General features: G+C 54.2%; 2 long non-coding RNA genes across 5 annotated transcripts; one reads left to right on the forward strand and one right to left on the reverse strand.

Moving 5' to 3' along the window:
* Window positions 1–9,405: 9,405 nt before the first annotated feature.
* LOC147577633 (uncharacterized) lies at window positions 9,406–14,897 on the reverse strand. Of its 4 annotated transcripts, none has more exons than XR_015240467.1 (5): window positions 14,712–14,897; window positions 14,247–14,339; window positions 13,698–13,801; window positions 12,705–12,859; window positions 9,406–11,525 (listed from the first exon to the last, which is right to left on the reverse strand). It is a non-coding gene; the product is annotated as an uncharacterized LOC147577633 (long non-coding RNA). The 4 variants fall into 4 exon arrangements; XR_015240466.1 differs by having other exon boundaries at window positions 9,406–11,529; window positions 12,705–13,080; XR_015240465.1 differs by having other exon boundaries at window positions 12,705–13,080; window positions 14,712–14,896.
* A 15,863-nt stretch (window positions 14,898–30,760) lies between these two features.
* On the forward strand, window positions 30,761–33,760 carry LOC147577634 (uncharacterized). Its single transcript, XR_015255881.1, has 4 exons — window positions 30,761–30,867; window positions 31,017–31,141; window positions 32,235–32,352; window positions 33,581–33,760. It is a non-coding gene; the product is annotated as an uncharacterized LOC147577634 (long non-coding RNA).
* The last annotated feature ends 37,085 nt before the right edge of the window (window positions 33,761–70,845 follow it).

Below are 70,845 nucleotides of genomic sequence, written 5' to 3' on the forward strand. Positions count from 1 at the left end.
GTAAGACATGCGGTTTATTGCACCGTGTTTTATATCACCTTGATTGTTCAATTGCCTCTAATTTTTATGAGAAGGGGGAGTGCTGTAAAATGCTTGCATCATCGACCGAGCACCGTGGTTGGATAGGCAGAGACAGCAAACTCTCGCACTGGGCTGCCGGCCGGCGGAGGCGCATCCGGGTCTGGTGCACGAGGGTCTCGGTGGGAGGTGGGAGGCACGGCAGGCCACAGGCTAGAGAGACAGTCCTCTGGTGCCGCACCGGCGTCATCAGCCCCCGGGGACCACGGAGGCAGCCCAGCGTCTGGAGCTCCATCACACCTGTCGCGCACAGACCAGTCGATTCTCTGCACCGAAGTCCGCTCGCCTCAGGTGAGGAGGGGACGGGTCTGTCTGTGATTCCTTTTGGCTGGACGCCGGCTGGACCTGAGCAAGACAGAACCTGGGTTCACAGCTGTAACTTCCAGACGAGGGAGCTCTCTCCTTTGCCTTGACCGTAGGCTCAGCCGGCGGTGACCCAGCTGCCTCGCGGCCGCCTCCGCTTACACAGACCCAGAAACGCGGGGTGCTGGACACAAAGAAGCACCCCTACCCGGGAAATGGGGGCGGGGAAGCAGTAGAAATCCTGAAGCCCACCTCTTGTCCCTTTGCAAACACCTGCTGTGTATTCTTGCATATCCGGGAAGGTGATGTGAATGTTCCCTGCCCTCATCTTGAGGACTGCAAGCATGAAAGAGGTGTTTTCTTTTATTTTTTAGCAAAACCAGTCCCCACTGAACGCCCTGAATTCTGTTGCTGGAATCCTAGCCCTCCCGTCACTGCAGAAGTTTTCTGTCTGAGTGATGGGACCCCACACACAGGGCACAGGCAGGGGGGACTGGGGGCATGGGGCAGAAATTGCAGCAGGGGCTCCGCACCCTTCACGGCCCCCGACGTGGCCTCCGCACCCGGGCCATCCAGCCGGGCCAGCCCTCGGCCTCTAGGAGGGCACCCGCGCTTCTGGGTTTCAGAATGCGTCGTCCTTCAAACAAAGGCAGGGCCTCGCAGATTCCTATCCTGCCCTCTGCCAGGGAGCCTCGTTGCCAAGACTCACAGGCATGTGTGCCCGCCTCCAGCAACTCTAGCCGAAGGGCCTGGCCGGGGCTTTGATCTGGGTCCTGGAGCGCAGTGTGGGAAGCTCGATGCAGCTCAGGCCTGGGAACAAGCCCGGGCATCCCAGCTCGTTCCCTCCCCTGCAGTGCTCGGTAGAGGGGCCGTGAGGACAGCCAGAGGCGCCTAGGACGAAATGCCGATCTCATGGGGGAGGCTCCAGATGTCCAGGTGCAAACCGTGTCCCAGCCTCCAGCCTGGATGCTCTCAGAGGACCCACGCCTTCCCACGAGGTCACAGAACGCACGCTCCCGGCCCCCCGTCGCCCGTCCTAAATCAGCCGGTGCCTACTAGTTACTCATTCAACCACCCATCCGCCAAATGCACCGGGTCCCCACACCCCGGGGGCCGTGCTTCATCCAAGGGTGGACAGTGAGTCGATCTGAGCCTCTGGCCGGGTGAAGACTTGAGCCTCGCCCCAAAGACATGTGGGAAACGGAGCCTCAGAGGTGACACTTTCCTGCTCTGTGGCTGGTACATGAGAGAGAGACAGCATCCTTGGGAATGGAATGCTTTAAAGATTTTATTTATTTATTTTTTAAGCTTATTTATTTTGAGAGAAAGAGAGAGGGAGAATCCCAAGCAGGCTCCTCAGGGTCAGCTCACCGCCCGACGCTGGGCTCGAACCCACAAACCGCTAGATCATGACCTGAGCCGAGACCAAGAACAGACATTCAACGGACTGAGCCCCCCAGGCGCCCCCGCATTATACGTTTCCTTAAACGTGCTTTGAAAAGACTACCCCTGGGCATTCTGGAAAATGTTCCAAAGCCTGTATTGTAGTCTGAATAGTGCCACACTAGAAAATAGAAGCGTTAAAAAAAAAAAAATTAAAAAAAAAAAAGGGGGGCGCCTGGGTGGCTCAGTCGGTTAAGCGTCCGACTTCAGCTCAGGTCACGATCTCGCAGTCCGTGGGTTTGAGCCCCGTGTCGGGCTCTGGGCTGACAGCTCAGAGCCTGGAGCCTGTTTCCGATTCTGTGTCTCCCTCTCTCTCTGCCCCTCCCCCGTTCATGCTCTGTCTCTCTCTGTCTCAAAAATAAATAAACGTTAAAAAAAAATTTGAAAATAAAAGTAAACGTTTATAGAAACCCACAAATCGAAAGATGTTTCTGTGGGAAAGGTAAAGGAACAAGGCACCCATCCGTACATGGGAGAGGGCTCCACAGCTCCGGCCGGAGCAGGACTCTTGTCCTTTGCTATGGCTACTAAATTTCCTTTTCTTCCTGAGGGATAGACAGACTTATCTTGGGGAGGATGATAGTAATAAATTTTGCCTTGTGAGAAAATGTAAGGCAATGGGGGGAAAAAAAGAATTAAGGGGAATGATTGAACTGTGGGGTTATATTTAAGATCCTCAAAGAGACAAGTAACAGGGATGGGATCCTCTAGAACAAAACTATTCCTTCGGTTCGTTTGAAACAAAGTGTATTAGTGTGTTTAAGACTTTGTCGTTTGAAACAAAGTGTATTAGTGTGTTTAAGACTTTGTCGCTCTTAGCTCTGATCTCACGAGTAAACAACGTAAGGGGGGAAAAGGCGCAAGATGAGAAGGATCCCAGGAAGACGGAGTCCCAGTTGAAGCAGAGGCACGCCAGCAGGTGCAGGAGGGGGAGGAGTCATGAAAAGGTACCCGGCCTCTGTGGCCGGACGTAGCTGAGCCGGCCCGACGGGCTGCACATAAGCTAGTAGGTGACGCTTGGGAAGTTCGGATGCGCTGTGTGAACGTGAGGTCTGGCCTGGGTTTCGCAGACCAGGGGGCCCTGCTCAGGGCTGGATGGGTCACTGCCTGTGCTGGACGTGGCCGTCGCCCCTGGAGCACGTGGTCCAGCAAGAGAGACAACGAGCAGGGAACGGCACCGGGGGCTATGGCAGGAGCCGTGAAGGATAAGCATCAGGGAGCCGCCCGGGGCCGGGCAGGCGGGAGGGCACCCGTGTGAGCCTCCGCCGGGCAGAGGAGACGGGGCGAGGCAGGGAACACAGGGAACGGAGAAGCCGTCCCGGCAGGGGACAACAGAGACCCGGAGGGGTTTCTTCCAGTCCCCAAGGGAGCAATGACCCCGAAGAGCCCACGCGCCGGTCCCCGTAACCTGTAAAGAGGCTGCATCACACAGCAGAGGAGAGTTCAAGTTGTAAGCAGATGTGAGATCGCTAAGTGACCGACCCTAACACCTGGAGATGATCCTGTTTTGTCCCAGCGGGGCCCCAAGTCACAAGGGGCCTTCACAGTGCGAGGACCTGACCCGACACAGCTGGCTGTGAAGGCGGAGAAAGAGGCCCTGAGCCGAGGGTTGCAGGCGGCCCCTAGAAGCTGGAAAAGGCAAGGGAGCAGATTCTCCCTCAGAGCCTCCGGGAGGAACCGGGCCTTGACCTTAGCCCAGGGAGGCCCGTGGCAGACTCCCGGCCTCCAGAAGCGTGCAATGAGAGATGCGTGTGTCTTAGGCCGCTAAGTGTGTGGTTCTTTGTTACAGAGGCAGGAGGAAGCCGAGACACCTGACAAAGCTCTTTCTCTCTAAGTGTTAGCTCAGGACCAGGAAATGACATGCGGCTTATGAGCAAGGACATTCTGGCGATCTTCACGACCAGCTGTCTGTGGGTGAGGAAGGAAGAGTGCAGAAGTGCAGGTGCCTCCTCTCAGAGCAGGGTGGGGCGGGGAGGGGCAGGGTGGGGCCTCGGCGGGGGTCCAGGTGTCGGGTGTCCAAGGCAGGCGCCCCCTCCAGCCAGGCCCAGACCGTGCCTCTCGAATCCCAGCTCTCTGCTAACTAGCTGTGCAACTCAGGGCCGCGACTGAGACTAGCCGGGCCTCAGTTTCCCCCTCTGCCAAATGGGCACAAGAATCTCAAAGTCCGGGTTGTCAGCAAAACTGCAGAGGGTAAGCGTAAAGGCTCACACCGTCCGGCAGTTAATAGCAGCTCAAGAAATAAAAGCTGTTGTTAGCAATGGCACATTTATTTATTATTTAAAGTAGAAGGTCTGTCATCTGCCTCAAAGGATTTGGGGCCACAGTATACAAATCAGGACACTTCTGCTACAGTTATAAAGTGAGAGCAGAAACCCCTTAGAGGGCAGGTTCCTGGTGTCTGCAGGGAGGTAATTCCTGCACCCGACGGCTGCCTTGAGCTCACGCTCCCCTGGGACCCAGGGCAGGATGGACCAGAGCCAGGAGGGGCTCGTCACCCACAGAATGCCTGCAAAATCCCCCAGGGGCTGGCCTCCTTCCCCAGGAGAAATTCTAGCAGGCATCAAAGGTACACACGTTTATCTGTGTGTGTGTGTGTGTGTGTGTGTGTGTGTTTGCAGAGGTAACGCATTCACATGGCTTAAATATATATTGAAACACACCCATATATTAGAAAATACACATGCGTATCTTCACCGCGTGTTTTACACACACTGAAAAGTCCCTTCGGCTCCCCTCCATCGGCCCTCCTTCCTCAGATAACCACGGAGGGGTTTCCAAGATACCCTTCCCGTGTTTCTTTAGGGAAACGCAAGCAAACAAAAAACGGACGCTCCTCTCCCGGTCTTTGCGCAGGGCAGAGAGCGAGCTATTGTGGTGCCCGCTAACATTTATGCAGTGCTTTTCTATGCCAGGCCCGGCTCTAAGTACTTTCGTGTGTGACTAATTTAGCCTGCGCGACAGAGTCAGGTGGTAAATAAATTATTGACTCCGTTTTACTGAAGAGCCCAGGCACAGAGAGGTTAAGTTACCAGCTCCGGTCAGGGAGAGAAATTCAATAAACGATCCAGAATCGGTCTGGGGGTGCCCTGCCTCCCATCCTGTCTCCGCCAGAACTCCACCTGCTGTTCTCTCCCTCCCCTCCCTCTGCCCCTTCCTCCCCCTCCCGCCCCCTCTGTCTCTCTCTCCTCCTCTCTTCCCTCCCTTCTTTTCTTTCTTTCCAGGAACAATGTCTCAGTGTTTCATTCCTGCATATATTTGTTGCCTGTCGCTGCTGTAACAAATGACCACAAGCTTAGTGGCTTAAAACGACACAAAGTTATTACTTCACAGTTCGGGAGGTCAGAAGTCCATCAGGGGGTTCACTGGGCTGACATCAGTATGCTGGCAAGACCGGTTGCTTCTGGAAGGCCTGTGGGAGAACCCAGGTCCTTGTCTGAGGAACACACAGTTTCCAGGGATCAGGACGAGGACAGTGGGGACCATTATTCTGCCTGTCATACCAGGAGACCCCCTCCTTATTTCATTTTGTTTTATTTTTTTACAGATAAGCCGTAGTCCACAGCGGAGAAATTCTGCGAATGCATTTACTCGCATTTCCTTTAACGGATAGTTGGCTTTTTTCCAACCTTTCATCCTTATTAAAAACCCTGCGCCGAATAATCTGGTACATGGTAACACTTTGCACACAGGCAAGCAGAGGTGGGGGGGTACATTCCAGCAGTCAGAGGATTGGCTCAAAGATGCACGAACAGAGGGGCACCTGGGGGGCTCGGTCTGTTCAGCATCTGGCCACAGCTCAGGTCATGATCTCACAGTTTGTGGGTTCGAGCCCCACGTCGGGCTCTGTGCTGACAGCTCGGAACCTGGAGCCCGCTTCGGATTCTGTGACCCCCTCTCTTGTCTCTGCCTCTCCCCCGCTCCCGCTCTGTCTCTGTCTCTCTCCCTCCCAAAAATAAATATTAAACAACAAAAAAAGATGCACAGGCATCTGTAGTTCTGACGGAAAAGGCCAGCTCTCCCTACGACTTGAGTCCACCCCAGCGGTGTCAGAGGCGGTGTCCCCCCCCACCCTCCCCGGGGTGCACACGTCTCGCTTTGGGACCGTTGTCAACCCCAGGAAAACACATAACACACGACTTCGCGAGGAGTCTCATCATGGTCTCCTCTGGTCCGACGGGAGGTGGGGAACTGGTCATACACCGGCCCTGGAGAGAAGTCAAGGCCACTGCCTCAACTTATTACTCAGGAAGTATTTCGTTCAGGGGGCGGGCGAAGCTCAGAGAGTGTGCTGCTTCCCGACGATTCCTTCCCGGACACGGGATGAAACTGGGGACGTAAAAACGGATGGTGGGCCATCCAGTAATGGACGTGGCACACGGGCTTCTGCCAGGAACTAGAATCGGTCGGTCTAGCCCGAGAATGCCAACTCCGCGTCTTGTGCTCCTCACCGAACAGAGAACAAAGCGCCCCAGGTGACGGAAGAGAAGGCGGCGTGGGCCTATCAGAGGGGACACAGAGGAGCGGGGGGTGCCTCACGCACGGGCCGGCCACCCCTCCTGGCCGCGGGCAGGGGCCTGTGGGAAGGGACAAGAGATGCCCTCGATACACTTGAATCTGCCTAAGTTCTAGGAGGAGCATGGAATTAGGAGTCCAGAGGTCTGCTCCCCAGTGAGGAGAGAGGATTTTCTGGGCCTGGAGAATTCTAGGAATTCTCATGTGTTATTCAAGGTCATAATGGGTGGGAAACAATCCACGTGTCCACCCAGGGCAGCGTGGCCAATGACTGTCCCACGCGGCCCCGCCTCCCAGCCTTCAGGGACAGCCTGCCGCGGCCCCTGCACACCACGGCAGAGACCCCCGAGTCACTGCCCTCCTCCCTCGGGCAGTAACTTCCCACCCCAACGGTATGCCCTGGTGTCGTGCCTCAGTTTCCCTTTATAGTCATTCTGTGGTCAGGCAGGATAATTGCAGGGTCTTGTTAGCCCCTGGTCTCTCCATCCCTCTTTTGAGTTTTGTGTGGTAAAATCATCACTTCTCTCTCCCCTTTTTTTTTTTTTTGTAAGTTTATTTATTTATGGGGCCCCTGGGTGGCTCAGTCAGTTAAGCGACTGACTTCGGTTCAGGTCACAATCTCACGGTTTGTGAGTTCAAGCCCCGCGTCGGGCTCAGAGCCTGGAGCCTGCTTGGGATTCTGTGTCTCCTTCTGTCTCTGCCCCTCCCTCATTCATGCTCTCTCTCTCTCTCTCTCAAAAATAAATAAATATATTTTAAAAAGTTTATTTATTTATTTTTGAGAGCGAGAGAGAGAGAGAGAGAGCATGCACTCATGAGCAGGGGAGGGGCAGAGAGAGAGGGAGAGAATCCCAAGCAGGCTTTGCACAGTCAGCACAGAGCCCGATGTGGGGCCCAATCTCCGACTGCGAGATCATAACCTGAGCAGAAACCAAGCATTAGGAGCGTAACCAACCGAGCCACTCAGGTGCCCCCAAACTATTACTTCTCTTTTTAAACAAAGAAGTCCGCCTAACTTCCAGTCCCCTATTGTGACGATCCTAAAAGCATAAGAGTACCCCAAAATGTAATTAACTTGCAATGAGAAATTAACTTGCAATGAGAAAGTCTACACCGTGGGGTTTTTTTGTTGTTGTTGGGTTTTTTTCCCTACTGTACTTACCGCTGATGGACTGCTGGAGTTTCTACAAGGAGAGACCCCCCACAGTCTCCCTGCCCCCCCGAAGGAGGACCATCTTGGATGCTACAGTCCAGGGCGAGCCCTCGGCCGTCAGACTCCTCTGCAGGTCTGCGTCACGGGTGACATGCGCTTGTTCCACATAGTAAGCTAGAAAGCCTTCATTCATTCACTGGGACCAGATGCCAGCGTAATTATGATTATAAAACCCGTGTAAGTAGGTAACAAGGTCGTGTGGTGGCAATTTTTTTTAAATGTTCACATAGCATTTAAAAAAATTTTTTAATGTTATTTACTTTGGGGCGGGGGGGGGGGGGGGGGGCGGGGCAGGAGCAGAGAGAGAGGGAAACACAGTACCCGAAGCAGGCTCCAGGCTCTGAGCCGTCAGCACAGAGCCCGACGCGGGGCTCCAATCGAATCGACAAACCCCAAGAACGTAACATGAGCTGAAGTTGGACTCTTCGACGACTGAGCCCCCCGGGAGCCCCTTGGTGTCAGACGATTTAAAGCGGTCGCTCAGACGACCCAATCATGTGAATGCATCACGACACATGAAAACATATAAGCGCATGTGCACGCACACGGACACACACACGGGCACACACGTACACTCGTGAACATCAGAAAGAAAGCACACAATCCAGACGACACCCCAAGGCCAACCTGGTTCTAAGACCGTGTGCCGAAAGCCTTGCAAATAAAGATTTGGGGGCGTCTGGGGGCTCCATCAGCAAAGCATCCGACTCTTGATTTCGGTTCGGGTCATGATCTCACGGTTCCTGAGTTCAGGCCCACATCGGGCTCTGTACTGACAGTGTGGGGCTTGCTTGGGATTCTCTCTCTCTGTCTCTCTGCCCCTCCCTGCTCACTCCTTCTCTCTCTCTCTCAAAAATAGATAATATGAAAAGTAATAAAGATTTGGAAGTGTGACAGCATTTCTGGTGAGTATGTGGGCAGAATCACACACTCGTACACCCGTGGACAGAATGTAAGCCGGAGCCTTCCATACACATCGACCCAGCTTCTGGAAGTGTGTCCACCTACCCAAGGACCCGAAAATATGCACGCTGGATATTTATTGCAACACGTGTGTAAGAGCCAAGTCTGAAAACAGCCCGCAAGTTTATCAGCAAAGGTCGAATTGCATAAATTACAGCACAGCTGCACAATGGGACAGGGCGCAGCCCCCTGGAAGAATGAGGTTAATTTGTGCAGACGGGGAAAACGTCCCAGATCTTTCTACCTCGTGTGGTAAGGAAGCACAACTGTTTTTTATTTTTAATGGTGCACGCAGGGCGTTATTCCAGGGGCTGGTGACACGGGGATGCCTAAATGCAATGGGACCTCCCCCACGCGGGGCTCGCTCCGGGAGCGACAGAGAAGCACAGGAGTCTGTGAGGACAGCGGGGGGCCACAGGAGCTGGGACAGAAAGCTGCGGCCCCCGGTGCAGCTGGGAAGGAGTTTCTCCTGAACATACCCGGCTGGCCTTCTGGGTCAGTAGATTTTTTTCCCCAGGGGTGGCAAAGCCTCCCACCGTGGCTGAGACCCTGTCCATTTATCTAGCTGGGGGGGTGGGGGGGTTGATCCACGGAAGTTTCCTCTCTCACCGTGCAGAGCTCACCGTGAGCTCTGAAATCGAGGTGTGGGCAAGGCCGTGCTCCCTCTGAGGGTCCGGGAGGACCTTTCCCGCGGCACCCAGCTCCTGGAGGCTCTGGCAGCCTTTGGGGAAATTTGGCTTGAATATGCACCCTTGGAATGATGCCTCCACTGTCACAAGGCTGGCTTCCCTCTGTGTGCGTGTGTGTGTGTGTGTGTCTTCTCTTTTAAAAAATTTTTTTTTAACATTTATTTACTTTTGAGAGACAGAGAGAGACGGAGCATGGGTGGGGGAGGGGCAGAGAGAGGGAGACACAGAATCTGAAACAGGCTCCAGACCCTGAGCTGTCAGCACAGAGCCCGACACGGGGCTCGAACCCACGAACCGTGAGATCATGACCTGAGCCGAAGTCGGACGCTTATCCAACTGAGCCACCCAGGCACCCCTCTCTCCTCTTTTTATAAGGAAACCAGCCATATTGGAGTTAGGGCCGAACTTGATGCTCTATGACCTCATGTGAATTTAACTGCTTACCTCTGCAAGCACCCTACTTTCCAATCAAGGACACGTCCCTGGGTTCTGGATGGACAGGAGTTCTGGGCGGATGCTGTTCGACCCAGCGCCCACGTGGCAGAGTGGAGACGAGAGAAGCAGGTGCTAGACACGTTCATTCTGCGCAGCGGACGAGAGCCGAGCGTGGGTGCAGTGATCGCTCCGTGTCGGGAGCTGCTGCCCATGCTGCCTGGTTGGGACGGGCATTGCGGCACCGGGTCCAGTGCTCTCAGAGGGTGGCCATCCGAGAGACAGCAATGGCGGGCTGGGTGGGCACAGGTGACGGTGAGCCTTCCACCATCAGCCCCCCTCCGGAGCGGCCCTTCCCGGCACGTCGGGTGTGAGTCGGGACCGGGGAGAGGCCCTCTCTGGTCTTCCTCATGGCCCAGAGGGCGTGGGCAGCTTCAGTGCTGTCTCTCGGTGGTGCTGAATCAGGCCCGCCCGTGGGGTGGTGACCCACACACGTACACCCTAAGTCACGGCTGGTGTAACACGCACGTGGACGCAGGCAAAGGCACCAGGAGAGGAAGAAGAAGGCGACGGGGACGGGCAGACTTGGCTCCTGTCACCTGGGAGCTTTGCCAAAGCCCCGCCCCAGAATATAACCTGGAAACATCGACCAGTGTCACTGCCTGAGTCTGACGAAACCGCAAAAGCACCTTCCTGAGGTTGACGTAACGTGATGCCGGACAGGGTCTCACAGGGCTTGGGGCTCAAGGTGGTGAAACGTGGGGGCCGTGGATTGGGTCAGCTCCAGCCTTCAGCAGTTTCATTGTACTCCGTTGTTGTATTTTATTTTAAAGCTTATTTATTTATTTAGGGAGAGAGAGCATGCAGGGGAAGGGCAGAGAGAGAGAGAGGGAGAGAGAGAATCCCAAGCAAGCTCCCCACTGTCAGCCCAGAGCCCGACGCAGGCTCTCACGAACTGTGAGACCATAACTGGAGCCCGAGTTGGACGCTTAACCGACTGAGCCACCCAGGCGCCCCTCAGCCTTCGGCCATTTTAAAGGTATCGTTTCTCGAAAAGTTGCTTGGAGCCTCATGTGCCTCCATCTGCAAAATGGGACTCTTATCCTAACTCACAGGGCTGCCGAAGGCACGACGCGGGGTCAGCGGCCGCACCTCCAGCGCATCGGGCCCTTCTGGCCAGAGGGGACAAATTCCCTGCGTGGCCGTGTCTGTTCATTCGCCGTCCCACTCCGGGGCAGGGCCGCACGGCTCGGGGTGAGCACGGCCACCGTTCTCCTCTCCGCCCACCACAACCTCACAACTTGCCAAAAGAATGTCGCGTGATTTCCCTTTGTCATCTTTCAGCTGACCTTGGCAACCGCGCTTGCGAGCTTCTCAGAGAAAGACAGCAGGTGCAGAGGCAGGGGTGCGTGGGGGCCGTGGGGCTGCGTGTGCAGGAGCCCCGGAGCTGAGGAAGCAGGCAGGCTGTCGTCGGAGAAGCTCCTCCAGCTGGATGGCCAGCCCCGGCTCTCCCCGGGTCTCCAGCTACCGGTGACCCTCCGCTCTTCGGGGTCAGGCCGCGCAAAAATGGACTGACATGAAATCAGTCTTTGGAATCCATTCCGATCCTGGGAAGGGCCGCGTGCGACGGCCAAGAACCTGGGTTTGCCGCCCGTCCGGGGTGAGTGGGCAGCCCCTCAGCCTCCTCCTCTTCCTCTGACCGTGAGGACCCTTTTCTGTTTCCGCGCTGGGGGCCGCAGGCTCCAGCTCCGGCCCGCTGCCTGCTTTTGTGAATAAAGTTTTATTGGAACACAGCGGCTGGCTTGCTCACTCACTCACGTATTGCCCCTGGCTGCTTTTACAGGACGATAGCAAATCTGAGTAGCCGTGACTTCCAAAGCCCGAATTACTCACTGTCTGGCCCCAAACAGAAAAAAAGCTTGTCGGTCAATCCCGGCTCTATTCCAAGTATCCACTAATTGGTTTCTTTCTTTCTTTCTTTCTTTCTTTCTTTCTTTCTTTCTTTCTTTCCTTTCCTTCCCTCCCTCCCTCCGTTTCCTTCCTTCCTTTCTTTTCTTTCTTTCTTTCTTTCCCTTATTTCTTTCTTTCTGAAAGAAACTATATTTTATTTTTTTAATTAAAAAAAATTTTTTTACATTTTATTTACTTTTGAGAGAGAGACAGAGAACAAGTGGGGGAGAGGCAGGGAGAGAGAGGGGGACACAGAATCCGAAGGAGGCTCCAGGCTCTGAGCTGTCAGCGCAGAGCCCGACGTGGGGCTCGAACCCACAAACCGCGAGATCAGGACCTGAGCTGAAGTCGGACACTCAGCTGACTGAGCCACCCAGGGGCCCCAAGAAACTATATTTTAGAAGTTTTAGGTTTACAGAGAAATCACATAGATGTATAGAATTCCTATATACCCTGGGGCACAGTGTCCCCCATTACTAACATCTTCATTAGTGAGGTCTCTTTGTTGCAATTGATGAATCAATTTTGATATGTTATTATTAACTACGGTCCATAGTTTACATTAGGGTTCACACTTGGTGTACATTCTACGAGTTTTGATAGCTTTATGTCTTCATTTAAAAATGTATTATTGGGGGGGCACCTGGTTGCCTTCAGCCGGTTGAGCCTCTGACTTCGGCTCAGGTCCCAATCTCATGGTTTGTGAGTTCAAGTCCTGTGTTGAGCTCTGTGTTGACAGCTCAGAGACCCTTTCAGATCCTCTGTCCCCCTCTGTCTCTGTCCCTCCCAAGATTGTGCTGTCTCTCTCTCTCTCAAAAATAAATAAAAACATTTTTAAATATATTATTACTATTTTTTTAATTACAAAAGCAACTTCAGGCTTACCAGACAGTTGGAACAACACAGACCCCATAGAGGAAGCAGTGGGAGGTCCCCCACCTGCCAACCCTACTTTCTGAAGGCAAAGTGAACACAGCCAACATGTGTCCTCCCTGGTTGTGGGGCATGAATCACGTACCACAACTGGCTTTCCCATTAACTATATTCCCTGCACGTCTTTTCGTCAGATCTGTAATGGCTGCGGAATATTCTACCGAACGCATGTGCCACTGTTCTCTTACCCATAGACGTTGAGACGACTTGCAGTGCTGTGTGCTTCCACTCAGCACTGGAACGAACATTCTGGTCCATTCATCTTAAAGCACTCTGGATAGCATTTCTGGAGGACAGTTTCCAGGAACGGGAGTGCCCAGCCAGGGAGTGTGAGCATATTTACCTTTGAGAGAAAGGAAACAAAGTGCTGTCCAGAAAGCTTGAGGCTTTCTGTGAATTTCTGTGAATACATACCTGTTCTACCACACACAGAGTGGGGACTAGGAGTCAAGATACGGATTCAGGGCACTGAGAGCACAGGACAGAGGAGGCACAGGGTTGGGGCAACCCTGGAAGGCTTCCTGGAGGATGTGGGGTATGGCAGGGTAAGAGGATTCACAAGATCTGGAGGAGAAAAGGGGTGGGGGGAAGTTGGGGTTGGTCATCCAGATAAGAAACTGCCCAAGCAAAGACCGGGCCCTTTATGGACCCTGAGATCATAGGCCGATCCCTACGAATTGCATTAGGCATATGCCTTCTGGGGAGGAAAAAGTCTGGTAGGCAGGGCTGGAAATTGGGTAGACAGCGCACCCTCGTTGGGGTGGAGAGAAGGCATTGACGTTCACGGCCATCTATTTGTAACAGAGCCAAACTTCAAACAACCCAGAAGGGCATTCACGGAACAGATACGTTGTGGTGCATTCATACAGTGCAATACTCTGTAGCCATGAACGGGGACACAGCACTGCTGGCCAGAGCACCATGGAGACATCTGGGGCGGGGGGCACAGGGGCAATTCTGGGGGCCGGCAAGGTCCTGGCTGCCTCAGCCCCTCCCCCACCCTGAGTTACCCCCCCCCCCTCCACTTTCCTGCTTTCCACCACCCATCTGTGGCTGCAACGACTTCCTGGTCATAATTACCACCTAAGCACACCTCCCTCAATAGGAGGTGTTTCTTTTTCTCAAGGCCCTGGGGAAGGATTCCCGCAGGAGCTGCTGTGGGAGGGTCACGGAGGCTTTACCTGACTTTGGGATCCTTCACGGAGCCCTGCTTTTTTGGTTCTTTGCACATTCTTCTACGTATGCCGATATTTCACCATAAAGAAGTCTCTCCGGCGTTAAAAATCTGAAAACCATCAGTTTCTTCCCACTCATTATACTGTATCTATAGGGTATGCAACGTATAGCTACATACTCTGTGTGTGTGTGTGTGTGTGTGTGTGTGTGTGTACGTATATAGAGAGGGGGAAAGGGACAGAGAGATGAGCATATGCACTGATATATACTTATGTATAAAATGTCCCCATTTAAATAGTGTCCACCTTATTCAACAACAAACAGAAATGACCAAATGGGGAGACGCACCCCCTCCCCCGCCCCCCGCCCCGCACATGGGAAGACAGCGGGCCCGGGGCCTTCCGAGCTGTTGTCAGGCTCTCTGCCTGCTTCCTGGCCCACGTGAGTCAGTTCTGCACCGGCCGGCCCGGCAAGCGCAGCCACGACTTGTGGCTAATCTTCCTGAGAAGCCGGCTCACCGGCCATTCATCTCCCAAAACCCCGGAGTGACTCACGAGGCTCTGCGCGGGGCTCCTAAGGACTCTGTGAGGCAACATGTTGGTCTCCTCTTGACACACCGTCTAAGAGACGGTGAGCAATCCAGGCCACTGCGATTGAAAAGAAAACAACAACAACAACAACAACAACAACAGAGTTTTCCATCATCGGGGCTCCTGGAGCAGCCGAAGCACGAGGGGCTGGAGGCTGCGTTGACGGGATCTTAGCCTTCCCCCTCCTCCCGACTGGGACTGTTGTGTAATCAGTAGCAAAAAGCCCGCTGATCGCCGTTTACAACCGCGGGGTGAGAGTCAAAACTATCGACCCCAGCGGCCAGCTGCGCAGTCTAAATCATTTCCCCTAAAAGCTGGGATTTGATTTCATTTCCATAGATCCATCCTTCCCCCCCCCCCCCCCCCCACTAAAAAGGCGTTCGAGGCCTAGCACCACAAGCTGGGGGATTAAAAGTCTCAGGAATGTACGCTCGCTCAGTTCCGGAGGCCAGAAATCCAGGCGGCCGTGCAGGGTTGGTTCTGGTGGCTCTGAGGGCGAATCCAGGCCTCTCCCAGCTTCTGGTATTTGCTGGCAATCCTTGGCCCTCGTCGGCTTGGAGATGTGTCACCCGGTCCCCGCCTCCGCCTTCACACGGCCTCCTCCCTCATGTCTGCGCCCAGTTCCCCTCTTCTTAGAGGGACACTGGTGGCTGAACTGACGGCCCCCCCTCAGCCACGCCCAGGCTTCGTAGGACTCAAGTTGCTACAAACTGGAGGTGCCCTTTAAGGAAAAGAATACAAAATGATTAAATAAAAACGAGGTGCAAATGTGAAAGCATATTCAGAATGCAGACAAATCACAAGAAGTTACTGGAGCTGTGGACGCTCAGATGCCTTCCCTCTGCAGTCTGTCCAGGCAACTCTGAGAAATGCCCACCTAGAAAGTGTGGATCAGGTGGGGGCCCCCAAATGTGGGGTGACGATCAGGTGGGAGCCGGTGGCATGGGGGGCAGGCGGGGGGGGGGGGAGTGTGTGTGAAAGGATTCGCCCCAGACACAACAAAGGAGGCAGAAGTTTCTAGAACGCTTGGCCGGGGAGCAGCGGGCAGGACAGCAGAGGAGGAACTGTCCGCAAGGAGGCAGTGGGTGGGGCTGTTTTTAAAGCAGGAAGGTGAGGAAGTCTTGGAACCTTCCCCTTTTTGATAACTGTGCCCCGTTGTAAGTAACCCATAGGACTTGTGGATATTGTGAAATGGGCCGGTCTGTATTCAGTCAGGCCGTCCCTGTAGGCCTTTTGCCTTGATCAATTCCCATTGCTCAAACCTGTTGTCTAAACACAGCCTCTACAGAACACCTCGCGGCCTTCTCTCCCTGTCTACAACACTCTGTGGCTCCCAGAAGCCCTGCGCACTCCTCTCGGCTGCGCAGAGGAGAGCCCTGCGGCTCAGGCTCATCTGATTCCAGCGAAAGCCCCTCTGCTTAAACAAAGATGTTTTGGGGCCAGACAGGACAGGAAAGGGGACGGGGGGAGGGTGGGGGTATCAGAGTCTCAACAGGAAGGAGGGAGCAACACCCTGACCTGACGCAGACTGCAGCTGGCCTGGGAGCCTGGCCCGGCCGGGCAGTGGTCTCCGTCCTCCTCCTTCACCTCTCGGCTTTCTGCTCCCCGTGCACCCCACAGAGAACCCACCACTGGGAAGGGGGCTCCTTCCAGCAGCAACACGCGATGAGTGCCCCCGTCCCCCAGCTCCGAGAGCTTCCCTGGCAGCTTGTAAATCATGCCACAGCTTGAAAGGCATGTTCTCAATGCCTCGGTTTTATGTCCCTTATAAGATGGAAATGTAATCACAGCCTTCTGCTATGATTCAGCCAGAAGAAAGATGCCGGCATAAGGACACGTGTGATGGGGCCACCTGAAACCCCCTCACAAGGGCAGAGGCAGGTCCCAGGTGAGGACCTCCCCAGGGCTGCAAACCCGGCTGGGGCCACTTGGCCTGATTTCAGGGGAAGGGTGCAGCAGAACTATTCCTCTCTCCCCTGGCCGTTGCTCTCCCCAGTCTGCACCTGTCTGCCCAAGCCCTATGACTCCTGAAGATTCAGGGCTGGCCCAAAAGTCCTGGGTGTACTGCTTGCGTAGGGCACAAAGGGTGGCTCCTGCCCACACAGTTAAGCTTGGCCCTTTTAAGCATGCTTTTGAATCGCCTGCTACATTGGGGACTTTGGAAGGATCCCAAATCTGTTCCTTATATCCCAGAATTCTGTTCAGTTTTCCATCCGCCTACCCATCGATCCCTCCACCCAGCATGCATTTATCCATCCAGCCAGCCAGCCATTCACCCATCCATCCACCCATCCATTCACCCATCCATCCATCATTCCATCCCTCCATCCACCCAGCATGCATCTATCCAGCCAGCCAGCCATCCATCCTCCCACCCATCCATCAACCCATCTACCCATCCACCCATCCACCCATCCATTCACCCAGCCATCCACCATCCATCATTCCATCCATCCATCCACCCAGCATGCATTCATCCATCCATCCATCCATCCATCCACTGTCCATTCATCATTCATTTTCCATTATCCATCATCCACCCACTTTTCAACATTCCTCCATCATCCATCTGTCCATCCTCCATTATCCACCACCCATCATCTATCCGTCTCTTAGAAAAGTCTTGAGATCCTGCTAATGTGCCAGGAGCTGTGCTTGCCCTTGGAGTTACAAAGGTTTCAAGAACAGAGCCTTACTGTCATGGAGCCTTTGGTACTGAGAAAGCAGAGAGAACATGTGTGACGGGTGTCATCTGCAGGCATAAGGCACAGGCAGTGTCGCAAGCAGGGTGCAGCTGGTGCCTTGCCCCCTTCACCTTCATTCCCTTGCTCTTAGTCCGGTTTCTTAGTAGCTCGCATTCAAAGTAGGGCGGTCCCCTCCACTGATGCTGCCCCCTCCCTCCTCCAAAGCCTGGGAACCAGCCGGAGGAGGACTCCTTGCCCCAGGCACAGGTGATTAGCAGCCTCACCCCTGCCAGTCTGCACAAGACTTCCCCTGAGGCCACAGCAGCTCAAGAATGCTCTGCATTTTTCTCATTTCAATAAAGGTGTAAAGGGTACTTCTGGAGGGAGGAAGCCAAGAAATCACACCCTTTCAGGTACATTCTTGGCTGCCTGGCTGGGAATTATGTTTTTTTGAGGGAGGGGGCTGCTTGGTTTGACAGTTTACCTCTTTGACTCAAGCCTGAGGAATGCTGGCCCGCCTACCTCTTGACCTGCGGACCCCTGGCCCTGCCTGGTGGGAACCAGGAACTCCAGGAGCTCAGTTAAGCACTGGGGACAGGGAGGGATGGGAACTGGAGGTAGGCCTAAGTTCATCTGAGTGACCCCGGGACTTAACACGGGCCTGGAAAAGTCAGCACTGGGTAGGGAATGGAAGGATAGATGGATAGATGAGTGAATGGATGGGTATGTGGATGGATGGATAAATGGATGGATGGATGGATGGATGGATGAATGGATGGATGGATGGGTGGATGGTTGGATGGATGGATGAATGGATGGATGGATGGGTGGATGGTTGGATGGATGGATGAATGGATGGTTGGAGGATGGATGGATGGATGGATGGATGGATCGCCTACTACGGGTGGGAGGGCAGGCTGGGAGGAGGGAAGCCCACCACAGCAGAGGGAGGGACGATGAGGGGAGGAGCAAGATGGCTTCAAGCCCCAAGTAGTGAGGGCGGAAAGATGAGGCAGCCGACCCACAGGTCTTCCGAGGCTCTGCATTGCCTGAGCTGGTGTTTTCTTCTGCCCAAGGCTAACGCTTGGTCTCCACATCCTGAAATTCAGCCCTCCCCAATACAGCCTTGACTCATGGAGGGACTTAGAAGAAGTCACTGCTCCCTCACCCTGCAGTCAGAAGGGTGGAAAGGAGGAGGCTGGCAGCAGCTGTGGCCTCACAGTGTGTTGTGAGAATCGGTGACTCACTACTTCTTACGAATGCAAAGCTGGACACTGTCTGGGAGCTTGGGGAAGGCAGTCCACACCACACACCTCGCTGGGGACGGAGATGCTAACAGAGGGAATATTGCCCTGTGTGCTGGCTCTGCCCCGCAAGAGCGGCCTGTGACCTTGGGCAAGTCGCCCCACTTCTCTGAGTCTCGCCATCCTGCCTCTGAAGCGGTGATGAAGATAATAACAGTATCTCCCTCAATGGCTTGTGTGCGGCTTCACAGTGTCAGTAAAAGTCTTTGAGCTCCCAGGAGAAAGGCGCCAGGAGCCACAAGGTGTTATTAGAAGTAATTGGGCCTGCAATTGAATAAATCTTCAAAGCTGCCAGACTCAGTTTCCTTCGCCTGGGTTTTCCGGCCCCTCTTGATCTCTTTGTGTCCACCTGGCTACTTCTCCCCTCCTCACCCCTACCACCCCTTTGGACTTCTTGTGTCACCAGCAAGTTACTCTCACACTTTCCTTCCTAGCTTGAGTCCCCACAATGTCGGGGAGCCTGGGTGGCTCAGTCGGTTGAGCGTCCGACTTCGGCTCAGGTCTGATCTCACCGTTCCTGGGTTCGAGCCCTGCGTCAGGCTTTGTGCTGACATCTTAGAGCCTGGAGTCTGCTTCGGATTCTGTGTCTCCCTCTCTCTCTGCCCCTAACCCACTTGCACTCTGTGTGTGTGTCTCTTTCTCTCTCTCAAAAATAAATAAACATTTAAAAAAATGTTCTAAAGAGTCCCCACAATGAGTGTTCTGCCTCCGAAGCGATGGAAACCAAGCAAGTAGAACTGTCAAGGACACTGGGGAGCATTGAATCCAAACCCCAAGCCAGAAAAGATAAATGTTGTCTATCTGTCCATCCATCCATCCATTCATCTATTCATTCATACAATCATCTATCCATCCACCCATCTATTCACTCATCCATCCATCCATCCATCCACCCATCCATCTATACATCCAACCATGCATCCATCCATTTACTCATCCATCCATCCATCCATCCATCCATCCATCCACCCATCCATTCACTCATCTACCCACCTATCCTTCCAACCCCCCACCCAATGTTGACTTTTTCAGGCCCATGTTAAGCCCTGGAGTCACTCAGATGAACTCAGACCTACCTCCAGTTTCCGGCCAAGATGCAGAGCACAGGGCTTACCTGGGAAAATAAATGTGAGACAGTGCCCGGCTTCTCAAAGGACATTCCCTGTCCCACTCTACACATCTCCAAGAGGCTTTTCTTCATTCTCATTGCCCTGATCTACACTCCATTTGCTCCTCTGCAGGAGTGAGGGTGTTGGGACACAGGGGATGACCCCAAGGCCCCTCTCTGCACCCCTCTGATTTGGGGATATTCTCTGCTGGGGAGACTGTGGTGCAGGCAGCCATGTGTGGGCTCTGGAGGAAGAATCCAAAGCTAGGGTCAGTTTCATCAAAGGGAGGTCAAACCAGCAGAGGATGGGCAGAGGAGCCGAAGTCTTTCGCTCCTCACCTGCTGCCCACTGTGGGTTCTGAACGACTCCCCAGGAGCTCAAAGGGTGGTCCAAGGAACACCAGCTTCAGAACCCCCCAGAAGTTTATTTAGCATTCGCACAACCCTGGCCCCAGCCCTTTCGAATTAGGATCTGAGAGAGCCCAGGCATCTGTGTGTGAACAACTTCTCAGGGAATCCTTGTGCATGGTGTTTGAGAACTGCAGCTCCAGAAGTCGAGTGTGCACTTGACCCTGTCCTGGGATGTCCCCAACCCCTTGAACCTATTGAGGCTGAGTCTTGCCTGCATGGCAGAGATCTGTGGGCTGTCAGGGGACCCTCGATCCTGCTGGGTGTGGACTGTCCTCTTCTTGCTCTCAATCCTGACCCCAGGTCCACAAGCCAGCATGATAGAGGAGAAGCCTTGGGTTTGCAAAGGACAGGAAGATGGCTTCTTCCATCATTCACGATGAGGACCAGGGTTTGGGGCCTGTCCAGCCCCAGGTAAAATCCAGAGTGGGCTAAGCCTACTGTCAGTGCTCTATCCCCTCCTCTTGCCCTTCCCTCCTCTTCATCTGCCTCCCTGGTCTCAGCTCCCCTGCTGCTTGCCTCCTTTATTAGACAAGGGACTCTGTGGAGCGGGGACTTCAAATTATGGGTCCTCTATGATATGCTAGGCAACCTGCCTGATGTTTAATATAACAACCTATGAGGCCTGTCTTCCTTCCCTCCCTCCTTCCTTCCTTCTTTCCCTCCTTCCTTCCTTCCTTCCTTCCTTCTTTCTTTCCTTCCCTCCTTCCCTTCTTCCTTCCTTCCTTCCTTCCTTCCTTCCTTCCTTCCTTCCCTCCTTCTTTCTTTCCTTCCTTCCCTCCTCCCTTCCTTCCTTCCTTCTTTCCTCCCTTTCTTCCTTCCTTCCTTCCCTCCCTCCTTCCTTCCTTCCTCCCCCAAATATTTCCTTGCTGAAATAGTGCTCTGAGAAAGGCTGTACTTCACGGAACTCACATTCTCATGGGGGAAACTGACACACACAAACTAGAAGTAAACCTGTAATATGTCAGATGGAGATAAGTCCTTTGAAAAAGAGGAAACTGGAGAAGGAGAGGGACTGTTTGGGAGGGCCACACTTTTAAATTGGATGTTCAGGTGAGATTGGAGCAAAGACCCGAAGAGGTGAAGGAGAATCCCAAAGAGCTGATGGGATAAGAGAAATTCTGGCCGGGGACCAGCAAGTGAAAAGGTCCTGAGGCAGGATCGTGCTGGTAGTGTCCAAGAAACAGTGGAAAGGCCAGTGTTGTGGGAAGGACGTGGTGGAAGGGAACAGCGACAGGAGACGACAGGCAGCAGAGGGTGACATCACCCAAAACCCCACAGCTGCAAACAACAGCCACTCTTCTTCCTGGGGGGGTCTGCAGCCTGGGCTGGTCCTCCAGGGGTCCTCAGTGTGGCTGCCCCAGGCTGGTGGGCCAGCCAGATGGCAGGGCATCTCCCTGCACGTGGTCCCAGGGTGTCTCTCTCTCTCCTGTGGCCTTTCCCGGAGTTCTGTGTGTGCAACCGTCAGGGAGAGCCACTGGCCTTCGTACACAGGGGCCCCGGGCGCTCAGAGGTGCGAACGTGGAGGCTGCCAGGTTTTCTTGAGACTTAGGTCAGCAGATGACACTTCTGCCACACTGCGTCCATCAGACTGAGTCACGAGGCGGCCAGATTTAAGAGGAGACCGTGCACAGGCTTGAGCGCTGGGCGGGGTGGCTTCTGGGGCCACGTGGAAGAGACGAGCACTCGGGGGCACGCGACACGGGGGCTGCTCCCAGCTGCAGCATCTCGGGACCTTGTCTCCGCTGCTTCCCCTGAGCTCGGACAACCAGAAAGGATGAAGTTGCCACGTGTGGGCTTCGGCAAGAAGTGAGGTCAGGGCGCGGTGGGTCATCGGGAGTTTGGTTTGGACCCGTTACACCTGGATGCTCATGAGACATGGGACGATGTGCAGGATGAGACCTGGGGATTCCGGGGAAAGGTCGGCCCCGAAAGGAGAGGAAGCTTGGGGTCACATGCGGACACGGCAGGTCTGAGGCTGGGTGAATCAGTGAGGGGGGGGAGGGGGAGTGCAGACCAGAGAAGGAGGCAGGGCCGGGCGGAGGGGGCAGGGCCAGTGGGCAGGCGTGGGGACCCGATGGCACCCTCGCCCTCAGTGGGGGAGGATCGCTTAGAAGTCAAAGGCATGACTCTTGGGGAAAGTGAGCCCCTGTCAGCGATTTATCGATTCCCACAGTGAGGAAGCCAGTGAGCGGTCTGCAGTCCTGTAGGAGGAAGGCGTGGGGAGGACATTGCCACGTGGTCCAGGGCTCTACAGGGCACTCAGACCATCCCCGTTGGGAAGTAACGTATTGGTGGACGAGCCATCAGCATCTCTGCGGGACAAAATTTGGCTGTGCTGCCGTCAGAGTCACTCACATCGCTGTCGCTTAAGGTGAACCCTGGCAGAACTGTCACCCCATCAGTAGAAAAGGCCCAGGGCCCCTTGGGTTCCCCGTGGTTTCCGGGACGTCTCTGGGCATGCCTCGTGCTGGCTGGCGAGACCACGCTCCCCCACGAGAGACAAAAGACAGAGGCCCGGCGTGCCCCACGTGGCTGAGAATGAGTCCCTGGATCTTGGTTACAGAAGAGAAACCCAGCTGGATAAGCTAAGCTCAACTGAGGTCACACGGCCAGAGAGGACGAGCCAGACGCAGATGCAGGTGTCTGATACGGAGGCTCCCAGGTCCTGGGGCCAGTAAGCAGCTGGCTGAGGACCTCACTCACTCCCGGGACGCCTGCAAAGGGAAAGCAATGGCGACCCCAAAAGGAATGATCCGGCCAAGAAGTGCCTCGGTTGTGGGGGAGGCACGGCAAACACCCGCCTGAAAATGCAATTTGTATCGACTTTCCTTCACACCAAGTTCATTGCTTCCAAAGAACGTCTCAAGGCGCGGGGTCCCACAGCTCGCTGGAGCCAGGCCAGGCTTAGGGTTGCTTCTCTGGGGGAACCCCCTCACTGTGGTGGGTGCTAACGTTGGGGGGAACAGAGCAAGACGGACTTTCACTGGATGTGTCTTTTCACCAGAGGTAGCGAAGATACGGAAGGAGAGAAGCCATCCCCAGGGGGCTTGGTGTGGGGGAGCCAGAGGAAATTGCAAAGGCAAAGAGTCCCGCGGGCTTATCACAGCTTAATCGCAGGGGATGGAGCATGTCCGAATCTTCCTGGAAACCGCAAGGCGAACAATGACCCCACTGACCTACATTTTGCCGTGACCGCCGGGAGGCTCAGACAGGATCAGCGGGAACACAATAGTCCCGCTTTCTCCATCAGAGGTGAGCCCGCCTGGCGTCTGTCTCCGTCTCTCCTTTCACTACAAATAGAGACATAGTTCTCAAGTTCTCCCGCTCGAACGCAGCGGGAGAGAAACAGCTCAGAAACACCCAAGTGAGTCACTTCGCGGCTAACTTTTCTGAGTTTTAATAACCTGGTCATCTTTACCCCTAGAAAGAGATCTCCAACAAGCCATTCCTTTGCGGTTTGCAGCGCAAAAAGAGGGACTAATGCTTCTCCAGGTGGCCAGGCGTTCAGGTGGGGATAGACGAGCTGGAATCGGTCAGGTTCAAGGGAAAATGTCTATTAGCCCGTAGAGCAGTCTTAAAGGAATTCAACCAGGAAGCCATATTTTCCACCCCAAACTTCAGGGCAACTGTCCAGTGCCCGTGGCAGTCCCTCGAGTGAGAGGTGACCCGGTGGAGAGGCGGTGGGAAGGGCATGATTGGGGTGTGTCCTTGTATGAGCCGTCCCGTGAGCTGAGGTCTGAAAGCACATGTGAGGAGAAAAACCATCAGTGTGGAGGAGGTGAGTGTCCTCGAGAGGCGCTCATGTGGCAAGAAAAAGCAGTGGTGGTTTTTGTGTTTTAGGGTTAGTATCACATGTATTGTTAAAAATGTATCACATTTTGGGGAGCCTGGGTGTCGCAGTCACTGTTGAAATAAAAACGTTGAAAAAAAAAATTTTTTTAAATGTATCACATTTTAACATCCAGTTCTCCTTCGGTTTTTGAGGTTCAACCTACAAATCCAATCATTTTCCTGTAAATTCAGGACATTTTAATATCACTTCCAGGGGGGCTTGATCTGATTGATATTTGAACAACTCAGTTTGAACTACTAAATTCCCTAATGTAATCAATCATATTTAAAACTTAATAAATCTGACTCCCTTAAACAATTTAAGCTGCACTGTAAATATATATATATATATATATATTTTTTTTTTTTTTACATTACTTCAAATGGCTCCAAGAAGCAAAACCCCCCATGTACTAAGATAGTTCCACTAAATCTAACAGAGTTTGAATGGGGTGAATATCAGTCCTTGACTGTCCCAGTGTCGTGTATAGATTTAGCAAAATGCCTTTATGCTCTTCCAATGAAATCATGGGTCTAAAATCAATTACTTAATGGCACAATTTAAACCCCAATTACAAGGCTGATCTGACACTTACCATAAGGTGCCAAATTCTCTCTCTTTTTTTAAATTTTTAAAAACTGTTTATTTTGGCCAAGTTGGTTAAGCATCTAACTTGGGCTCGGGTCATGATCTTGCGGTTTGTGGGTTCGAGCCCTGCATTGGGCTCTGTGCTGACAGCTCAGAGCCTGGAGCCTGCTTCAGATTCTGTGTCTCCCTCTCTCTGGCCCTTCCCTGCTTGTGCTCTGTCTTTCTCTGTCTCTCAAAAATAAATAAAGGTTAAAAAAAGTTATTTTAGTGATGCGGAAGAATATTTCATATGGGAAAATTTTCATGGTCTGTGAAAAAATACATACGGCACGATCCAAATTTTGTATAAGCACTTATCTGTAATTTTTAAACCCGAAATCTTAAGCAGTAATAAAAAGGTTCACCAATAAAGATTAATCGTTTAAAAAAATCATTTAAGGGGCACCTGGGTGGCTCAGTGGGTCGAGTGTCCGACTCTTGGTTTCGGCTCAGGTCACGATATCAGGATCATGACCTCGTGGAATCGAGCCCCACATTGGGTGCCACACTGAGTGTGGAGCCTACTTGAGATTCTCTCTCTCTCTCTCTCTGTCTCTCTCCCCTTCTGTCTCTTCCTCATTCATGCACTCACACGCACTCTCTCTCTCTAAAATAAAAAAAAAATTATAATTTTTAAAAACCCTATTGGAATCGAGGGTCACCCACTAATTTCCTTTGGAGATGGTCTCACCTGAGTCTGTTAGAAACCAGCAGAGCCTGAGAGCTTTGTTCCGCTGGAGAACGAGATGTCCCAGCCACCGGCAGGGTGCACGATTCAAGGCTCCTGATGATAGAACTTACTGGAAGTGTGGGGTCTCCACCCTCCAGCACTGGCAGGATGAAAAAGCGTCTGGAGTGGATTCGGGAGACCTTCGGAGGAAGGATAAGCAGCGAGTGAGGGCAGCAAGAAGGCATCAGGGAGCCAGAAGGGAACTCTCTTTTGCGGCCCCCGGGGTTGGGGACCGGGGCTTCACTTCGAGGAACATTTCCCTTTGGGGCTTTTGGTTTGTTCGTTTGTTTTTTAAGTTGAAGTACTGTTGACATACAATTTTATGTGAGTTTCAAGCGCACCACGTGGTGATTCGACAGTTCTGTACATTACGAAACGGTCACCACAATGAGCCCAGGGACCACCTGTCACCGGGCAACGTTGTGACGATCTTACTGACTCTATTCCCTGTGCTGTGCTTTCCACCCCCATGTCTGGTTTATTTTATAACTGGAAGGTTGTACTTTTAGCCCCCTTCGCCCGCCTCGCCCATGCCCCCAGCGCTGCCCTCCCCCCTGCAACCACCAGTTTGTTCTCTGCGTCTATGAGTCTGTTTCTGGTTTATTTTGTTTGTGCGTTTTCATTTTTAGATCCCACGTTGACGTGACATCATACGGCATCTGTCTTCCTCTGACATCTTTCACTGAGCATAATACCTTCGACGTCCACCCATGTTGTCACAAATGCAAGATTTCATTCTTTTTCATTGCTGAGTAGTATTTCATTATATGTATATATCTCACACCTTCTTTATCCAGTCACCCATGGATGGACACTTGGGTTGCTTCCGTATCTTGGCTACTGTAAGTAACGCTTCAATGAACGGGGGGTTGCAATCTCTTTTTGAATTAGTGTTTCTGGGGGCGCCTGGGTGGCGCAGTCGGTTAAGCGTCCGACTTCAGCCAGGTCACGATCTCGCGGTCCGTGAGTTCGAGCCCCGCGTCGGGCTCTGGGCTGACGGCTCGGAGCCTGGAGCCTGTTTCCGATTCTGTGTCTCCCTCTCTCTCTGCCCCTCCCCCGTTCATGCTCTGTCTCTCTCTGGCCCAAAAATAAATAAACGTTGAATTAGTGTTTCTGTTTCCTTCAGGTAAATGCCCAGCAGAATTGCTGGATCCCATTGTATTTCCATTATTACTTTTGGGGGGAACCTCTGTACTGTTTTCCACGGTGGTTCCACCAATTTACGTTCCCATCAATAGGGCCCGAGGGCTCCATTTGCCCCACATCCTCGCCAACACTCGTTCGTTCTTGTCTTTTTAATACCAGCCCTTCTGACAGGTGCGAGGTGGTATCTGAGTGTGGTTTTGACTTGCGTTTCCCTGATGACCAGCGATGTTGAGCATCTTTTCACGCATCTGCGGGCCGTCTGTGTGTCTTCTTCGGAAAGGTGTCTACTCAGGTCCTCTGCCCGTGTTTTCAATGGATTTGTTCATGGAACATCTTGGACCCACTTTGTCTCCACTCCTCATACTTGTTGCAATGTGTTTCTGCTGTTTTCTAGAACCTGTCTATCACACCGAGGCCAAGCAGGAAAGGCTGGGAACTCCGTATAAGCCTATCACACCGAGGCCAAGCAGGAAAGGCTGGGAACTCCGTATAAGCCTATCACACCGAGGCCAAGCAGGAAAGGCTGGGAACTCCGTATAAGCCTCACTAACTGACTTTTTTATCAGTGTTTATTCTTTATTTTTGAGTGAGAGAGAGCGAGAAAGAGTGAGCACGCAGGCACCGGGGGGGGCGGGGGGGCAGAGAGAAGGAGACAGAGGGTCTGAAGCAGGTTCTGAGCTGTCAGCACAGAACCCGATGCGGGACTCGAACTCACGAACTGGCAGGTCATGACCTGAGCCGAAGTCGGACGCGTAGGTGACTGAGCCCCCCCAGGCGCCCCTCACTAACTGACTTTTAATCACGCCCCTGGCCCAGCTCCATTTGAACTCCGGTTAAACCAGGGCCCACACTTGTTTCAAAGCTCTATCGACCTCATGAACGTCTTAATACTTTTTGAACAAGGAACACCTCGTTTTCATTTTGCACTGGGCTCTGTAAATTCTGTAGCCCGTCTCGCCTGCCACCCCCTTCAACCTGATTCCCTGTGCATTCATTTTGTCATAAGCTCTTCAAGGGTGAGGTGTATCATAAGGAAACAGCCTTAGAGTAGCTGAAGGAGGTAATAGGGGAACAATCCAGCAAGTAGAGGAACAGGTCTGGGGCGTGTAGAGGGCGGCCCTTGTCATCGCCGCATCCTGCCCTCCAAGTTCCAGAAAGGGACAGGGAGTTGGATTCTATTTAGCAAAAAGCAAAGGGCGAAACTGCTCTCTGGTCTTCGGATGCATCCCTCGATGGAGGGCCATATTTCTGAAACCCACGAAGGATAAACGTCATCATGCCAGATTGACTTCAAAATGCTTTACCACAATGTCAAGCTTCCTTCTCTGCATCTTCGAGGCCCCTCCCCCGGCCCCGGGGCTCAGGCTGGAGCCTGGCAGTCTCTCCGCACAGGCGGGCCCTGTCCCTTTTCTGGAGACTTGAAGGTGTCAGGAAAGATGTCCTCCGGATGGCTACTGCTCTTGAACACGGCACATTTCTTCCGTGCGGTCCTTGAAAGCCCCTCCCAGGCATTCAAATTTGAGAAACCGAGAAAACCGGTAAAGGTCTTATTAATGTATAAAACAGAAATTCCAAGAGCAAAGAGCAGTGGAATTTTTATAACACTCCCTCATCATTTCCCAACAGACCCACAGACACAGCACAAATGTATAAATGGAGAAAGCCTTCAGGTCGGATCTGATGGTCTTAGACCCGGGGCGCCGCCAGTGATTTATGGTGACGAAAGAGGACAAACCAGAGAGGTAGCATAACTGGCCAGGATCACACAGCCAGCAGCAGAGAACCAGGGATGCAATCCTGTTCTTCTAGTTCTGGGGCTGATGCGGAGGAGTCAGTGGGCTGGAGACAGAAAGGTCAGAGCGCGACGTTGCAGGAGACCCAGCTTCGGCCCCAGAGCCCCTGGGGGGTCATTCCCAGGCCCAGGCTGCAGTCAGTGGGGATCCTGGCCCCCTGACAGCGCAGAGTCAAGAAGGGAGCGGGTCAAGGACAGAATACAATCCATATTTGACCTGAGGCATCAGTAACTCTTAGCACATTCGTGTGGACGCTTTGATGTTGTCACGTTTTCCTTACACGTGTTTTAAAAACCGTTTTTATTGAGCTGTAACTCACATACCAGGCAAATGACCCATGTACTATGTTTTTTTAGTATATTCAGTTTCGGTATGCTTGGTGTGTGCACCCAGGCAATTTGAGAATATTTCCACCACCTCAGAAAGAGTCGTGCACCCTTTGCTGTCCCCTCCGGGTCCCCCCTGCCCTCCCCGCGGGTCTAGGCAACCAGCAGGCTACTTTCTCTCTGCGTGGATGTCTACACTCTGGACAGTCCACGTAAATGGAAACACACAGGGGCGCCTGGGTGGCCCAATCGGTGCAGCGTCCGACTTCGGCTCAGGTCACGATCTCACGGTTCGCGGGTCGAGCTCTGTGCTGACAGCTCGGAGCCTGGAGCCTGCTTCGGATTCGCTGTCTCCCTGTCCCTCTCTCTCTCTCAAAAATAAATAAACATTAAAACAAATCAAAGGGAAACACACAGTACGTGGCCTTTTCTATCTGGCTTCTTTGGCTGAGCATCGTGTCCTCGAGGATCATGGATGACCGTGTGGTAGCAGGTTCCCTCCTGCGGCTGGACAGCAGCCCGGGTGAGGCTATGCCAGCCTAAGGCTCTGCCCCGGGGCACGTCCGGGTCCTCGGCATGCCCACGCTTTCCACCCACCCCCCCCCCCCCATGCCCTTGGAATGACGGGCGGCCCTCTGCTACGGCTGGAACGGCCTCCCTCTGGGACACTGGGGGTCTGCCCTGGTCTCACCTGTTGGGCCTCCCTGGAGGCTCTCCCGACATCTCTCTCCCTGAGATATCTCTGGCGGCCGGGAGTTTGCCGAGTCACGAGACCCAAGCAGCGGGCCTGTTGACACTGTGGCCCGACCTTCCCTCTGGGCCTTGCTCCAGACAGGCAGCTCCCAGCCTGGCAGGTGGGCCACAGAGCTATCCTGAGGCGCAGAACGTCCTGTCTCCCAAAGCCGAGGAGCCCTGCCCGACGGCATGCTTTGGGCTTCGTGGCGGGACGGGCAAGGCACAAAGACTGGTCCTTTGCTTCGGAGGGACGATGCCGGCCTGTCCCAGGTCATCCTGCAAGATGCGCCCGTGGGACAGGCTCCGGAATCTTTCTAGGGCTTGGCCCCTCCCCTTGGAAGGCGCGTGTCTTGCCAAGGCATCCAGAGAACCAGTCCCTTCTTGCTCGTGGGATCCGAGCAACGTGCTGTCCCGTCAGGGCCCAGGTCTGGTCCCCGGGCTCCGCCCACCACAGGCCATGAGGCGCTTTATAGATGCCGCCACGCGGGCCTTCGACGCCCATGTTTCACTCTTAGTGGCCGATGAGTAGATCTGAGACATCAGCTCTCCTCCTGGAAGCTGTTGTCACGCACCTGAGGGCTTTACTGCGGTCACTTCCCCGCCCACCGTCCCCGCCTCCCCTCCCCCACACCCCACCCGGCTTGCCAGGCAAAGGCCCTTCAGGTGCAAGGGCCACGTATCTTCCCCCCGCATGTGCCGGGGTCCTCCCTGCTAGCCCGTGGGGGAGCCTTGCTCTGGAAACTCTCATCTTTAGAGTCTCAGTCCTCGGACGCCTCCCCTAGACCCCCGGCCGAGGTGTCGCCGTGCACATGCTCTAAGGAGGGAGGGCGCCCCGGGAAGCGGACATGGAGGGAGCAGAGGGGGGAGGGGGGAGCAGACAGACATCTCAGCCTCGTCACTCCTTGAGGCGGTGGGCCGGTTGCTCTCAGTGTCCGTAAACCCCTGGCTCTGCAAGGCTGGGAATGAGGGTCACTTCTGGGAGCTCCGGAGAAGGGACTCCAGAGAGCGAGGTACGGTGGGGGACCTGGGCAGGGAGCAGGGGCCCACACCGTGCCCTGCTTGCGGTGACACTGCGCTGGTGACAGCTCAGCGTTTCCCGGTGCCCGGGAGGGTGGAGGGGTCCCAGGGTCCACACCAGCTCTGCAAGGCGGTAGGGACCAGGCCGCCATATAAACGCAGTCACCACTCAGCAGGACTTGTGGGGAAGGGGTGGGGGAGGGCCCCCTCCCCCCAAGACGCATCAGTTCCCATCTCATCTGCGAGGGAGGAGGGGCCACGCGGCTCTGCCTCACGAAACCCCGGTCTGCAAACTCAGCCGAAAGCCCTCGTCCTGTCCTCCTACCCGACAGCCTGTTGGCCTCCCCTTGACCATGGCCAGACCCCAGGGTCATGAGCTGGTTGCTTCTAAACCTGATCAATCAGCAGTCACCGCCGAAGCTCTTTTCGGACCTTGTGGCTTTTTTTGGTTTGGTCTGCAACTTAAAAAAAAAGCTGAAAGTTAAGGGCGCCTGGGCGGCTCAGCCGGGTAAGCGTTCGACTTCGGCTCAGGTCATGATCTCACGGTTGGTGGGTTCGAGCCCTGCATAGGGCTCCCTGCTGTCAGCGCGGAATTTTGTGGACAGGCCGGCAGAGCTTCCTGCGGACAATGGGACGCGCCCCGGGGCCAGGCAGCCGTGGCCAGGAGCCGGTGGCAGAGGCAGGCACAGCGGGCGCTCCTCAGCCGGGGGGGTTGGGATTCCCCTTGGCAGGATGCTCTGTGTTCTCGGAAGAGTAACACAAGGAGGAGTGCCGGCCCACGGGCGGGGAGCTGGGTCACGGGTGTGTGCAGGGGCAGAATGTGCCAGAATGTGCCAGAATGCGCCGGCTCTCACCTTGCCCAGCTGCCGCTGGTGAGTCGTGGGGGGAATTGGGGGGCAACCTACTACTCTCCCTGAGTCACGTGAGTCCCGACAAATCCCCCCCCTGCCCTCTGGGGCCCCCACCAGAGCCCCAGTGTGCAGGTAAAGGGGCTTCTCTTAGACTCTCTCTCCTTCCAAAGAGGAAAACAAAGCACAAAGAGGGACCTGAAGTATCTCCTTCTCGGAAGCCTGATAAGGGACTGGAGTGGTGGCCAGAGCCGTGGAATCCAACAAGAGGAACATTACATGGCATGTGGCATGGGGGGTAAGCCTGTCCCCGCGCTGGGTCAGCGTCTTGTGGAGCTCTGTCCCCAAGGACTCCCGTCTCTGGGCCAGCTCCACCTCCCAGGGGCCAGCGCAGGCAGGTGCCCCGGCCATGTCGCTGGGCGGGGTGGGGGGGGGGGTGGGGGGGGGTGTAGAGTGCAGTGGTTCGAATCCACCAACACCGGTAACACACAGCCACAGGCGGGGATTTCAGCTCTCCCAAACCCCTTCTCTGTCATGGGGAATCATAATGGGAACTTTTTATTTATTTATTTTTTTTTTTAATTTTTTTTTTCAACGTTTTTTATTTATTTTTGGGACAGAGAGAGACAGAGCATGAACGGGGGAGGGGCAGAGAGAGAGGGAGACACAGAATCGGAAACAGGCTCCAGGCTCTGAGCCATCAGCCCAGGGCCTGACGCGGGGCTCGAACTCACGGACCGCGAGATCGTGACCTGGCTGAAGTCGGACGCTTAACCGACTGCGCCACCCAGGCGCCCCATCATAATGGGAACTTTTTAAAAGGCAGTTTCCGGAATTGGGAGAGGGACGTATGTAAAAGCAGTTAGTACAGCCCCCCACAAAATGGGAGGAAGGGAGGGAAGGAAGGAGGGAAGGAAATCAGAAAGGGAAGGAAGGAAAGAAGGGAGGGAGAAAGGGAGGGAGGGAAGAAGGGAGGAAGGAATCTAATCTGAAGCAACATTGTCAGAGGGAGAAGCAGTTACCTGACCGTTCTGTGGCTAAAGGCCCTCCAGGTCTGTCCCCTGACATTCTGTGTCCCCACCTCTCCAGAGTGGCCTGGATGCCTAAGAAATGTGGCCTGGTTTCCAAGCAAGACTTGAGAGATTTTTCTGTGTTCGTGAACTTTCCTCCCCCTCCCCTCACAGGGGCTCTGCAGGGGAGGAGGGGGAGGAGCAGGAAGCGAGGGGAGGGGGCGCCACGTGGACTTGGCCTTTAGGCAAGTGGGAGGGGCCGGCCCCCAGGCTGCAGTAGCCCAGGGAAGGGTGGGGGCCTGACGGGGATCATTTGACTTAAAACCCAAAGTCCTACAGTGGGATTCCCACCCCCACAGGTCCTCTGGCTCCGCCCTGCAGACCCCCAGGAGGCAAGGAGGCCTTCAGAAAGGAGTCTCCGGAGGCAGGCCAGCCGTGCAGACCCTGACATTGGACACGCAGCCCAAGTTCTCCATCTTTATCCTGCAGAAAACCTGACGTCAGTGCGAGTTCCCCGGGGCGGACACCAGGGCCTGGGGGGTGGGGGGTGCCGTTGTCGAACGAGCACAAAGCTTCGGTTTTGCAGGAAGTTCTGGAGGAGGACACACAGCAATGTGAATACCCTGGGCGTTGCTGAACTGCCCCCTGGGGCAGGGCAAAGACTGCCGGTTAATTTGGTATTTGGTGAAGGCCCAGTGGTCCCTGTGTCCTCATGTGCAGGGGAAAGAGAGGGGGTGCTCTGGGGGGGGAGGGGGTCTCCTCTCAGAACACCAACCCCATTCGTGGGGGTTCCACCCTCATGACGCCGTCACCTCCCAAGGCCCCGAGTCCTGACACCCTCACATTGGGGGTTAGGATTTCGACCCATGAATTACGGGGGACAAAAACATTCAGATGGAAACTTTTATTGAAGTGTATTTAAAAAAAATTTTTTTAACGTTTACTTTATTTTTGAGAGACAGAGACAGAGCCAGAGCATGAGCGGGGGAGGAGCAGAGGGAGCGAGACAGACACAGAATCCGAAGCAGGCTCCAGGCTCTGAGCTGTCAGCACAGAGCCCGACGCGGGGCTCGAACCCACAAACCGTGAGATCACGACCTGAGCCGAGGTCGGACGCTTAACCGACTGAGCCACCCAGGTGCCCCCATATTTAGATACATTTTACCAGAGTTGTTAAAAAGTGCCCTGGGGAAGTGGGCTGGGGTGTCTCAGCACCGTCCTCTCCTTCAGGCACATCAGCCCCAAGCCATAAACCCACACGGAGGGGGTGGTGGCAGCTCAAATGAAACCCACCGGCCTGGGCTTATGCTTTGCCCTATAACGGGGGTGCCAGAGCTCCTAACACATGGGTCCCAGGCTCCCACACAAGGCCCCTGTCCCCACAAGGCTGCCCGTGTCTGCTGCGCGATGCCTCCAGCGTCCGGTGTTTGTAGCAAGTTTCAGCCCCGCACCGCCCCTGACCTTGTAGCAAGGCTGACGGAGCCGTGGTCCCACCGTGTCGGCTTGGGTCGGCTCCATCACGGGGCCTGTGCATTCAGTCTCTCGGTTCAGTGGCCCGGCCTTCGAGGGGGGCTCACGGCCGCAGCAGGAGGAGGAGGAAAATCTAGAAGCACAGAAGGAACACTCTCAATGTCAACAAAATGACATTGTCTTGACAAATGACTGTCTTGAGTGGGTAAGAGTCTATATGATTTCATTTAGTCCTTTTTCCTATCCTCATCCCACAGGTATTTCTGGAGGGTTCCATCAGAGGGGCGGTGACAAGCTCGGACTGGCCTCCAGGAAGGGGTCCTGGGGTCCCTCCACGAACAGTCCAGACGTGAACGTACTTCATCAAAGGGAAAGGGTCTGGGTTCAGGCCCCGGGGCCCCGTGAGTTTGGCTGCAAAATAAATTGCCCGGACAAGAGATTTTCAAGGCCGACCTTCCATGTGGCTCAGAACGCTTACATCCGCCCGGGTCAAGGGGCCCCCTGCCCCCAAACTAGCCACCAGCTTCCCCCCCCCCACCTCCGGAACCGGAGCCACCCCAAACTTCTTTGCTTGTTGTGAGAAAGTAGTTGCGGACCATGAAGAAACGGATGGGTGTGGCTTCCTTCCAATAAAACTTTATGTATAAAATGGGCGCGGCCGGCCCCCGGGTTATGGAATTAAAGGGACTGGTTTGGAATGTGGGTGCAGGCACCTGGCGTGAGAGGGAGGTCATCCCAGCAGCAAGCCTGCCCTTGTCCACGAGTAGGGCCCCAACCCAACTCCCTCTGGGGTAGGGGAGCCCCCTCAGACAGTCACGGTAGCCCCCCCCCCAGCTCCCCCCGCAAGGCAAGGAGGTGTCTTGTGTTTACAAACATCACTAATGATCTCAGGGACCAGTTTCCAGGCAGGCTCATTCCCAGAAGGCAGAGGACTGATTGTCCTGAGTCCCAGCGGGCCCCAGGGGCCTACGTGGACCCTGCTGGCCAGTGCTGAACGCACCAGCTTGAGCTGGGGTCCTGTGTGTCCCCGGGGCAGCACCGCCCAGGAGGCCTGAGACGGCTGGCCAGTCCTCGCCACCCTTCCTTTAAGGCGGAGGGAACTGTCTCCATGCTAACAGCCACCCTGGGCCAGACACGTTGGGCTGGGGGCTTCCCACGTTCATTGCGTTTGTACCCCCAGTGGACGGTAACCGGGGTAAGCCCAGTTTACGTGTGCAGGTTCAGCAAGGCCAAGGAACCGGCCACCCCACAGCGGCGGGGGGAGATCTATACACCCCAAAGCTCTGCTCTCCCTCCTTGTGGTCCAGGCTCCCCCCTCCCAAGGTGGAAACGCTGGGGACACCTGTGCTCGCCCCTGACCTTGGCAGACCTTTGACAGGAAGCCGCCTCCCCAGGGGACCCGGAGGGCATCCCTCACTGCTGGGGCTGTTTCTGGGAGTTAGAAGGGGACGAATGCTCCTAGCTGCCTCTCCACTGATCTCCCCCACCCCCCGCTCCCCCCCCGCAGGCTGTTGGGAGGTGAGACTTCAGTGTCGGTGGGGCTTGGTGGGTTCCCTCCAGCGCCTCAACAGAGAGGATCTGATAAGGTTATAATAGCGCCTTCTCCATCATCTCCTCGGGGAGCTCCAAGGATGACCTCACCCCCGCAACTACCTATGAGCCAAGAGAACAGGGCTGGGCCTCCCATTCTAGAAGGGGAAAGAGGGCACCAAGGGGTTCCCTGTGGAATAGGGAATAGGCCCCGCCTATTCCAGCCCCTCCCAGGCACAGCTGGTCCCCCACCCTCACTCTGACTGTTGATCGCTAAGCACACAGTGGACACCTTCTATATGAAACATGCTTTGCTTGGGGACAGGTCCCCAGCTAGATCAGGGTGAGGGCGAGGGTGGGGTGGGGCAGCCCGCTGAGGGCCTGGGTTTCCAGGTTTTCTGTTAAGGGCAGTGCTCTGTGGAACTGTGTGGCCAGAGCTGGGCCCAGGCACACGAGCGTGTCGTCTGCAGCGGTGGGACAGTCCAGCCCGGCGCGGGGAGGGCCACCTCCGGGAGAAGAGGGCTGAGATGGGGTTGGTATTAGTGGGGCATCTCACACCGCGGATGTCCCTCAGATTAATGTGCTGAGATCACACACACAGGATTCCCAAGGAACCCACCGATGTCAAAGCACAGGTCTGCGAAAATGAAACCCAGTGAGAGAGCATCGTACCCGCTTCTTTGTGGACACCTTTGATGGTAAGATCAGGCTGCTGGGTGCAATGACACCGCTGTTTCCACGCGGCGAGGCACCTCCACGGTGTCTCGAGCGGGAAGGGGCACGTGTGACATGATGTGAAAACATCTGAGGGCTCAGCCAACGCCACTGAGGCTCACTGTTTGCGTTCTAAATGAGACCGTTCAAAAATTCATTTAAAGGTAGGTAAAAATAGGATTTACTTCTTTTCTCCTGAAAGAAACTTTTTTTCTAAAATGAAGAGAGGTGAGGTCAATAGGCCTTATCAAAGGTCAGGGGTGTGAGAAACACCGAGGTTATCCCGCACCCCGAAGCGTGGCTGTTGGGGTGCATGGTGAGGGGGCCCTAAGAAAATTAGAAGTGGGTTGGAATCCCCCTGTTTGAGCAGAAGACAGGGCGAGTGGGACTCCTGAGACCCTTCAGGACCCTCCCCCGTGTCCCCACAGGGAACCCAAGGCCCGGAATGGGAAAGCGGCGGTTCAGGGCCGGGATTTAGACTCGAACCCAGAACCCTTGACTCCTAGCCCGATTCTTGTCCCGAGAGGGGTCCACTGGGGTTAGCTCCCTGCATGACGGAGTCCAGGACAACGGGGAGGAGGGGGTCAGCCAGGTAGGAAGAGACCTTGTCACCCAAAGCCAGGGCAGGGGTGGACCCACACTCGGGCCAGGATCCTGGGTGCCCCAAAGCGGCTCCACCTTGGGGCGGCGACATCTGGCTTCAGAAGATGTTCCCCAGGGGAGGCCAAGGTGACTTCAAAGATGTCAGGTTCTTCTTCAAAGGAAAATGCCCCAGGCAGGTGTGACTACATCTGTCCCTTAAACTCTGGTGGCGGCTGAGGGCCCCCCTCAGGCCCCCCTCAAACACCCCAGAGTTTTTCCCATTTCACATGTCTTCAAACCCCACCGCCCCTGACCAGGGGTGCCTACGGCACCCCACGGGCCCCCAGAACAGCCCCCCAGCTCCCAGCCACACAGGGGGTCTTTGGGGCATGGGGTGAAGGGAGGGGGAAGCTTGCTGGGGCGGGGGCTCTGAGCTCCTGTCACCCCACCGGCTGTCCCCCAGACTCCACCCCTGCCCCCCACCGGCTTGCCCCAGGCAGGTCTGGTTTATGAGACCTTCCAGCCTGTCTCGTCTTGTCGGACCTGGAAACCGGGCGCAGTAACACTTACCTCACAAGGAAGGTGTGGGGACCCGGGACTTGGAGCTGCACACGCCCCTCCCCCAGCCCCCACCTGCAGCCGCTGAGAGTTTGCAGGGCACCGGCTCTGGCTTCGGGGGCTTTCAGACAGGTGCTCTCGGCGGCCCGACTGGAACATTCCCAGTGTTCAGCAGCAAATGCGGAAAAGGGTGGCCGGGGCCCGGGGAGCACTGAGCTCCGCGGGACCACCCACCGCCCACCCAGCACAGCGGTGAGGGCCCCGACACGGCGAGGGGAACAGGCGGGGCACCCCCCTTCCCGGGGGACAACCTGCCGCACCTGGCCCCCCCCTCCCTGGGCGCTCTGGGCCTCTTTGTGGAAAAAGGAGGTCCCACTTGGGAGCCATAAAAACCACACGTGAGTAGTGGTGCTGTGGCCCCTGCAGACTCTGTGAGGCCGCACTGTCACTCCTCAGTCACTGTCACTCAGATGGAAGGGCGTGGAGGTTCTGTGAGAGGAACCTTCCCAGGTTTCTGGAGGGACGTCTCTCCCTCCCCTGCCCCCCGGCCACATCTGCGGGACGCCCAGGCAGGTCCTTCCGACAAGGGTCCCAAATCCCCTCCAGAAGGCAGCTCAGCTCTCAACAAAGTACCACGGGCTGGGCGGCTGTGCCAACAGAAGTTTATTTTCTCCCAGTGCTCGAGGCTGTAAGCCCGCGATCAAGGGGTGGGCAAGGCCTGGTTCCTCCCGAGCCCCTCTCCTCGGCTCGCGGCCGGCCCCCTGCTCCCCGTGCGCTCACGCAGTCGTCCCTGTGCGCGTCTGTGTCCTTTTTTGATAAGGACACCAGTTAGATTGGATCAAGGCCAACCCAGTGACATCATTTTAACTTAATTACCCCTTTAAAGACCCTACATCCGAATATAGTCACATTCTGAGGGATGGAGATTTGGGACAGGAGGACACCCTTCATCCCATAACAGTCCCCCAGCACAGTGCGACACGTCCTTCAAGGGAAGACTTCCCCCACTTCCTCCAGGAAGCCTTCCAGGCCTGCAGTCCATGGGGAGAGCCTCTGTGTCCATTTCAGCCACTGTGGGGAGGGGCTGGGGGAGGTGGGGAGCAAGGGTGCAGCTTCCCCAGATGAACGGACCACAGATGCGTTACTGGCTTTTGCTTGTAGCCCATTTTATTCTGACCCTCTCTGCCCTTGATTTAAAGAGATCTGGGTACTGTACCCACTTCCCTTGTATCTGCTACTTTCTCTGGAGTTGTATTTTCTTTTTTTTAATTTTTTCTTTAAGTTTATTTATTTATTTTGCGAGAGAGAGAGCAAGTGAGCAGAGGAGGGACAGAGAGAAGGAGGGAGAGAGAGAATCCAAAGCAGGCTCTGCACTGACAATGTAGGACTTGAACTCACAAACTGTGAGATCATGACCTGAGCCGAAATCAAGAGTCTGTTGCTTGACCAACTGAGCCACCCAGGTGCCCCTTTTTAACTTTTTTTTTTTAACATTTATTCATTTTTGAGAGAGAGAGAGAGAGAGAGAAAGAGCATGAGTGGGAGAAGAGCAGAGGGAGGAGACACAGAATCCGAAGCAGGCTCCAGGCTCCGAGCTGTCAGCACAGAGCCCGACACGGGGCTCGAACTCACAAACCGCCAGATCATGACCTGAGCTGAAGTCGGACGCTTAACCGACTGAGCCACCCAGGCGCCCCTGGAATTATATTTTCTAAAAACTGACATTTGACCCAAAAATAAATAAATAAATAAATAAAAGAAAGCCGGTCATTCTCAGAAGGTCCAGTTCCTTTGGGGACTTTTTTTCTTTTTAGAAGAACCACATTTACCCCAGGTAGAAGTCCTGTTGGAAGGTATTTGTAAAATGCAGAGCCACCTCTATGGGGACACCCTCAGCTGGACTTCATGTCTCGCGGACACTGGTCAGCAACACAGAGCAGAACTCTGACCCCACGCAGCTGATGGAATATTCTCCCTACCTCCTCCCCAAGGCCATCTTTTCTCGAGGTGTCGGAAGACATCCTATCACCCCTCACCCCAGACTGGGGAGGCAGCGGGAAGGCAGGCCCCGTCTGTGAGGCACCCGGGCCTGGAATCGGGAGCAGAGAGACCCCTGGGCACCCCGTGAGACAACAGCAAGACCAGAAGGGACTCCGCGTCCTGCCTCAAAGGCACGCCAGGCCAGCCGGCCCAGGTAAGAGGGAAGCCGATCCCACAGGAGGCGGCTGACAGTCTCCCCAAGGCCCAGAACCGCCTCCTGTCAGTCCGGAGGCCCGTTGTCAACATTCGGATGGGCTTGTAATCAGGCCCCCACTGTGGAGGCCAAGGTTTTATTGTAATGACAGCTTGGATTTATAGAGCACCCTTCTTGTGCCAAATCCTTCAGAGTTCCAGAGAGGGGCGGGGAGGGATTTAATTGGCCCTTAGCGCTGAGGAAACTGAGGCACGGGCAGGTTTAAAGACTTGCCCAGGGCAGGAAGGGATTAAAAGCCAAAGAACAGAGCTCGGATTTGGGGTTTGCCACTGGCCGTGACAGCTGCAGAGCTTTCCTATGGGAGCAGCGGGGCACAGGGGTTGCTGGGGGCAGGTCCCAGACGCCCATCTCCCCTGCTACCCACACTGTACCACCATCACACCATCCCACACGGGCACTATGCCCACACACATTCACGCACACATGTGCACACACCAGTCATTCACAAGTTTACAGGACAAAAGCAGACAATCCCAGTTTCTGGCTGTGTTTCCCTTCCTATTCAAGGAGGGGGTGTAGCCATTGGGGCTGTGTGTGTCCCCGAGGCCCTGGCTGGTCCCCTCCGAAGCACGAGCCTATGGACATCACCTCACAGGCGTCGGGCTGCCGGGGCTGCCACCGCTGGCCACGGGGAAGCCACAGGGGCCACCTGGGGAGGGAAAAGGACACTGAATAAATGGGGTCAGGAGACCAGGCTCGCCATGAGCCGGCGTGAGACCTCATGTACGTGAATTTGCCTCTCCTGGCCATCAGAGCAAGGGGGTTATGCCCTGACGGGGGGCTTCACCCTCCACACCCTACTGTGAACCTCTGGAGGGACGCCAACTCTAGGGCCGGAGCAAGAACGGTACCGGTCAGACCTGGGGCATCTTTGGGAGCCATAAAACAAAGGGGCAGTCAGGCCAGGTCAGGAGGACAAGGACAGAGGGACCGCAAGAAGGAACTTCATCCGCCAAGGGAGAGGCGGGGAGAGATGCAGGCAGTGAGCGGAGCTCTGGCTTTAACACAGGGTTCAGTCAAGAGGACCCGCCGTGAACCATTTCCCTGCCTTCTGTCCTCAAACGTCTTCAGGGACAACAGGAAATGCACTGATGCCCAGCTTGGCTAGGGGCAGGTAACCCCTTCTCGCCTTGGGGGCGGGTGGGTAGGAAAAGCGTCCCGTGTCCCTGTTCCCGTGCCCGATGTGCGGCCTGAGCAGGGACAGAAGGACGCAGAGAGCTCCAGGACCCCCAGGGGGCAAGGCCAGCGGGAAGCTGCCAGAAGTGATACGTTGGGTGCCGGGACCGGGGTTCGGGAAGGAGGCACGGCGCTGGCACGTCCCTGTAGGGAATGGTCAGACCCCCGCCACAGTGGGTTCACCATGCATTTGATGGCGTAAGTCTGCCGCCCTTGATTTCACGGTGTGGCAAGCAGCTCTACGCTTGTGATAAGCCCTTTGGGCCATGATGAGCTCTAAAAAATTAAGGTGCACGTTAAATCAAAAGGTTAACTTACCGGATTGGCGTTTTTTGAGAAGGTCGATACGAATGCCTCACTGACACAAATCGTTTGTCCACACCGCTCCACTCCGAGCGCCGTGAGACCACGGACCGTGTGAGGCCCAGAGGACACGTTTCTGCTGAGTCAGCCAGCGCTCACCTCAAAGTTAGAGACCCTCTTACAACTCGCTCGACAGACCGAGACTCGGTGCGTGCGGCTGGTGTGGCCGTCCTCTGCGAGACACGGCGTGTATCGAGTGCGAGTGACAATTCCAATTAATTTCATCTGTTTTCCTGCTCTCGTGTGCATTTACAGAACATTGTAGCTGGGATGGCGTTGGCTCCAAGAGCAGAATTTCGCAGTGAAGCGATGCCAGGTTAAGAGAAGCATTATCAGCCGCTTCAAATAGAAAAGCCAATTAAGTTAATCTGAGTTAATTGCCTCGTTTTCATTCAAAACATTAAATAAAAGTAAAGCTCTGAGCATTTATTCTGCTGAGGGTGTGTCTTCTGATGTTCTTACAAGTGCTAGATGTAAATGCAAATTCAGTTAAATCGTGGCTATTGATGAGGTCATTTGTTGGTGTTGTGCTAACACCCAGACAGATGTTGATGTCATTCGGCATTATGGAAACAGGCGCCGTTATTAAATTAGGAAAGTGTGGACCGGAAATGTAGCTGGAATTTTGTAGTGAACACATAATTCATAAATGAGCCTTAGCAAGCTGCAACCCACCTCCAAATGAAATAGACACTTCTCTAAAGAAGACATCCGGATGGCCAACAGGCACACGAAAAGATGCTCAACGTCGCTCCTCATCAGGGAAATACAAATCAAAACCACACTCAGATACCACCTCACGCCAGTCAGAGTGGCCACAATGAACAAATCAGGAGACTATAGATGCTGGCGAGGATGTGGAGAAACGGGAACCCTCTTGCACTGTTGGTGGGAATGCAAACTGGTGCAGCCACTCTGGAAAACAGTGTGGAGGTTCCTCAAAAAATTAAAAATAGACCTACCCTATGACCCGGCAACAGCACTGCTAGGAATTTACCCGAGGGAAACAGGAAAGCTGATGCCTAGGGGCACTTGTACCCCAATGTTGATAGCAGCACTCTCAACAATAGCCAAATGATGGAAAGAGTGTAAATGTCCATCAACTGATGAATGGATAAAGAAATTGTGGTTTATATACACAATGGAATACTACTTGGCAATGAGACAGAATGCAATCTGGCCATTTGTAGCAACGTGGATGGAACTGGAGAGTGTTGTGCTAAGTGAAATAAGCCATACAGAGAAGGACAGATACCATATGTTTTCACTCTTATGTGGATCCTGAGAAACTTAACAGAAGTCCATGGGGGAGGGGAAGGAAAAAAAAAAAAAAAAAAAGAGGTTAGAGAGGGAGAGAGCCAAAGCATAAGAGACTCTTAAAAACTGAGAACAAACTGAGGGTTGATGGGGGGCGGGAGGGAGGGGAGGCTGGGTGATGGGCATTGAGGAGGGCACCTGTTGGGATGAGCACTGGGTGTTGTATGGAAACCAATTTGACAATAAATTTCATATATAAAATAAAATAAAATAAAAAGTAAAACCAGCAGATCTCAAAACTTACAAACCTTTTGACATATGCAGAGTTAGAGTAACTGAACAGTAAAATTTCAGTGACAGAGCTAACACAGTTCACAAACAGGAACTACTTTTCGCGGCGATACACCCCTTCCCCCCAGAGGGCCATCATCGGCCAGGTTTTAGAAACACAGAGCCTTCAGAAAGTCGCTCACGAGTCACGCCAAATGGCTTTAGGTGATGCTAGATTTGTGGGTGTGCGTAACTGGGTCCTCCAGGCTCTGGTTGCATTTTGTTCAAAATCAGTTGGAACTCTTTGATCAGACTGTTCAACAAATACATGATCAAAAACTGCTTCTTTTGAAATGTTTGACAAATTGTTTCAATTAAAAAAAAAAAGATGGGGGCGCCTGGGTGGCTCAGTCGGTTAAGCGTCCGACTTCAGCTCAGGTCACGATCTCGCGGTCCGTGGGTTTGAGCCCCGCATCGGGCTCTGTGCTGATGGCTCAGAGCCTGGAGCCTGCTTCGGATTCTGTGTCTCCCTCTCTCTCTGCCCCTCCCCCGTTCATGCTCTGTCTCTGTCTCAAAAATAAATAAACGTTAAAAAATTTTTTTTTAAATAAGAAATAAAAAAATAATAAATAAATAAAAGATGGCAAACAGAAAGACTATTAAAATGTATTGCTGCGACAGAAAGAAAGGAAATGAACAAATTGATGGTGAGTGAGAATGAGTTTGGAATCCTGAAATTGCCCTTTGGAGTATCTCCGTGTATGAGGTGAATTTTTGATAGAAGTCATTTTAATCGGGTAGACATATATACACCCGTATATCTGTATATGTATATATACTATGACAGTGGAATAAAACTGAGTAGGCTTATGATTGTCAGCATATACATCTGACAAAACATTCAAAAAACCCTTGGACACATTTTGCCTTCTAAAAACATTTATGAGAGATTCTCTGGATGGAAGCCAAATCGGAGAGCTTATGAAAATATCTGGGCTGAACACCTTCGTTACCAAAGCACTGACAGGGTTCTTTGAGCAGCACTCATCTAATGCTGGCTCACCTGACCACATCGGGGTGTACAGAGAAGATTCCATTTAACTCATCGGCAAATTCAAATATATCAGCCATATCAAATATGTCTTTGTGAGGAAGATTCCAGGCGATTTTATGAGAAATTAAAAGTCAGGAGGCAACTCTGAAAATAATAAATTCTTCTGAAAAATGCCACTAACAAGGCAAAAAAAATCATATAAAATTAAAAACTAATTGAAGAAAGTGAACATTTATCGAGAATTATTATTCAGCAGGTAGTTGCTCTTTAATATACAGATAATCAGTGCAAACTTTTTTTGCTTTAATGTAACAAACGTTATCTTTATTTGGCAGAAAGTAGTTAATTCTTTCTCTGTAAATGCAGTTCTCGCTTTATTAGAAATGACGATTGTGTAACATCATTGTGGTTTTTTTCTTGTCTTTCTAAGCTCAGATTTGGGGCAGAGCAAATACACTTTCCCCCAGTTTTGTCAAGTGATAATTTATATCTAATAAAATCCACCCATTTTAAGTGTGCAGTTTGCTCAAGTCGGCGATCGTTAACAGTCATGTAACATTACCGCAATTGAGATCCAGAGCATTTCCATCACTCTAAAAAGTTTCCTTGTGGGGGAGCTTGGGTGGCTCAGTCAACTGAGAGTCCAACTTCGGCTCAGGCCATGGTCTCACCGTTTGTGGGTTCCAGCCCCACATCAGGCTCACCGCTGTCAGCTCAGAGCCTGGAGCCTGCTTGGGATTCTGTGTCTCCCTCTCTCTCTGCCCTTCCTCCACTCACACTCTCTCACTCTCTCTCTCAAAAATAAATAAACATTAAAAAAAATTGTTTTAATACTTCAGCAAAGAAGAAAGCCAAGGAAAAAGATGGCCAAAGCCAAGGTACAGGGTCTTGGTAAATGCTGAATCTGGAGGTCAGGGCCAGGCACATTACATTTATTGTCCTTTTCTTTTTTTTTAATTATTTATTTATTTTGAAATTTACACCCAAGTCAGTTAGCATATAGTGCAACAATGATTTCAGGAGTAGATTCCTTGATGACCCTCCCCCATTTAGCCCATCCCCCCTCCCACAACCCCTCCAGGAACCCTCTGTTTGTTCTCCATGTTTAAGAGTCTCTTATGGGGGTGCCTGGGTGGCACAGTCGGTTAAGCGTCCGACTTCAGCCAGGTCACGATCTCGCGGTCCGTGAGTTTGAGCCCCGCGTCAGGCTCTGGGCTGATGGCTCAGAGCCTGGAGCCTGTTTCCGATTCTGTGTCTCCCTCTCTCTCTGCCCCTCCCCCGTTCATGCTCTGTCTCTCTCTGTCCCAAAAATAAATAAATAAATAAAATAAATAAATAAACAAAAATAAAAAATTAAAAAAAGTCTCTTATGTCCGTCCCCCTCCCTGTTTTTATATTATTTTTGCTTCTCTTCCCTTATGTTCATCGGTTCCGTGTCTTAAATTCTTCATATGAGTGAAGTCATATGATATTTGTCTTTCTCTAATTTCACTTAGCATAATACACTCCAGTTCCATCCACATAGTCGCCAGTGGCAAGATTTCATTCTTTTTGATTGCCGAGTAATACTCCATTGTATCTATATACCACATCTTCTTTATCCATTCCTCCATCGATGGACATTTGGGCTCTTTCCATCCTTTGGCTATTGTTGATGGTGCTGCTATAAACATGGGGGTGCATGTGTCCCTTCGAAACAGCACACCTGTATCCCTTGGATAAATGCCTAGTCGTGCAATTGCTGGGTCGTAGGGCAGTTCTATTAAAAATAGAGGCACCTCCACACTGTTTCCCAGAGTGGCTGCACCAGCTTGCATTCCCACCAGCAGGGCAAAAGAGACCCTCTTTTCCACATCCTCACCATGCATTTACTTGTCTGCCCACTTTTGAATGGGTCCGAAATCTCTTCTAAAACGAAAACAAAAGGAGGGAAGAACACGGGACTTCCGGGCGGTGAAGCTGGCCTGTGTGACGCCGTGACGGTGGATGTGCAGCATCACGCCCTCATCCAGACCCACAGAACGAGCAACACCGAGCGAGCCCCACTGTCAGCCGTGGGCTCTGGGTGCCGAAGGCGCATCAGTGCGGGCTCAAGTACCATAGCAGGTGCACCTCTCTGGTGGGGAGGCTGACAGTGGGGGAGGCAGTGCGGGGGACCCGGGGGGGGGGGTTATACGGGAGCCCTCCGAACCTCCCCCTCAATTTTGCTGTGAACCTAGAACTGCCTGAAAATTTTGTCTATGTTTTAAGAAACTGAAACAAAATGAATACATAGAGGCACAGGCAGGTGATCAGTTCTGGCCAAGGAGACACAGAGACCTCCTGGGGGCTTCGGGGAGAACACCTGTCCTCGAAGGGGAGCTCCTCTCGGAATATTGTGGTCTGCATCTGATGCTAACAGCGGCCGCTGTCTCAAGACCGTCGGCGGGGCATCCTGACGTAAAGCACAAGCCAACCGCAGGGTTGGGGAGCAGACAGGGGTGAACCTGGTCCTGTGGACGCTGCTGAGCCACAGAAGTGACCCGCTTCCTGCAAAACTGGGTTCTGGAAGACCCTGTTTCCTGCTTGTGAGAGCGGTAAGTTTTTCCTATGAAGCTGGTGCTGGCTGGGTTTTTCCTGTTGACGTATCACCTCTTTTGGCACTGAATAAATCCAGCGAGTGTGCAGGTCTTTGGGGATCTTGGTCCAACCACTTCGTAAGTGGAGGAATGTCTTCTTTTGCTCATCCTTCCAGCTCATTTGCGATGCCAAAGTTATACGCATCCAACCGGCATCTATTTAAAGTTGTCTATTCAAATCTACGTCTAAGGGAGGGGACAAGATAAACAAGTGACAGTCCCAGCACCTCCGTGGCCCACATTCTAGGAGCCGGGGGTGGGAGGGGAATGTGTGCACACAGATGTGACCACCGAGAACCCCGTAGGGAGTTGTCTCTCCCTGGAAACTGAGTGCTGAGGTTCGAGCCTCCTGGAAGGCTTCCTGGAGGAGGTGGTCTACAGATTGGGTTTGCTGTGCTTTGGTGGTGGAGATAAGAACGAAGGTGGGCGTTGAAAGCTGCCGAGATAATGACGGCCAAAGGCTTAAAGGAGAGAAATCCACTTTCCTTCAGGGCCCCGGCACACGGCTGATTGACAGAGACGGCTGGAAACACAGACCCAGACTGTGTAACGTCCCGTAGGCCTGAGTAAGGAGACATTTGGTCCCCATGAGCCAGATGGGGAAGAGACCGGTGGTGATTAACGATTTCCAGTCCTTCATTTTAGGAGTAACCAACTGTACTCCAGGCGACGGACTGGACTCCTGGCTGCCCATGCGGGGCTCTGGGTCACCAGCCAGGAGGCACATGGCCACCTCGAGGGGGGCGTGCAGGTGACAGCTCCCAACACCCAGAGCCCAGAGTGTGGGGCGGGGGGGGACACTCTGCAGAGGAAAATGAAGATGCTCACTCTCTGACGACGGACAAGGGAGCATCCCCTTTGCCTTCTGGGACGTGGAGGTCACCTCCAGCCTAAATAAGGATTTCAAGGATGGAATGATTAGAATTAAAGAAAATAAACAAAGTACACAGTAATAGCTCCACGAATGGTAAGGATTCTTCCTGCAAGGTCTGAGTAGCTGGTCGAGGCAGACGGAAAAGGCCCCTCTTTCTGGGAAAAAGACTAATCACTCACTTATTAAATCCGACTTGGAAACTCACCCCTGCCCCACCCGACCCCCCAACGAGTGAGCTGCGGAACACATTCGCTGGCCCACCGGCTTACCCAGGGGGCAGCCCACTTAAAGGCTATTTTATGATTTGCTGTAATTAACTCACTGTGCCAGCTGCAAGCATTAACCATGACCCCCAAGGAGCAAACGTCATTGGAAAGGGAACCAGGTGCGGCCCCCGGCGGGGGCCGAGGAGATCCCTGGGTCAGAGATGGGGCAGCAGGGCCAGACCCCGTCTGGGGGGCAAGCTCTGGGGCACCGCCCTGTGTGGAGAATCCAGTCACCAAGCCTGTGAGTATCCCAGCAACCGAGGGAGGACTGTGGGGCCACAGCCACGCTGGCGGCTGTCACGGTGCGCGGGGCACCTGCTTGGGGCACCCCCTGTGGGGGCCCTGCCACCCCTTTGAAAGGAACAGCCTCAAAACAACAAGTTCAAAGTGATTCTGGTTTTGCCTGCAGGGACGCTTGGCTGTGTCTGATGACGGTCTTCCAGAAGGAGCTCCCGTGTCATGTGTCATCAGAGGGCAGGGCCCGATCTCACCGATCTCACCGGGCTTCCAGAGGAAGATGTGGGACAGAGTCCCGGAGACCCCCAGGGCTGGGGGCGGGGGTGGCGGGGAGCAACAGATCGGTCACACGCGGCCCAGGGGGCCCTTTGATCCCCAGCGGATGGATTATGGGCAGGGAGCTTTGGTTGTTAGAAGGCCAGCCCATCTTTGTTTCTGCTGGTTATTCTCAAGCAGTTTGGCAAAGGTGAAAACTAGTCTTCCTCATGCCGACTGGGGACAGGAGCCTGGAGGGGGGCGTTCTGGATCAAAGGCAGTGGAGTTCCTGGCCTAGGGAAGGTCTGACAAAAGACGTGCGAGCTTACAGATGCAGAAATGAATGAGCAAGCAGGTGGAGGCAGCGAGGGACCGGAGGGCGAGTCAGGCCGCCTTCGAGTCCACACCGACGACCGAGCGCCTCTCTTCTGGGCCCCGTCTGGGTGTGAGAACCGCGCTGGCAAGCAAGCACCTGCCGCCACAAGAGAAGACAGAATGGCACATGTCAATCGAATGCAGGCGAAGCGTTGTGACTGTCCCCGGGGCAGTTGGAGACAGGGCTGCGGCATCTAAAAAGGAAACTTTTCGGGGTTTAGTAACAGCTGGCGGTCGGCATGCCCAGACCCTGGGCCGCATGAACACGCCCCCCAACACCGCCTCAGGTAGGCACCTGCTTGGACGATGAGGGAGCAGGTGAGTGAGGCCAGGTGATGCACCCGGCGTCACCCTGCCTCTGCCTGGTGGCGCCCAGTGCCCCCGCCCCCAGGCTGCCTCTCCCCCTCCCCCCCTCACTGCACCCTGAGCTCCTGTGTGACAGGGAGGGGACCTGTCCAGATGGACAGGCACACACTGGGTGGGAGAAGCCGTCACCTCCCCCACGGATATCCCTGGCCAGTGGAAAGAGTAGGTTCTGAATTGGGCTTGGGGAGGAGAAGGACTCACAGAGGTCACACCCGGACCCAAAGCCTTAGGGACATTAAAGTCTATGAAACATCCTGAGCCACAGCACCGAAGGCACGCGATGCCTGTTTCTCACGGGCCACTCCCGAGACTCGGCTCTTGTGCAGACTTGATTTCCTTTCTCTTTTCCCATTTTCCTTTTTTTTAAAGCTTATTTATTTATTTTGAGAGAGAGAGAGAGAGAGAGCACGAGCAGGGGACGGGCAGAGAGAGAGAGAGAGAAACCCAAGGAGGCTCCCCAGAGTCAGCACAGACCCTGACATGGGGCTCGAACTCGCGAACCGTGAGGTCCTAATTTGCGCTGAAATCGAGTCGGACGTTCAACTGATTGAGCCCCCCAAGCGCCCCTCTTTTCCCATTTTTCTTACAGCTGCTGGAGGTCAATGGCAGGGAGGCGCTCTGGATGACTAAGTCCAGTAGCGTAAGGGAGGACCTCACCAGCAAGCCTTGGAGGTGGGAGGCGGGCAGCAGAAGGGGATGGGGACCAGGCTCGGCTCCGTCGGAGGGAGCAGGAAAGGACGGGTCAGATCCCTGGGTGGCACCGGCCACCAGACAGAAAATGCCATCAACAGTGCCGTCCACAGCAGGGACTGTCCTTCCCCCCGACACAGGAAGACTGCAGGTGTCCCTGCTGGTCCCTCGCAGCCCCACCTCCCGGCATCGCCCCGGGTCCCCGCTCTCTGTCCAAGTCACAGGCAGGGGCCGCAGATGAGCACGTTACCTGTGGCCCAAACAGAGAGGTTAGCCTGCCGTCCTCTGGGGTGGGGGCGGCTGGGGGAGAGCGGCAGGGCCGAGGCTATGGTGGCCGTCCCACCCCGGGGGCACCCTCGGGGCCCAGGCCCCACAGCTGCTGGGGGACGAGCCCGGTGCGAGGCTTAGCCCGGGCATATTGTCGTGAATTCCTGCCTCTCCATCTGACCCATGACTCACCGCGGCTCTTGTCGCAGCCTGCCCGGGCTCTAAGTGCCGGGTGTTTGCTTCCTCCCTGGAGAATTGCCAGCCGGAATTATTTATGAGCCTAATGTGCACACTGATGGGGTTCTGGCGGAGGCCAAGGGAACGGGCTGTCTGCAACCCCACACCTGGGTGAGGGCCACGGGTCTCCTCTGCAGAGGACGACGGGGGGAGAGGAAGGATTGTACAGCCGCTTCTCTGGGGCAGCCCCAGCGGCCAGAAACACATCAACGCCCACCTCCCACCATCTCCCGGACGCCCCACGAAGACTGCGGCACCAGGGAGGTGGGGGCTGGGGACAAGAACGGGTTCACGTGCCTCGGATCCCCAGCACGCAGCCCAGGCCCAGACTACAGGGAATGAGAGCCCAGACTCGGGGTTTCTGTCCCAGCTCCGCCAGCTCCTGGCAGGAACCAGGAAGCTCCCCATGCCTTGGTTTCCCCCTCTGACCCCCGGGGCTGCTTTGAGAATTAAATGCAACGATCCCCCAGTGCTAGATTGTTTGCAAAAGTAGCTGCAATTACTCCCACCGCTTCGAGTCCACACCCTCCCGCAAGGTGAGTCTGCAGCTGCCCGGACCCGGGGTGGAGTCTCCCGACACCCGGAATCCGTCGTATCTGTCCGGCTGGGCCCAGGACCCGCACTGGCCAGTAGAATGCCAGCAAGTGACGCTATGCGGTCAGAGCCCCGGGGACCGGCCACGGACAGCCCCGCTAGGAAGGGAGAGGCCAGAGGGCCCGGCCCAGAGGACCGTCCAAGGCCAAAGGCCATTCATCTGGTCCCACCGAGGAAGGGAAGCACGCTCTTGGAAGACGTGAGGGGTAGTGTCGGTGCCAGTGTCCCGTGGGAGGCCGGGTCCTGGGTCGGGGTGCACCCTGCCCCGCGGTGTCCTTGGCCGACCACGTGGAATTGGTAGTGTCCATTTGCCAGACTAGCCAGAACTTGAGGACCCCCTTCCCCTCCTGTGGATGGGGGCGGGGGTCCGAGAAGGCGCCTGGGGGTGGGGCCGCGGCGTCTATGCAAAGGACAGCTGGCGTGTTTTTAGGCTTGTGTCCCTGTTTGCGTTCAGCTTATCCCTGCTCTTTGTGCAAAAGATGATCCGTCTCGCAGCCGGGGGCCTGCACTTTCCTCTGGGTCTAAGTATGGGAGGGGGAGGAGGTGGCCTAGAGGGGACAGACGCTCAGGACCAGCACGGGCTCTAGGCTCCTCTGGAGGCAAACCCCGCCTACAACCTGTGCGACGGGGCTGTGGGCCACGGGAGAGTTGTTTCCTTCTTAAAATCATCCAGTAGCCAGGGGCGCCTGGGGGGCTCAGGCGGTTAAGCGTCCAACTTCGGCTCAGGTCATGATCTCACGGTTCATGGGTTCGAGCCCCGCGTCGGGCTCTGTGCTGACAGCTCAGAGCCTGGAGCCTGCTTCAGCTTCTGTGCCTCCCTCTCTCTCTGCCCCTCCCCTGCTCGTGCTCTGTCTCTCTCTCTCTCTCTCTCTCAGAAATAAACATTAAAAATTTTTTTAAAAGTTAAAAAAAAAAAAAATCTTCCAGCAGCCCAAATGCTGAAACAAAGACACAAGGTCCACACAGATGCCATCGCGAATCTCCTATGGTCTTTAAATTTTAAAAACAAGTCCCCTCGGGGCGCCTGGGTGGCGCAGTCGGTTAAGCGTCCAACTTCAGCCAGGTCACGATCTCGCGGTCCGTGAGTTCGAGCCCTGCGTCAGGCTCTGGGCTGATGGCTCGGAGCCTGGAGCCTGTTTCCCATTCTGTGTCTCCCTCTCTCTCTGCCCCTCCCCTGTTCATGCTCTGTCTCTCTCTGTCCCCCCCCAAAAAAAAAAAACACGTTGAAAAAAATAAAAACAAGTCCCCAGATAATACATATTTAACCGGCATGCTCAGCCAGCAAGGTCATCCCAACCTGAAATGCCCATGTCTGTTTCCTGGGTGCGGTCGCCTTTAACCGGTGGCTCCCTGCCCGTCTCCCCTTTAACCGGTGGCTCCCTGCCTGTCTCCCCTTTAACCAGTGGCTCCCTGCCTGTCTCCCCTTTAACTGGTGGCTCCCTGCCTATCTCCCCTTTAACTGGTGGCTCCCTGCCCCCCCTCCTCCGGCTTGCAGAGAGCTATCCTAAGCTGCCCCTGACTGCAGACACTTTGGCTGCAAGGCCAGGGCTCTTCACCACAGGCTCTGAGAAGGCAGGTGACGTCCGGGGTTCTATCGCGGTCACAGGTGGCCTTTCCACCATCTCGTACAAGGCTTTTGCTGCAAGTAATTGATCAGCAAAGGTGGCAACGAATCGAAGAAACCCCTGAACGGCACCCAAATCCCCGGGAGCGGTCATCTGAACCCAGGTCGGAGCAGGGCCCGAGAACGTGCATTCCTCGCGAGTGTCCAGGCGCGGCCGACGCTGCTGGCTGGGGACCCAGCTTGAAACCACCGGCTTCGTGGACAGAGTCTGTCTCTGGTGCAGACGGCCCGGCTTTGCAGCATGGCTGCCCGCGTCCACGGACAAGGACAGGCTGCTCAGCCCCTCCTTGCCTCAGTTTCCTCATCTGTAAAATGGGGGGAGCACTAACACCTACCCCGCGCGGCAGCTGTCACGTGTTATTTACAACCTAAGTCCGTACCTGGGGAGGAGGAACAAAGGGCGCGAAACTCCCCCTGCCCCGTGTTTCCTTCCTTTCCTTCCATCCCCCCACCCACGGAGCTGGAGTGAGCAGATCCTGGCCAGAAGGGGGGACTTCGAGGTGGGTAAGATGTCAAGGTCAAATGTAGACCCTTCTGGTTCAATCACCTGAACTCACGGAACCGGAAGGGCCAGCACAGAGGCTCCAGAGGAAAGGAAGGAAGAAGGAGGAAACGCAGGTATTTGGGGCCCGCCCAGCACAGCCGTGAGAAAGCATCAGGCAGCGCCACGGAGCCCCTTTCAGAACAGTCGAACACCCCACACCTGCGCAGTCCCCCACCCCCACCCCCAAGCCACGCAGAGCTCCTGAGGGAGGCGGGGCCCTCCCAGCAGCCTCTGCTCTCAGGCTCAGGGCCCGGCGCAAGGCCTGCAGTCAGTGCACCCCGAAGGACACCCGCACCTCCTTTTCTTACTTTGATCGCCCCAAGAAATGAAGACCCTTCCGTCCTGTGCCCTTGCTACACCTCTCCATGTGTGACGGCACGAGCCTGGGACAAGAATTTTCCTTCTCCTCAAAACCCCGTCTGGAGCAGCTGGAGAACATTCTGGAATCTGACCAGATCCTGTGGCCGCCCCGACCGTTGCTTAACGGTCACCAGAAGGTTCACAGGCTCCTTGGGCCCGCCCCGGCGCTCCCCCCGCATCCTGCACGGCCCTGTCCCCACCTCCCGGCAGCGACCATCTGCTCCCTGCCAGGAAGGCCCTTCCTCACCTGTCGCCCCGCAAACTCCCGACAGCGGGGGCTTCCTCCGGGAACGACGACGGTCACCCCCATCTCTTGGCCACCCGTAGCCGTGCTCTGACCCCGGTCTGGACCGCGACCTGCCCGCGTGTCCGGATCCCTGGCTGGACCCTGAGCTCCTGAGAGCAGAGGGCCCCACGGTGAGCCTGGTACTCGCCCCTCAGGCGAGCTCGGACACGCCAGCCTCGTCCCGTCGGGGCAGCTTCAGAGCGGGACTCGGCTCTGACCACCGGGCCCGAGCTCCGGCTTCACGAACGAGCCCGGGGCACGCTTGTTGCCTTCTCGGAGCCTCTGATTCCTGATCTGCAAAATGGGTCTAACCTCCGACTCAGAAGACTGAGAGGACCCCGGCGCAGACACACCCACGAGGGACTGAGGGAAAACCAGCAATTGCCTTCTTAGGATGAGAAAAGCAAACGTCAGGCAGCTCAGACGGTGCCCGGCACGGCCTTGGCCTGCGGACAGACGAGGCGTCAGGAGGCAGCGGGGGAGCCCGCTCGCAGGGAGGGAGGAGCAAGGGGGCGGGGGGCCGTGCATCTCCACGACGGAGGGCAGCTGTCGCTGCTCACGGCCCCCTCTCCAGCCAGTGCTTCCTGCCATCTGTTCTGGAACATTCCTTCCTCTCGCCTTCTCCTTTGGAGGCCCGCCCTCCAGGCTGCAATGATCTTCGTCGGATGTGCCAGGCCCCGAGGTCTGGCACGTTCAAGCTGCCAAGGAGGCAGGGGGCCTCCGGGGTGTGGGAGCTTGAGCCCTGCTCGGACAGGGGCGGGGTTTGCTGGTTGCACCTTCTCAGGGCGACGTCAGCGTCTGTTCTTCCTCTTGGCGGCTGGGGCTGCCGTGGGGAGCACACCTCTTGTCGCTCGCTGGCCCCCGTGCTGTCCTCACAAGGCATCTAAGACATGTTGGGGGACTGAGGGACAACCCGGGCCCACCGGAGGCCGCCAACAAGCCGGAAGCCATCCTCGCCCGGCTGCCCCCCTGAGTCAGCACATGGCATCCCGCACCCGCCGGAGCGTTCGCCCTGCTCACTGCGTCTGTCCCGTAAGGTGCCAGAGCTGGCTGTGCTGGGGACACGGCAAGCAGCCCGAGGACGCACATCTAACACACGCGTGAACACACCTGCGCACAGCACACAGGGCATGCACATGTATGCCCACGCACGAATGCGGCACACAGGGCACACACACATCATACATACACATGCACCCAGGCATGCATATATACATGCACACAGGGCGCACACACGCACACATACACACACGCACATACATATATGCACACATGTACACATACACACATGCACACATACACACATATACACATGAACACATATACACATGCACACACACATATACACACGCACACATACACACATACACACATGCACACATATATACATGCACACAGGGCACACACATGCGCACACATACACACGCGCACATACATATGTGCACACATGTACACATACACACATATACACATGCACACATGGCCCACACATGCGCACACATACACACATATACACATGCACACAGGGCACACACATATACACGTGCACACATACACACATATACACATACATATATGCACACATACACATACACACACATACACACGCACACATACATATGCACACATATACACATGCACACAGTGCACACACACATACACACAAATACACATGCACACATGGCCCACACATATACATGCACACATGCACACATATACACACATGCACACACATATACACATGCACACATACACATATACACATGCACACAGAGCACGCACACATACACACACATACACATGCACACATATATACACGCACACATACACACATATACACATGCACACATACACACATATACACATGAACACATATACACATGCACACAGGGAACACACACATATACACACATATACACATGTACACATATGCATATACACACATGTACACATGTATACATATACACATGCACACAGAGCACACACACATACACACATATACACACACATATACACATGCACACATATATATATATACACATGCACAGGGGGCACACACATGCACACATATACACATACACACATATATGCATACAAACGTATACACATGCACACATACACATACACACAGAGCACACACACATACACATATACACATGCACACATATATACACATACATGCACACATACACACCTGCACACATATACACATAAACGCATGCACCCATATACACATGCCCACATACACACATATACACATGCACACAGGGCACACACGCATACACATATACATGCACACACACATATACACGTGAACACAGGGCACAACACACCTATGCACAGCACACAGGGCACACACATCGCACACACATATACACATGTACACATACACACATACACATGCACACAGGGCACACATGTGTGCACATACACACTTATGGCACATAAGACACACATCATACATACACGTGTGCACATGCACACATACACAGCACACCAGGCACACGCACAGCACACACATATACACACGTACAAACAGGTGCTGAGCCCGTACAACAAGCACACCAGGTTTTATCATTTCCGCATCAGGTTTTCACACACTAGAGACTATTTCAGGCTAAGGGAAGCGAGACTGAAGGTCACTTATGGTCCACGAGGGTGCGCACGTAGAGTCAGAGACCCAGAGACGGCGACGACAGAAGAGACCCGTCACTCTCTGCCTCTGGCTTTGAGGGCAAGCGGGAGGATGCCCTGAGGCCGCAGCAGTCAAGCTGGAGGCTCAGTGTGACCTATCATCACCAATCTCGAAGACACCCCGTGCAAATCCTGTGCGTGCTGTCGCACCCGTCAGAAGTCAGCCTCGCGCCTTCCCCAGAGGCATGCGAGCCTCGGTGTATGCCCGCTGAGGCCGCGGGGGGTGGGGCGGGGGGAGGGCAGCAAGCCCCTCCCAAGAGCCCGCAGCCCCGGGGCACCCTGGTCGTGGCCTCGATTTGGGCCAGTCTTCCCACAGTTGTCGTTTCATCATCTTTAAAACTGAGCTGATATTAGCCACTTTGTGAACTGGTTGTGAAGACAGGAAAAATACTTCAAAGCCCTGAACGCCTGGCAGGGTCCAAAATAAATATACAGTGAATGTGTGTAATGAGGTGAAAACATGCCAAGCGACCAAGAGGCAGGTGTTCTGCTTGGAAAAGGAATCATCTTTGTTTGGAAATGCACCCTTAGGAAGGCACCTGAGGACCTGGGGGCCCATAGACTGGAAGGTGGTTCTCCAGGCACTGGAGGAGGGGGTGATTTCCCAGACGGGGAGGAATGTGAGGAAGGAGAGGGAGGAGCCGGGAGGGGCAGGGGCGAGGAGGGGCGGGTGATGCGAAATTCCCCAGGAGAGAGTAACCCACTCACAAATGTGACATTCACCAGGTGGTGGGAGTCCTAGTTGTCCTTTTAAAGGAGATAAGGACAAACAAGGAAACACAAAAGCTCCTCTGATAAGTAACTCCCAACGACACTCTGAAAAATAAAAACATTGGTAGAAGCTCCAAGATGAAGGGAGAGAGCCCCGCTCTGCCCCACCTCTGCAAAGTTTCCCACACATTTTTCATTCCTGAGACACTGAGGGGCGGGGCTCTGGGCTGATCCTGCCCCAATTCCCTCTGACAGCCACCTGGGTCCCCTGAGCCCCCCCAGGATCTCAGCCGGCCCCCACCCCAGGACTATGAGCTGTCTGTGGCTGCTGTAACAAATACCACAAACTCAGTGTCTTAAGAGAACAGACAGCCACGGTGTTTATTGCAGCATCGCTTACAACAGCCAAGATATGGAAGCAGCCTGGGGCCCGGGGGGCTCAGTCGGTTAAGCGTTGGACTCTGGCTCAGGTCATGATCTCGCAGTTCGTGGGTTCGAGCCCCGCGTCGGGCTCTGTGCTGACAGCTCAGAGCCTGGAGCCTGCCTCCGATTCTGTGTCCCCTCTCTCTCTGCCCCTCTCCCACTCGAACTCTGTCTCTCTCTCTCTCTCTCTCTCAAAAATAAAGAAACATTAAAAAAAAAAAAAAAAGAACATCGATCTTGGAAGCAGAATGTCTGAGTTCAAGTTCTGACTGTGCCATGGATCCTTGGGCAACTTACCCCTGCATATCTCAGTGTCCTCATCGGTAAAATGGGGGTGATCTAAGCCACTCGTCTAAGGGCTGTCCTGAGGGTCAGTGAGGCTTACCATGTAAACCAGGTGGGAGAGCTCCTTGGTTGGATTTTATGCCCTCGAGCCTCTTCTCTTATGCCTCCACTAGCCCCCTTCACACACTTAGGGGCAGAGCGTTCAGAATCCTTGGATTTCCAGAAGGTAAAGTGACACATGTACTAAACAATCCCCTCCCCCGGCAGGTCTGGAGCGGGTGCTCTGTCAATATTTCTGTAACAAAGACCCTTCACCCTGAGCAGGATCGATGACTGGTATAAATAATATTTTCATAGTCATTTCAGGCCAGGAACTCCTACCAAATGAGTCACATTTCAGGCCAGATTTGGCCGCCAAATGAGGCACAGAAACACCTCTCCTGTTTAGTTTGGATTTTGCATTTAAAGCAAAGGGGCTTTCGTTTTGCCTTGAAGACTGACATGCATCCATGGTCCCAGGGATACGGCCCATGAGTGGGGGTGCGCCGGCAGCCGCGGGGGTGCTGGAAAGCCATATGGAAAAGGTAGGTGGCATTTGACTCCAGCGAGGTGAGAGCTGTGGGCAAGAGCGTCCAGGTGCTAACTGATTTTTGAAGGTCAAGCCAAGAGAAGAGGGTCGCTGGCATCGTCTGGACTCCCCAAGAACGCCACTTGGGCAAAGCAAACATGGCGGCCATGTGTCAAGACTGACGCCTGCTGATGCTGCCTGGCCCTTCTGGAAAGTCCCCGCCCTTTCCCTGGGGCGCTTTCCCTCACACTGCCTCCTTCCAGGGCTGACGAAGCAGCGTGTGGCCACGCCCAGAGCCCAGAAGAGCCCGGGGGAGAAGATGGCCCGTGTCAGAAGTGCCATCCTGGCAGGCCAACTGTCCCCCTTACGGCAGGCGTGACAGATGTCCACGGCAAAGCTAAAAGTAGGGATCGCTACTCCTGGGATCCCCCACTTGACCACGAAATACGTAGCTGGCATCTAAATAACTCCTCCATCAGATGAAAGGAGGGTGAGTCTCCCCCCACTCACTTTCACTCCAACTCCGCATTGGATGCCTGGGTTTTAACACCCTCTTTCAGCAGCTGGCGTCACAGTAGCTGGGCCGAGGAGGCGGTGGTTGACGCTCGAACATTTCTGCGTTCCCTCCTGTTCCTTTTCGCTATTTATAGCGCACTCTCTCTGCTATAACAATAGGAGGCAGCCTCCTAACTGACAGGAGGCAACTATCGCCACACCCCAGGCATTTCCAATGCAGGAGAGCCATCGGATTGTTCTGGAAGGAGGTCATCCCGCACCACTCACACTCACCCGTTTCCTGCGCCCCTCTGTTTCTCTGCCCTGCCTCCCACTGCACCTTCTAGAGGGTCGGGTCTCCATTCCGCTTCCCAGCCACAGATGTGCGACAACCCAAGTTGGAAGGGGACGTCCCCTTACTTCCGCCTCTCCTACTTCTGCTGTAAGAGTGTGAACAGATGGGGGCAAATGCACCCTTGTTATCAGGAAAACACCCCCAATGACCAGTGAGCCACAGTAACATCTGTGTCCACCAAGAACTGCGTATCTCTTACCAGCCTTGAAGCGGCTACTCCCGTGGCCCGTGACAATGCTTGTCGGAGCGACAAGTCCAGCCTGCGACAACGTCAGGACGGCCCTGACACGGGTCTGCCTAGGACAGCAGGTACCTGGGAGAGGCCACCGACGGATGCCAGCAAACGTCCCCCAGATTCTGCACCTGGGCCAGGCTGGGGGCTCAGAAAACCAAAGACTTGAAGGACGCTGGATCAGACGTGCGGAGACCCCGCCCTCTGTGCGCTCTGACCCACTCCGGGCCCACGGTGTTTGCAGTTGGAAGATGTAGAGAGGTGTGTGCTTTCTGTCGCCCTGGGGTGACACGTTTGAGCTTGGTCTCAGCTCTCGGAAAAAGTTTGTTCCTGCAATCAGACTTGGGTGTGATCTTTCATCAGACGATGCAGGCATGAAACTCTTCTAACCTAAGTCTCCACTTCCCAAGAGCAGTTCCTGAGACCCACTCGGGCGAGCGGATGCCATGGCCCATGGATGCATCTTTGTTCCTTTCAGTCACACCCCGAAGGCAGTCTTGTTACTTTTCTCCCTACTTTGTGGGTGCAGTGACTTACGACACTGCCCCCCAAAGATGTCCGTGTCCTAATCTCCGGACCCGTGCGTATGTGTTTCCTTGCTTGACAACAGGGATGCTACAGACGGGATTAAAGACCTCAGATGGTGAGATTTTCCTGGATTATCCAGGTGGACCCGATGTCATCCCCAGGGTCCTTGTGAGAGGGAGGCAGGAGGGCCAAGTGAGGGGGCGTCAAGGGAACGACAGAAACAGCGGTCAGAGAGGTGCGGGCCTGAGCTTCTAGAGGCTGGGAGAGGTGAGGCTGCTCCTGGAGCCTCCAGAAGGAACCAGCCCTGCCCACACCTTGGTGTGGCCCCTTCTAGACTCATTTTGGACTTCTGACCTCCAGAACTATAAGCGACTACCTCTGCGCTGTTGTGAGCCCCCGGATGCGTGGCATTTGTTACAGTCGCCTCAGGGAGCAAACACGGAGGTCATGCTCTTGACATTGAGTGTTAACAGGGCCCCGCTAGAGGGCAAGTTTCGTAGGTGGGCAAGTGTGGGCTGAGGGTGAGACCGTGGATCCTCTCCGTGAGGGGGTGGAACCATCCTTCCCCCTCGCTGACGACAAAGTTGTAGACGAGGTGGCCTAACCCTTCACACGGGGGACCTCACCTGTATTGTGGACTGAGTGCCATCATTCCTGCTCAGTGGCTTCCGGCAGGGTAAGAATTCAGACGAGGGTGTCTCCTCGTCTCTCCAGAGGGGTTTTGCTAAAAGCAAAGGAGGTGGGGCCAACAGAGGCCCCTCAACACCCGGCACGGGGCCCTCTGCTCCCCTCACTCTCTGAGACGCCTCACCCACGTCTCTGGAGGGCAAAGGCGCCCAGCCTGGGCTTCTACAAGAATTTCACCCCCATAGGCCATTTCACGTTCCGATTTCCCATCACTCCACACCCACCGACTGGCTCTGGGGCAGCAGGGCAAGGATTCTCCCTCCTTTGTGAAAGGCGGGGCTGAGATCCAGAAAGTTCTGCTTCCAGCCAGACTAGGGCCCTCCCCCTGAGGTCTAAACCTCAGCCGTCCCAGGGAAGCCTCAAAACCAACAGGACTATCCCTTGTGTGCAGGGACATTCCCCCTGAGGCCTCCCAGCTCACGCAGAGCCGAGGTGAGGCTCCGCTCAGGCGTCTTGAACTTTCCCAGGACCTTATTCCCCGTTCCTCCCTTATCCTGTCCCTCCGGCAAGAGCTGGAAGCCCCTCTCCTTCTGCTGACGGGGGCGGGCAAGCAGACTGAGCTGCACTCCCTGCACCTGCTTGGCCCTGGGATCCCCCTCTGGAAACATCTCTCCAGGCCCTGCCTCAGCCTGGAGCCTCGGGCTGGCCCAGGGACGATGATGGACGAGGGGCTCCCCCAGACCCAGACTCACCCCAGACCTGTTTTAGCGACAAGAGAACTTTCCGGCAAAGGTTACTGATGGGAACAGCTAGGATTTGAACCCAGCTCTGAATCCAGAGCCTGTGCGTGTAAAAGCCGCCCTGCACCTTCCTGCCAAACTGCTAGCATCTTTTGGCTCCCAAAGGCAGCGTTTTCTTGCTCTTCCCGATCGGTCACCGTTTCTCTGCTGGGCGGCTGCTGGGGAAAAGAGCATTTACGAGAATATTTTCATCGGCCAAACCTCCTCCAGTTTGTCCGATGGGTCCGTGGGGTGGAGAAGTGCCCTTGGAAAGGCTCCTTGCCCCAAAGCAGGAAGAGCCTGTCCGAGCCTGACATGCCTGAAGCGACCGTTGTCCCCACTGTGGGGACATCATGAAGGCCACCCAGACGAGAACACACAGAGGCTGTATATCCAGAGTTTGCTCCATGAGGGGAGTTAGCCACCATCACGTGAGTTCGGCAGAGACTCAAAGACAGACAGGAGACTGGAGACACGTTATGGTGGAACGGAAAGCTTCAGGGGTGCCCCGGGGGGAGGTCGTCGTCATGGCTGAGCCAGGACGGGCTCCCTAGACACGCACGGGTCATCCACGGGATCAGTTTAGGGGAGCGTATTTGGCTTTCTCTGACTGGCCCTAAATTAGGAGTGAGGACCAAAGTTAGGGAAGCTGGCACTCACTGACCAAGTCCTGACCATTCCGGGCCGATCGCTGCAAAGGCTGTGGGTCATTCTCGCGCCATGTATGGTCTGGCCATTGCCTGTGCAGGGAAGGAAAAAGTTCTTCTCTACCCTGTTAGGTTCTTGTAGCAGGGCCCGCATAGTAAACTGACAAAAGCCATCAACGGGAAGAAAATGTTTCCTCCATATGCACGTGGGAGCCAGCACAAAAGCAGCTGACTCATTAAATGGTTACAGTTAAAGGCGCATACATCTAACTTCGTAGGGATAAGGGAGGGGAAGAAACAGCTTCTATGGGCTTCTTTTTCTGTGGCAAAAACAAATAGGTTCCTTTAGGAAAGACAAATGAGTTTTTAGGACAACGGACAGGAGAGGATTTGCGATGATGTTTGTTTCAACAGGTATGAATGGTCTTTCTGTCCTCTTCAGGGCTGTAAATCCCCAGAGAGGGGATTATGGCGGCCTCGTTTCTCAGAAGTGGCTGCTTTTAGTCCCCTAAGGCAAGCTCCACGGAGGCTTTGCTCTGCATCTGTTGAATCTCAGACGTCTTAGCTTAGAATAATCCTCATGCCAACTCTGGGGTCCCGAGAGGGTCCCCGCATCTGTTTATAAATGCAGGGTCACCATCTCCAGGGCAAGGAAACTGAGGCCTCTGAGGCTTTCACAAGCTGCCCGTCAGTGGGTGGCAGGGCCATCCCCAGGGGGGTGGTGGCGGGGATTGGGTAAATAGGACTTCACAGAAGAAAGTCCTACCTACCCATCACCCGTCCACCCACAGGCGTTGCGCCTGATGCTTGGAATCTAAAGTTCAGTGTGGCACGGCCCCTAATTTTGAGGTGTCCACACTCGAGGGAGAGAAGGGATCTTGAAGAATTATTGATTTTCTATTAAAAACTTCAGTTATTTCTTTTGTGAAATATCTGCCCATCCATCCCCGTCCTAGAACAGAAGGTTGCGGGCACATTCGTCTTGGGTGATAAACACTTTCACGAAGCTGGTAAGATGAGAGCAAACTGTTTCGTTCCGTTTAGTACCTTCTATAGCTTCCAAATTGTCCATCTGCAGACTGTATCGGGGGTGGGAGGTTCTTAAAAGCTCTTCAGTGTTTCCTTATTGCCTAAAAGTCTGGTAGGTTCCCGAGCCCCTTCCGCACCTGGACCAACCGACTGTCGGGCCCACCGCCCACCACTGCTCTCGGCCGCTGGCCTCCTGGAGCACCCCCCACACAACGCCAGGACACCAGGCTTTCTCATACCTCTGGTTGTGGCTCACCTTGAATTCTGTCTGGAGCATTCTTACCTCCACCTCTGCTTGCGAAATCTCCCCTTACTCCCCAAGACCCAGTTTAAACATCTTCCTTGCTGAATTTCACAGCACCAGCTGTCCGCTACAATTCTGCCGGCTCTTCCCGTGTCCTTCCAAACCGTGCTTTTCAATGGATGCATAGTATTCCCCCACGGACACACCATGATTTATTCCATCAGTCCTTGGTTTGGGAGCATTTGGGTTGTTTCCCACATTTGTGTTATGAGTAATGTAATAAGCCTTCTCATTCACCGTCTTTGATCATATCTCTGCTTCCTTGTGATAGATTTCTAGAAGCAAAATCTCTAAGTCAAGGGAGAAGAACACTTTTTAAGGTTCTTCCTACGAATTTCAGAATTACTTTCCCAACAGATCATACAATTTGTGCTCAGGCTCCGGGGTATAGGGTTTCCTGTCCCACCCCGAGTAGAACATCACTGCTTCAAAAACATATGTTGGTCCCGTAGCTGAAGACATTACTTCCGTGTTTTGATTTGCTTTTCTTTGACTCTTTGTGAAATTACATTTCTAAAATTTGGTTTATTTTAATTTTTTTTAAACATTTTTAAAAATTTTAATGTTTATTTACTTCTGAGAGAGAGAGAGAGAGAGAGAGCACGAGCAGGGGAGGGGCAGAGAGAGAGGGAGACACAGAATCCGAAGCAGGCTCCAGGCTCCAAGCTGTCAGCACAGAGCCCGACACGGGGCTCGAACTCACCAACTGTGAGATCATGACCTGAACCAAGCTGGATGCTTAATCTACTGAGCCACCCAGGCATCCCAAATTGGTTTATTTTAAAATGTTATTTATATGGCATAGTGGTTAAAGGCTTCAGAGTCCAAGATGGGCTCAGATCTTAGTTCTGCTGATTCGAAACAGGGGGGCTTGGGGAAAGTTCTGTAACCCCTCTGGCCTCTGGGTCCATTAACAATCCAGAGGGGGGCTGTGGAGCCCACGTCACGGGCCCTTTCGAGGACTGAATCAAGACAGATGCACAAAGCACTCAGCTCGGTGTCTGGGGGCCCAAGTCCTCCAGAAACGTTCCCCGTGTTTTCTGCGTTACCAGAGTTCACAGACCTTAATGTCTTATGTTCAAATTGCATGCTTTTTGATGGTTTTGTTTTTCTAATGGGATATGATTTTCATATTAATTTAAAAGAGTTCTGCTGTATGTTAAGGTGTTAACCCTTTGCTTGCTGTATTTATGCTGATATTTTTGCAACATTTTCCATTTATTTTGGCTTTGCATCATTGGTATTCCAAGAGATTTTTATTTTATGTAAACAAACACACTCTTATCTTTGTTGATGACTCCTTCCATTAATTTTATGCCAACAATTCCTTCCCAGAACTGAGATCAATTCAATATTTTCTCTCCATTTTGGGGGGAAATCACTGAGATCCTTCCACCTATCTGTTACGTCCACAGGCAGACTATTTTGTGTAAGTTATGGGAGAGGATCTAAATGGATCCTTTCACAACACCATTCAGAGAATAATTATTGATTGAAAAGCAGAAAGTGACATGATTTGATATGGTTTTGAGCAGCTTGCTGGCTCCAGTATGGTGGGAAAAACAAGGGCAATCATGAAAATGGCCCACAGGTTCTCGGTGCTTCCTGAGCACACACTAACTCCCTCAGGCCTCATGACCACCAGGGAGGAAACTGAGGCACAATCTGGAGTTTAAGTAACTTGCCCAAGGTCAGAGCCAGGGATGGAACCCAGAGGTTGGTGGGATTGGACATGAGGAGATGAGTTTATCCAAAGCGATGGCCTCGATGAGAAACAGTGGGGTCAATGCAGACAGCAGCATAAGAAGGAGAGGTTAGGGCAGATTAGCAGATCTGGGACCTGACAGCCAGCCTCCTATCGGGGCACCATGAAGAGCAGGGAAGTTCAAGAGTCCCATCTGGGCATGCAAGTCCCGCAAAGAACACTGCATGTGCCACAAAGTGTCCCCTTCCTCCGTCCTGTCTGTCCCGGCGTGTCTGGTCGCACGGGGCTGAGAGCTGAGGAATCCCCATCTCCCCGGATGACTCAGACTCAGCAGGCACCGGTGGTGGAGGGCACCCTCTTCCTTCTCTTTCACCAAAATCCCCCACAGCCTGTCTCCCGGTCACCACTGCCTGTGCAAAGCCTGGCTCTGGCCTTGGGCTCCTGCAAAGGGAGTGTCGGCATAGCACATCCGGTCGTACCTGAGCCTTCCGGTCACTTCCACATGAGCTCAACTTCCCCAAGCTGCACCCCTCTTCTGAGGGGGGCCCGGGTGCCTGTCGCTGACCAGCTCCCTGAGCTGGGGTCAGCTGCTACCATGGCAACCGTTAATAGCTGTGACGTGCCCGCCATCAATGTCCCCTGAACCTCCCAGCAAATAAAGAGGCTCTGAGACTTGCGAAGGCTGAGGGCAGAGCTCAGGACGAGCCCCCTCTGTGAGGGGCTCACAATCCAAAAGCAAATTAGAAACCACCTATATTTCAACTTCCCCCAACAGCACGTGTAGCGACTTTGGCTTCAGACAGAGTGAATTTGGGGTCCCCTCTCTGCCTCCAACCGCCTGCATGAACAAGCTTCTTCTCTACATTGGATTGGGGAAGCTCGCAGCTCCGGGGACTTGGGGAAGACCCACTGAGGCAGTGCATATGCAGGACAGAGTGAACGCTGGGCTCTAGCTTTAGCCCTCGAGAAACACCCGCTTCTTCTTTTTGTTAATGTTTATTTTATGTTTGAAAGAGAGAGAGAGTGTGAAAGGGGGAGGGGCTGAGGTGGGGGGAACAAAGGATCCGGAGCGGGCTCTGTGATGACAGCACAGAGCCCAACGCGGGGCTCGAACTCACAAACCTGTGGGATCGTGACCTGAGCCGGAGTCAGATGCTCAACCGACTGAGCCACCCAGGCGCCAGGAGAGACACTCACTTCTCAAAGCAGGTTCTCTCTCCTTCTTTCCAAGTTTGCCGCATCCTCCGTGGACAGCGTGGCCAGAAACGCATCCACGGGTGAGGCCGTGCGGCCTGGGGCGGATGAGGACCCCCGGGGGCCGGCCCCTCTCTCTGCTGGCGGCTCATTCTTGTGTGTTTAGAAGCCTCTTCCGCGCCCAAGACCCAAATCCCATTTTACTTTGCTGCACCAGATGACCGAGGGGCAAGTCCGAGGCCGCGGACGTTCGCACCGTCTAAATGCGGCAGGGCTCTCGGCACTTGGAAGCCGTCCCTTTTCTGGTTCCTCTTCCCAGCAACCTCACCGTGGCCCTGAGCCAGTGGAGAAGGTGCCAGAAAGCTTCCCTGCCCCGGATCGTGGACCTCTCTGGCCCTCCTCCTTTGCTGCCCTGGAGCCCGGAGGCCATTCTGTTAGCCTGTCTTCGCGGATCGCTCGCTCGGAGTCACCCTTGCCCTTCAGGCTTGCCGCTCATCTTGCGTTTCCTGTTGAGGGAGACGCTTGTTCCGTGACCTCAGTTTCCTGATCCATCGAGAAAGCCGTGTATCTCTGCCCCTCCACCCACCTCCCTCCCTGCCCCGGCCGCCTCGGTGCTGGGAGCCGGGCCTGCCCCGGAGAGAACCACGATGCACTGGGGCCTTGCGACAAACAGCAGATCAGCACATTCGCGAGGTTGACTCAGTGACATCGAAAGCCGTCTGTCCTGGGAACCGTATCTAGGGACAGAGTCGGGGAGCCTCCCACAGGCCACAGCACCTCTTTTTCTGGGCTTTCAGCTGCAGATAACAGAGCAGAATCAGCCCCCCCGCCCCCCCAGCCACCACCTCGGTCGGAAGAGAAGGCCATGCCAGGAGAGACGTCCCGTCTTCCCTACTTCTCCGGAACGCCCGTGGTTCTCATCCCCCCCCCCCCCCACGCACACCTTCGGCACACTCGTCCCCTGTGTCACAGAAGCCCTGACAGATGGCGGACCGTCTTGGGGTCAAGTTCTGGCAAGTCACGTGGTAGCAGTGAGCCTGAGTGGGAGCGTCTGTGCCTGCGTCTATCAGACGGGGTCCGTCACCACCCGGGGCGTCCGTCGCGGGGGAGCTGTGCCCCGTCAACTCAGCAGACACGGGCCGCGGCCGGGGGGCCCCCCCAGCTCCCAGAACCCACTGCAGCGCAGCAGCAGGAGCTGTCGCTTCCCCACCTCTGGCCGGCCCCTGGGTGATGCTCCAGAAGGCGTGGGGACTAGTCGGGCAGGTCCCCAGGAAGCTGACCGTGTTTGCCTTGGCTCACCGGGCTGGTCCACAGCCGGCTGCCACCACACCCCATGTGTCAGCCCCCGGGAGGCACGCCGGCCTTTTCTACCGTGCCTCCGACTGTTTCCTCCACTGCGCTGTGCTGGGCAGAGGCGGGGCCCGGGGAAGGCACCCCCGATGTGCCCGGGGGTCATCGGCACTGACTCTGCACCGGGCGCTCACCCGCCCAGCACTGTCTCACTGCGTGCTGCGTATGAACTCATTTCGTCCTCTCAACACCACCCCCCCCCCCCCCCCCCGCGGAGTCAGAATTCGCTCAACAAATATTTACTGAGGGCCTGCTCTCCGCCAAGTGCTGCTCTGTGCACTGGGGACGCACCAGGGAGCGGAGGTTACAAAAATTCCTGCCCCTGCGACCCTTACTTCCTAGCTAGGAAGATGGGCCGCACAGAAAACAGGACACATGCGTACAGAATGTGCTGTGTCGAGCAGAGACTCGGTGGAGGGGGACAAAAAGCCTGGGAGTCGTCATCCCCGCTTTACAGATGAGGAGACTGAGGCACAGGTAGACGGAGTAACTTCCTCAAGGTCTTGAGGCTCATTACCCAGCCAGAGGCTGACCTTGAGCCTTGACTTGAGAGACCACATTCTCTTAAAGGGGCATCTCAGGCTTGTTCCTTTAAAGGGCCAGGGGGTAAATGGCTTAGGCTGTGCAGGCCACGCATGTCTGCTGCCTCTTCTGTATTTTCCTACAGTCCTCAAAACGGTGAAAACCATTCCTGACTCTCTTCGGCACAAAACCAGGTGCAGGGGTATGGCCTTTTGACCCCTGCCCTGAGCCACTGGGCTTTGGCACTCTTCCAATTAAGCTAAGGGTCCTCAGAACCCCACACGACACCAGGGGGGTTGGAATTGCTCTCACTTTACAGATGAGGAGATCAAGGCTCTCGAAGGTGAACTTGCTTGGCCAAGATCAAAGCCAGAACTCCGACTTCTGCAGGGTTGACAAGATGCAGACCCTTTTTCCATCCTTCCCTAAGCGTCTCACTTTTGACACTCATTCCTAAATCCCTGCTTTAGAAGACAACGTTCACAACTCCTTAAAAAATTAAACCTAAGGGCGCCTGGGTGGCTCGGTCGGTTAAGCGTCCAACTCTTCATTTTGGCTCAGGTCATGATCTCAGTCTTTGTGAGTTCGAGCCCCGCGTCGGGCTCTTCACTGACAGTGTGGAGCCTGCTTGGGGTTCTCTCTCCCCCTCTCTCTCTGCCCCTCCCCTGCTCATGCTCTCTCTCTCTCTCTCAAAATAAACCTAAAAAAAATTGAACCCAGAATTGCCATATGATCAGCAATCCCATCTGGGCATAGACCCAAAAGAACTGAGAGCACCCCAGCGTCCGGGCGTGGGAGGAGGGGAGGTCAGGCCCCCAGTGTGCCCGCTGCCCAGCTTCTCGGAGGCCCCAGGGGCAGCGGGCCCTTCCCGGAAAGACCCAGCAGAGCCTGGCCCACAGCGTCAACCTGTTTGTCCTCGCTACGCCAGGGATCAGCGTTGTCACAGGCCCGGGGAGGAGCTGCCTGACCGCAGGATAGCCCCTGCGGGAGGTGAGTCATCGCAGGTGTGCCCGGCGACTCACGAACTGACCCCGAACGCACGTCGCAGAGCTCACGGGGGCACCTCGGGGAGCCGCCGCTCACTGGGAAGCTACATTTAATATAGAATAATCAAGCGCTGTGTATCGTGCGTGAGCATTTCGCTTGTGACCCTTTAATCCCCACGGCCACCCCACGGGGAAAGCACTGTCACCCCCACCCTCCAGCTGAGGGTGCCAAGGTTTCAAAAGGACAAGTGACCTGCCCAACAGTGGTCAGGCAGCTGGGAAGGCCCCCTGTGGCCCCTTCTCGGTCTCTAGCACATTGACCCCCACCCGTTGAGGACGCAGTGGATTTTGGAAGCAGACAAAACCGTTCGGAGCTAAGAGAGGCGGGTGGTACAGCCAGGTGATACGGTTGTACGTTAAAACGCACATCTTACCAAAAAAAAAAAAAAAAAAAGGAAACTTTTTAGCAATGAGCACAGTGGTTATCTGTGTGGTTCTTTCTTTTTTGTTTTTTTAATTTTTTTTAACATTTATTTATTATTGAGAAACAGAGAGATGGAGAGTGAACAGGGGAAGGGCAGAGAGAGAGGGAGACTCCAAATCGGAAGCAGGCTCCAGGCTCCAAGCTGTCAGCACAGAGCCCGATGCGGGGCTCAAACCCACGAACCAAGATATCATGACCCGAGCCGAAGTCAGATAGATGCTCAACCGACTGAGCCACCCAGGCACCCCTAGCAGTTTTTTGTTTTTTTTTTTTTTTATCTTTACCTCTGCATTTTTTAACATGATTAGCCTATGATTTCTTGGTTTTTCAGATTTAATTCAATTTTACCACCACCCCACACACACTCTCAACCTCTTTTGCCCTACCCATGGTCTTCCTAATTTACTTACATCACAATCTTTGGCCAAATCAACAATTAGTGTTGACATTACTATGACTCCATAAATGTTGTTGCAATGCGGCCACTCAGGACACTAAGATGATCTTTTCTTTCTTGTGCAACTTTTTGGTTTTCCTGGACTTCATTATTGCTTCATTTATTCTCATGTACTTCATTTTTTACACACTACTTGCGGATTATTCCCCAAAATTATTTTATAAAGCAGAAGAGCTCCTCTCAAAGAAGTCACACACACCAGGTAATCATTCATTTTTGTTTTGTTTTGTTTTGTTGCTTTTGTTTTTCCCACGGAGATATCCCTTCTGGAGATCTCTGCCCTCCCAGATGGGAGGACTGGCTGATCTCTTGGCTTGTGCCCAGCTCTCCTCCTTTCTAAATCCCCAGCATTTTGAACTGTCAAAATGATGTGGTTTTTTTTTTTTTTTTTCTCATTTATTGTTTAGAAATGTAGGTAGCTCTTTCAATCAGGAAACTCATGCCCTACAGTTTTGGGAAATGTTCTTATATCGCTCCTCTCTTCTGCTCTTTCTTGAGTCACCAGGTCTGGAGCCTGTCTGGTTGAAATTCCCTGTAGTGTAAATATCCTGTGTTCTCTTTTGTGGTATTGGGCATTTGTCTGGTTCTGTGGGGTAAGGGAGGAAGTCTTAGGGTCTAAATGTTTTTTTTAATGTTTTTATTTATTTTTGACAGACAGAGAGACAGCACGAGAGACAGAGCAGAGTCGGGGAGGGGCAGAAAGAGAGGGAGACACAGAATCCGAAGCAGGCTCCAGGCTCCGAGCTGTCAGCACAGAGCCCGATGCGGGGCTCGAACCCACAGACCTCGAGATCATGACCTGAGGTGAAGTCGGTTTTAACCAACTGAGCCACCCAGGCACCTCCAGGGTCTAAATGTTTCTTATAGCGTACTTTCAGGGCTTCAATTCTATAGTATTCAGCCAACTCCTTATGTCCACTTTCAAAGACCCTGGCACCTCTAATTCCTTAGCCATTCTGGAGTTCTGCAATGCTTTTGGTAAGAAGTTTTGCTTCAGTTTTCATTGCTGTGCTACACCAATGCGTTTGTACATCACCAAATACAAGTGCATGTGGCTGCATGTAATAGAACCCCACCCAATGGCTCGACCAAACAACATTCTAATTTTCTTACCAAAATAAGGCATCCGTGGCTATTACAGCAGACCCACGATGTTAGCGCTGTCCCGAGTTCCTTCTGCCTTTCCGCTTTACCATGCTTCTCAGGTGACTCCCACATCCTCAGTGTGCTTTCATGGTCACAAGATAGCCCCTTCACCCCAGCCTCATGTCCACCTTCCAAGTCAAGAGGAAGAGAAGAGAGAAAGAAGCAAAGAAAGAAAGAAAGAAACAGAGAGAGAGAGGAGAGAGAGAGAGAGCGAGAGGGAGAGAGAGAGAAAAGGAAGAAAGAAAAGGAGGAAAGGGAACGAGAGAAAGAAAGAAAGAGAAAAGAAATGAGAGAAGAGAAGAGAAGAAAAAAGAAAAGAAAAGAAAGAAGGGGGAGGAGGAGGGGAAGGGAGGAGGGAGGGAGGGAGGGAGGGAGGGAGGAAGAAGGAGTGGCCCCGGTGGTGTCAGATACAGGATTTTCCCACGGTCTCCAGCCGACTTCAGTTACAGGGCTCACGGGGACATCCTTAGGTGCAAGGAGTGTGGGGAAACAAGTTAATTGGGAACACTACCGCCCCCGCTGAAGTCGGGATTCTGTCAGCAAGGACGAAGGGGAAAGGATTTGGGGAGGCCACTGGCCGGTAGTCCCGACTCTAGGAATTTTCACGGACGACCCTTGCCCGTTGCCCCGTCTCCCTTCCTTTTGCTCTG

This window comes from Puma concolor, chromosome C2, assembly GCF_028749965.1.
Source record: "Puma concolor isolate L17-30 chromosome C2, mPumCon1.1.hap2, whole genome shotgun sequence".
Taxonomy (NCBI): Eukaryota; Metazoa; Chordata; class Mammalia; order Carnivora; family Felidae; genus Puma; species Puma concolor.